Here is a 71,923-nt window from a genome sequence, read left to right as displayed (position 1 = left end):
TCTATATGCTGTTACTTTACTGTGGTACGAACGCGTTCGTAAGTTTCGTGCATCATTCAAACATTCCCGGGAGCTTTTGATGCTGTAGAAACTTTGTTTTGGTTTTCCACTCTGACTTATCTGCGTGACATCCTGCAGATCAGGTCAATATATTTTAATCCTTCTTGTGCCTTCATCCTGTTATTTCTGACAATGAGCAGTTAACAAATTCTTCTCTAACTCTTCTCTGGTGCTCTGGTTTGTGTCACCGTTCTCACTCGGAGAGGTCGGTCAGCAGATGTGGCAAACACCAGAAATGCTTTACACAGTTCTCTCGGTTACACAGAAGCATTTTAACATTTTATGTTCTGCCAAGGCCTACAGTACAATGCATCCATCACACTGTTGTTCCTAGAAGCTCTAAGGTGTGCACACCAACATCCTGTCGTCATCACACTGCTATTGCTATGGCAGCACGTACGGTGCGTGCCTAAAATGAGAGATTAGGTTCTATTAGCAAGCAGCTAAAAGGGGTTATAAACTGCACTATACCCACAATCAATAACCCCGTTTAAAGACTAACACACAAATGCCAAAGCCAATATTATAGGGTCATTTGTAACAACTCCTCCCCTTTGTCTTCCTTACTGTATTTGGCTTGAGCTTTTGAACCTCCGTGCTTTTGGCATACTGATATCTTTCACAGATCTTAAATGCCTTCTCTGGGTTTTTATCTTCTTTAATTGTTCTCAACACCATCATTTTCTGCCTTTTTTCCATGGTTTCTGACTCTGGATGGGTGGGCATTGTCATTATTGGCATCTTTTGAACCACATAAGTAATTAATGGGATAAGACACTGGATCAAACATGGAAGCAAGATTAAACTTGTTATTCCACATAACAATACAAAGTCTGCCTTTTTCCACCAGGATAAGAATAGAAATAAAGAAACAAAAATCTTCTAACCCTCCTTTATTTATTACAATTCCCATTTTTGGACTGGCACACGGGCTATTTTCCAGATGTTTCTGGCTCTACCCAAAGCTGCAGCCCCGTTATCATCGATTTGTAGACAGCAATCAGATGTGTTAAACTTTCTGCAAACCCCTCCTTCCTCCTCTAGCCAATAGTCTGATGCTGGCTGATTCTGGCACACTGCAGCCCTGCTTTGCCTTTGCTGGCTGGCTGTTAATTCCACGGCCCAGCTGTTTCCTTCGTTACGATTTCTACAACTGCTCGGAGTCTTACGACGCGATTTGACACAAGAAGTGGGGTTCAATAGCCCCAGCTCCCACCTTGTGCCCAGGGGGCTGGACCAATGCCTCTATTTTCCGTTCAGGTGGCCACTCCTCATTGCCCCACTTTTGGTACCCCCCCGATTTCTCCAATTAGTTCTCTCTTATTTCTTATTAAGGTGCCGCATACCGGTATTCCCAAATCATCTCCGTCTCGGTTTGGCAACAGGAAAAATCCTGCTTGGATAATTCCTAGAGAGCAACTTCCTTTCCATAGGGGAGAAGTTTTGGATAAGCCCTTTTCCCACATATCCAGAACAAGCCATCTGGTGCTTTCCAGCGTTCCTTTCTTTGGTTTTTCATGTTTTCCCAAATTTTAGATATTTCCAGGATCCCATAATAGGGATTCTTCCCAGGGTCATTGCACCAGAAAAGTTTAGTCGCCTTTTACAGGAAGTTTGTCCTACATTATCCAAGAATTCTCTCCCTAAATGCCAGAGGCTCTCCTCTCCTATTATTCCTGAACTTAGCATCCACCCCTCTGGTCCGTTTCCTCCTTTCACGTCCCTGTTTTTGATTTACTGCAGCTTCTCACAGCTTGTGAGTATCGAGGAGCATCCACACAACTCCAGAACAAAGCCTTAGAACTGGCACTTGCCCTCGAGTGGTGCTGGAACTTTTCCTGTTATCTCGACAGAGTTTACAACACACTTGCTGCCTGGGGGGTCTACATCACCAGAGCTGGCCACAGTTTTTACATGGACATTGTCCCCAGCGTGGATGCCTTGGCCCAGGCTGTTTCAAGCAGGGTGTGTGACCAGGAGTAAATCTGGGAGCGGTTTCACTAGGGAAAGCTGATGGGATTTCCTTTTGTAAGTAGCAGGCTAAAGCAAAAACTCTAGGATTTATGGACGCGGTGTTTTGTTAGTTTATCCAACCCTGAAGCCCCTGACTGGGGAGGTATTAAATCACTGGCCTGGAGTTTGGAAAGGCTCTGGCCTTTGGGAATACAAAGGAACTGATAAAGCCCACAGGGAACTCTCTCCCAGTCTGGATTGATGTGTTGCTGCCCGTGGTTCACTTGCCACTTTGAGCCCTCGGCTTTGGTTTCAGAGCCGTTTTCAGTCCTTCTGTGGAGGTGACGATCTTCCAGTCCCGGGGTTCTTCTACTGCTCCTTTTATTCTGCTAGGCTGAGTCCATCCTCATCAATCTTAGTTCGTTATTTCAATTGCTACAGGAGGTATGTTTAACTTGCTCCTGTTTCCAGGCTTGGCCCAAACTACTCCCTCCATTTGTTTTTCATCTTCCTCTTTTGGGAAGTCTGACTTCCATTTTCTCTCCTCTGGAAGCACCCCGATACCTCACTGCACTTGTAAATCCCTCCCCAGCAAATGACATCCTGCCCCCGGTACTAATAAAACATCCCCCATTCCTATTTGGTTTGTTCCTTCAAACATGACATGTTTTACAGCTGGTGCTTTAAATCCTTCTCCTTTTGCCCCTACTGATTAAATTGTATTTTGGCTTTTCTCGCATCCTTTAGGAATTCTACCAACACACGTCCTCTCAGCCTCTCAGCCCCTGTATCTACTGAAAATTCAAATTCTCCCCCCTGGGGGCTACTTTTAAAGTTATCAAGGGCTCCTACTGATACTTTGCCCCCAGGAGACAGAGCCCCCCACACCCCTATTCGTCCCTTTCTCGAGCCTCCTTAACAACTTTCAGGTCCTTTTCCCTCTGTGGGCAGAGTTTCAGCGGCCTTTTCAGCCGAGGTGTGCCATGTGCAAAGAAAGGTTGCTTTTGGCATGAGCAGAAACGAATGCCAGCTGTAGATATGACAAGATCACAAGTCTCTTGCTCACTGAAAATTCTGCAAGACAGCAGACTGCCTTCAGCAAGGTTCAGGATCAGAGGCAAAAGCCACATCTCTTTTCTGATTAATTTCGTGGCCACGATTTCACTTCTTTTGATCCTTAAAAAGGACAGTCTTAAGCCAAACTCTGTCATCATTTGGTCAGCTCATGAGGTTTTTTTCCTTTTAAAATTGTATTTTCTCAAGGCAGAGAAGCCCACCGTTCTGCAGCTACCTACCTTTGAGCAGAGGAGCACATACAAAGTGTCAAGGTGAAAGATTATTCCTACCAGCAAGGAAAAGGCAGACATTGCAAAAGACTGCTGAAGGACAGGTAAAATCTAAAGTGCTAAAAATGAAGATAGAGCACCACTAAGTGAAATAAAAAAAATTGTCTATCTGCTTTTAAACTGATACACAGCGAGAAAAAAATAAATGATTATAACTATTTAAATCTAGTAAAAAACGTGTGCTTTAAGACAAAGGGGGAAGTTTACAAGTTCCAACTGCTTAAAACACTTCTTGCTAGGGATAGCACAGTGTTGCATCAGGCAATTTACTGTTCTTGAAAGATTTACATCTCAACAAGATAGGACAGATGAACTCTTAAATTAGACCAGTAATGACAAACACACAAACAAGCAAAACACTCTCCCTTCCTTCTCCTCCCTTTCCTTCTGCTTCCTCGTCAGAGAGTACGTGACTAAGGAGAAACGAAAAGAATCCACGAGTGACAGAGCTCACTCCAATCAATGTGCTCCTCCCTGGTGCAGGGATCAAAGGCCAACGGCAGTGGACAAAACAGGGCTTTACCCTTTAAAGTCTGTTTTATCCTGTCGAGATCAGCTCAAATACAGGGGATGAAACTGACTTGCCATCCAAACTATGAAGCTGTAACCAGTACCTCCTGAAAATGTTCCTGCTTGAATCCTCAAAGTAATGGGGGCTCAAGCAAACAAATCTCTCTATCTCCATCCCTTAAACTCCACTTCTGTCAGCTTTGCAGTGTTCAAAAATGGACTAGTTAAGACAGCAGTGAGGAAAAAAAAAATAACAGAATGAACTTATTTTATTGTGTAAGGGGAAGTAGATTTGAAATGGAATTACTGAAAGGTCAGTATACACGGACCCCCACGCACAGTTCTCTTTTTACAGCCGCACTTAAGGACTGTACTTCAAATGTGGTTACACAGATATTTCCCACACACACACACTGACTGCCCCTTAATCTTAAAACCCAATCTGCCACAAAATGACATGAAATAAAACAGACTGAGAAAATACTCGAGAATGACCGCTGTCCACAAAGCAGGTAATTGATAGTATACAATTACTGATAAGGTAGAACAAGAGTTCCAAACCCGGACTGCATTCCAAAGCATTTCTTCAGACATCCATTCTGGATTCTTGCTGTAAGGTACGAATTGGTCTGTTCTAGACTCGTTTACAGACGTTGATAGAACAGTGAAAAATCCATGCTTTGGAAACCCGGGACATTTCATGCCTTTGTGCTAACGGAATGTGAGGATGGAAGCCAATGGCATTTTGCAATGTAGATTAGTGGCATTTAGAGTTTTCTTCCTGCTGTACTAACTGATTCTTTGTATCTTTTCTCCTTTTTTTCAGGCGGCTTTTTATCTTCAGGTTTAGTCCATGAGGGCTGTGCAACTCCTGTAGAGGTGAAAACATCATCAGTGTAAACATGGTGTACAGAATACATATATACATAAACCAAACTAAATTTTAAAAAAAAAGTATGTTAAAAGCCATGGCAATAGTGCACACAGAGCTGTATTTCTATTCAACTGATGTGCCAGTTATAAACTATTACAGTAGAATATGATATCTGCCAACTGTGCCTAGAAAAGGCTCCTGATCTCTGCTAAAGGAAGCACATTTAACAACCTCCACTGTGCAAAGCCATACCAGTCTGATGCTGCAGGCAGCCTCATGTAACTGCATATGATACTATGTATAACAATTAAATATATATATATATATATATATATAAAAAATTATTTTGGAAATCTCTCCCTGCTCCTGCTTCCAGAGCTATAGACATCACACTATCAAATTAAGTCATTTGACTACTACTCCTTCAAATATTTAATAGTTTGCAAATTGTTACTGTTATAAATTGCACGACTCAAGATTTAGTCCCAATTAAAATTTTATTAATTACAGCAAGTGGGGCATAAGCAAATACAGCGCTGGGCGACAGGGGGTCTGCACCCCGCCAACTGCCGCACGGTTAAGGTCTTTCAGTTCTGTTTTATACAGTTCTTTTCTTTTGTTATCGGTCGGTTTATCTTGTTGCTAGGAGACTGTCTTCTATCTTCTGAAAACAGTTACAGTTCCTTCTCCTGGAACTTAAAAGCTTTGTTAAGCAATAGCACATGTGTCAAAAAAATCATGAGTCATGCTGTGTTTGCAAGCTTAAAGGTTCTCTTAAAAATGACGAGTCATCCTGTGTTTGCAAGTTTAAAAGTTCTCTTAAAAATGACGAGTCATCCTGTGTTTGCAAGTTCAATGAACAAAGCATTAACTTGTTACAATCCCCCCTTTTTCTTTCAGCTTAAATTTGTTCATTGAATCTTTTTAATTCTTGTCTGGCTTATTTTAATTTTTCATCTTCTGAGTTTTTAGGTAGTGATTCATATTTCGCTCTAATAAGCATTAAATGTGCTGCTTCTAAGCGTCTCTTCACAATTGTTATCAATTTATTAAAAATACATGGTTTAAAGTTTAATCCAAGTATCAATAAAATTAGTGGTCCCGCAATCGTGGATAGCAGGGTAGTCAGCCAAGGGGAATAATCAAACCAAGATTCATACCCGTTTTGGTTTGCTTCTCTTTCTCGCTTCCTTTGCTCTAGTCGGTTTCTTAATTCTGTCATGGTATCTATTACTACTCCTGTGTGGTCAGTATATGCGCAACATTCTTCTTTTAGGGCTACACACAGGCCACCTTGTTGCAAGAACAAAAGATTTAGACCCCTGCGATTTTGTAACACTACTTCAGATAAAGATCTTACTGACTTTACTAACCCATCGATGGCTTGCTCAATTCTTCCTAAATCTTCATCTACTGACATTCGCAATGTCTTCATTTCTTTCTGCTGATTTATCAAGGAGGCTACTCTTGTCCTTGCTCTTATTCCTCCTATAGTCAGCAGGGTTGCAATGGTCAGGGCCATAAAGGGTTCTCTTTTTATTAGATGATGCTCTGCAGTAGTATGTTGCTGGTAAATATAATCAGTTGAGTGGTAAATTATTCTGGGGACAATGGTTACTTGGATACAGTAATCTCGAGCATAATTAAAAACTTTTAATGATAAACAGGGGGTGACGCCTATATTGTTGCATACCCACTTTGTATTCGCTGCAGGGAGGAGCCATCCTGCAGGTTTATCCTCTTCTCTTTGTGTCATAATTACTCCACATAAGTATTCTTTTTCTGGTGGTATTTTTCCTATACACCTCTCTTTACTCGTTACTTGGGATAAGGTTACTTCTTGTGTTTCGGTTTTATTCTGTTTCCAAAGGCATTGCGCTGGATTGGTTCCATTGATACGTCGTACTTTTTGTGTACTACCTATACTTTTATAAAAGGGAGGCCTAATGCTATAGCACAGCTAGCATTCTCGGGTCAAATTCGGATGTGTTATATTTAATAATTGGTAACTAGCTTGCATTATTTTCCACAATGCACTATACTCTAGTCTTGTTTTTACAACTCTTTTAACAGTCGGGGCTACGTTACTATTCTTTATCTTATCTTTTTGGCCCTTATATTGTTGTTCTAGTTCTGGTTCTTTCTGCAGCACAGAATTTGGCCCAATAAGTTCTGAGTCTTGTGGTGCTGGTTCCTTTTTGATAAGGAAGTGTCCCCCTCTGTCTGTACCAGGTTCTCATAATCGTGCCCCCCACAGTTTTCCTGTTACCCAAGCTTGATCTTCTCCTTTAGTAACATTTATCTAAATTCTTTTACAATTTCCCCGCCGTCTTAGCCCTCTATTTCGCTATATTTGGGGTTCTTTACATCCATAGGGATACCATTTTACGGATATGAATTGATCTTTTCTTCCTCTGGGGGCGAATCTATAGGATACTGTTTCGCAGTCCCAGTACGCACAATAATAATGCCTAGGATAGTTACAATATGGTTTTCCCGGATTTGAGGCAGGACAAAAATAAAAGGCCCCAAGGAATACAGGTGGCCAAACTGGAAAAAGATCTTTCAATTTACACTGAAAAGAGGGATTCCCTGGGGTAATCATGGAGGACAATACTTTATGGTCTTCCCATCGGATTAAGGACTACTTAAAGGGTTGATGGGGGTTATCGTGCTCTGCGGTAGTACAACATACTAATAATGATAGCATCTATATTATGGTGTGCAGATTCGGGTGCTTGGTCTCACTGGCTATTTTGTATTCTTTCTTTTCTGAAAGCTCTTTCTGGTGGTAACAATGCCAAAACTCAGTAATACTATCAGTCCCATTCTTTTGGCAGTTCAGCGAACATTGCCTTGTTGTCCCATAAGCGAGGCTCTTTCCTCCACCAGTTTTTCTCCCTCTGCCTCGCTCGTCGACTCGGGTGCGTCGAGCCACGAGGGGTATCATCTTCTCGGCAGCAGGGGAATTCTTCAGGAGGGATTGCCCTGCTCTACGACTTCGGACAACATGAGAATACCAGTTCGCTCTTCTAACTTGTGGAGAGTTGCACCTGAGCTCCTGTAGCTCCTTTCGGCAACGCTCTTCAACTATTTCTGCTATGAATGGGCTGGGCATGTTTAGACAGTATGAGTCTGGATTTGCTCCTTTGGCAAATATCTCCCACCATTCGCTGGATTTTACAGTTAATTTTCTAAGAGATACTTTTAGGTTTAGTAGCCAATTAGTAATATTTCTTTGTAATTTTTAGCAAGGGGTGCGAACCCCTTTAGGGGTCTTCCCCTATAGCAGTGAGTCCACCACCCTTCTCTACACACTTTACAGTTATAACATACAAATGGGTAACAGTTACAGTTCGCTTTATCTTATTCTAACATCATCATTACTAAATATGGATTGGGTAAATATTCAATTGTAAATCCGTTTATTCAGTCTTTTACTTATCTCTTCAGTCTTAATTTCAGGTTTCCTGGTGAGCTGACAACTTTCCACTCGGTAGTTGGTTCTCTTACAGGGCCCTTGATCCTGCTAGCGTGAGTTCATCTCTTTTCAGCTGTTTTTATTGCTGTTTCTGTTGTGAGTAATATAAGGTAAGGTCCTTCTCATCGGGGCGCTAGGGTAGTGTGTTTCCATGTTTTGATTAATACCCAGTCCCCTGGTTTTATTTAATGCAGTGCAATGTCTAATGGGGGTCGTTGTACTATAAGACCCTTACTACAGGAGCCACAGATGGTATGCTCTTTTCATCATTATTCTGAGTTGCTAAAAATCTTGCTGCTTCTCCATTGCCCAGGCAGCCAGAGGGTGTTGTCCCACCCCCTCCCTGGGATTTAGCAACAGGCAGCTCTTCCCTCTTCCCCTGGGGCCCAGGTTAGGCTGCTCTTTAGCCCTTGCTGCGGGGGACCACCCCCACCTTCCGCTGCTGCGGGCTGGCAGCCGCCCTTCATTATCCATCTCCCCATCCGCGCTGGGAGTAGGGGTTGTAAGGCACCCTCCCCTCTCCCCCTTCGCGCGGCCCCTGGGAGGGAGGGGGAGACACTGGGGAGAAGGGTGGGGTGGGGGATTGGGTGTGAGATATGGGGTCGGGGCGGGAAGTGGGGGGAAGAAGGGATAGTAGGAAGAAGAAGGAATGCAATGCCGTCCGCCATCAGGGCTGACCGCGTGGTGCGAACCCCCGAGGGTCTCATCCATGTGGCTAGAGCTCCGAGAGGAAAAAATTGCATCTTGCTGAGGGAAAACAGGTGGGAGAGGAGGGTATAAGTGATTTATTAAAGAAATACGGGTATTGATCTAGTATCGATACCCAACTGTGACGGACAAAAACTCTCTAACAGTTCAAAGTTAGAAAGTGTATGTCTATTACGGCCGGGCAGCACGCGGGATAGTTCCCTAATTCGCACTGCGAAATTCACAGGTAATTACAAAGCCTTTTATTTACAAAAGTGTTGAATATCCAAAATACAAATGCATATTCATACCCCTGTCACCTCCCATTCCTCGCTTCGTATGCTAATTGGCAAAAAGGCTATTAAGCATGCGTACTTTGTTTCTTAAAATGAGTCGGGGGTCTATTTTGGGGAGGGGTCACCTAAAATGAGGAAGTAAGATGAGTCTTCCTCGTCCTGACCTTTCTACCTTTTCAATGCATTCGTGACAAATGATTCCTTGGTAGAACTTACAGTTTCCTGTGTTCAACGGATCCTTTAAGCAGGAAATCTGCAGCTATCTTATGTCTTATTTACCACATTCTGTTTTTCATGACAAGGACAACTACATAAACATAAACCTGACAAGAAATGAGTTACAAGATCTAGGGTAGCTTATCTAAGATCCGGCTTCTGTTAACTGCGAACAAAGATTACCTATCTACTTCAGCTAGTTCAGCAACTTATTATCTTAACTTTCCAAAAAAAATCCTTAGTTCCTCAAAATTAACGTCTCATAAGGATGATGGGTGGGTTTGACGAGCAGAATCTAGTACGGAATCAGGGAATCCCTGCTTCTTGGGAACAGGGAATTGCTGAGAGGTTTTGCATGGCTGTCTGCTGTTTTTCTGCTTCTAACAGCTTCTTGCGTACTTGTAAGAATATTGGAATAAATAAAGAAATTTTGTTTTCCCCATTTTCAACTTTTAAAGTTATTAATTTTCCCACATCATCCCAAAATGAAACAGAATTTATATCTTGTAGAGTACTGTCTGGAATCTCAGCTGACAGCCAGGAAATAAATTTAATTAAGAGCTTATCAGGAAATTTTAGACTTGTTGAAATGTTTTTAAGTTGTTTAAAATCACTCTTTTGATTTCTCGATAAACGTATGCCCATGTTTCTGATGTTTTTAAAAGGCAAACTGTTCGAAAAATCTTAACTCCTGACGTGAAAAACTAAAGGCGCCGCTGCGTCCCGCTCGCTCCCGAGGTATCAGAGGCAAGGCGGGCTGGCCGCGGCTCGGGGCGGCCGTCTCTGGCCGCTTCTCCCGACTGCGGGGACACGGGCAGGGGGGTGTCCCGGTGCCGGCTTCTGTCCCGGGGCCCTCCCGTAGCTAGCCCACCCCAAAAACGCGCGGTTTTCTCCGGTACACGGAACTCCAGCCGTTCTGCTGAGGGAAAAAAATGTCTAACTACGTTACGCAAACACACTGCGGCGCAGGGTCCTAAAGCCCTCTCACTATTAAACTATAGGGATTTTCTAGCGAACCCCGCAGCACGTGTTGCAACGTCAGGGTTTTCTGTCTAAGGTCGATTCACTTTTGTAGTAAAAGCGAACTCCCGACCTTGTCTTGGCACCCCGAGCTGTTCGAAAACAGCCGATAGTGGCTAGCTTATGAATTCTAATACGCATATATTTAATTCCAAACTGATCTACTATAGCTTGGGTTCCCCAGTGAGTTTTCTCGTGTATTCTATGCAAAATTTCCAGCGCTATTGCTTTTAGCAATACTTCTCATCCATCAGAGAGTTTCCATTTTCTATCCTGGTCTTTACATTGAGATAACCTCTGCTCTTCTGTTTTAGTAAATCTGTATTCTGCTTTCTCCTCATCCAATGACTCTGTCCCGGGCCCCCCTTTTTCTTTTTATCATTAGAGCGGCTTTCTTGGCCTCCTGATCTGCTGCATTGTTTCTTTTGCTTCTAAAATCTATTCCTCTCTGATGTCCTCTCAAATGTACTACCCGCAATTTTCTTAGGTTTTCTCAATGCTATTAATACTCTTTTGATTAATTCCTGATGTATTAAATCCTTTCCCTGGGAGTTCATTAATCCCCTTTTTTCCCATATTTTCCCAAAGGTGTGCACTACCCCAAATGCATATTTAGAGTCTGTATAAATTGTCCCTTCTTTATCTTTTAATCTTTCTAACGCTCTTAATACAGCATACAATTCATAGGCTTGTGCAGACTAAGTTTTATTCAGGGGGCCTGATTCTATAACTTCTAGTTCCGGTCCCCCTATAATTGCATGGCCTGGCACTCTTTTTCCTTGTGTAACCCATGATGATCCATCTACAAATAGCCTTTCCCCTGTTTCTAATTCTTCCTTCTCTAAGTCTGGTCTTATTTTAGTTTGCTCCTCAATAGTTGTTATGCAGTTATGAGCTAATTCTTTTTCATCCGGCTCCTCATATAAAAATTGGGCCGGATTTTACAAGCCCATCACTTCTAGGGTTAATTTAGGGGAGTCTAGAAGGATGCCTTCATATTTTAGAAGTCTGGAGTCTGTAATCCACTTATCTGCTTTTTTTGGTTGTAAAATTCCCCTAATATTATGAGGAGATAACACTTTTAATTCGCTGTTAAATGTTATTTTGTGTGCTTCTTCCGTCAGGAGCGCACAGGCTACAACTGCTTGTAAGCAAGTAGGCCATCCTTTACTGATTTTACTTTAAAAGGCTCCCCCTTTGCCCCAACTACCAGGGCAGTTTCTTGGGCAAAGGTGCACTTAAGGGGCAGTTTTTGAATGGTTGATCTTTCAGCCCCTGTGTCTACCAGGAACTCGAATTCTTGGCGCTGGGGACTTATCTTTTATTAAGGGCTCCTGGTGTGTCCTGGTCCCCAGCAAATAGAGTCCCTGACCTGCTGGGCATCCCAAATGCGCATTCCTGCACGTCTAATCATGTTTTTTCTCTTCAGATGTAAAAAGGATGCCCAATATGGATTGTAATTCATCCCAAGCATAAATATTGGGACCTAGGAATTGGTCCACTCTCTCTGATACTCCTAGTGGATCTTCTAACAAGTTCCCTATTTCCTTTTTGAAGTCCCGTACGTCCCCTGAGCTTAGTGGGACAGAGATAAACCCTATCTCAGCCTGAGGTCCCCCCATGGGCATTTCCCTTAAAGGGTATAAATTCTGTTGTCTCGCCCTTTGTCTAGTCATCGGACCTCTAGGTGGGGACTCAGCTTGTTCTTGTGCATTTTCATTATCTGGGAGTGGAGAGGCTTGTGGTGGTACCTACGGTGGTGGAACTAATGGAACTTCTTCCTCTTGTTTCCCTCTTTTCTTATCTTCATGAGAGTCAGGTTTTTCTTTTAGGCTTAATAAAAACACTCCCAGGGTCTCAACCCATATACTTGCATAGTCGCTTTCCTCCTGACTAAAGGAGTCTTAGTGCTTACCCATTAGTTGAGTTTCTGCCTAACCCAATCATCATCAAATACAGGCTAAAAAAAAAACTCCAAAAACATTCCTAGATATTTCTTTCCCACCCCATACTTCTATACAATAGCGTATCATTTTGGCCTTATCCTTGTCTCTAGTCCTAGGATACTGCTTCCATTCAGCTAGCATGAATCCTAACGGACTGTCTTTAGGTGGGAGATTTCATGGGTGGAGGGGGCTTGCTCTTCCCCTGTCCCATCTTCTGGAGTGCCTTCTATCACACGTGTGCAACCAATCGCTTCCCCTTGTTCGTGGCCCACGCCCTCGCGGGCAATGGGAACCGCACTACTGAGGGTCCACATTCACTTGGGGTGTCCGGCTGCCGGCTCCCCTCTCACACAGCACACTCAGCACACTCCAGGATACCCGACCCCGACCGAACGGCTCCCCACGTGTAATTCCACGCAATACTTACGCGTCCTGCGTCTTCGTCCGGACCTTTGTGCACAAAGTTTATAGGGTCGACCGGTCTCCTTTGCTTATGTCCCGAGTTTTAGGTTCGTCGGTGAGAGCGGGGTAGGTTACAGAAATCCTGGGGCCACCTGAGGTGGGGCGCCTCCCCAGTATTCCTATTCTACCAGAACATTCTCATCCGAGTCACGGCACCAAATTGTTATAAATTGCACGACTCAAGATTTAGTCCCAATTAAAATTTTATTAATTACAGCAAGTGGGGCATAAGCAAATACAGCGCTGGGCGACAGGGGGTCTGCACCCCGCCAACTGCCGCACGGTTAAGGTCTTTCAGTTCTGTTTTATACAGTTCTTTTCTTTTGTTATCGGTCGGTTTATCTTGTTGCTAGGAGACTGTCTTCTATCTTCTGAAAACAGTTACAGTTCCTTCTCCTGGAACTTAAAAGCTTTGTTAAGCAATAGCACATGTGTCAAAAAAATCATGAGTCATGCTGTGTTTGCAAGCTTAAAGGTTCTCTTAAAAATGACGAGTCATCCTGTGTTTGCAAGTTTAAAAGTTCTCTTAAAAATGACGAGTCATCCTGTGTTTGCAAGTTCAATGAACAAAGCATTAACTTGTTACAATCCCCCCTTTTTCTTTCAGCTTAAATTTGTTCATTGAATCTTTTTAATTCTTGTCTGGCTTATTTTAATTTTTCATCTTCTGAGTTTTTAGGTAGTGATTCATATTTCGCTCTAATAAGCATTAAATGTGCTGCTTCTAAGCGTCTCTTCACAATTGTTATCAATTTATTAAAAATACATGGTTTAAAGTTTAATCCAAGTATCAATAAAATTAGTGGTCCCGCAATCGTGGATAGCAGGGTAGTCAGCCAAGGGGAATAATCAAACCAAGATTCATACCTTTTTGGTTTGCTTCTCTTTCTCGCTTCCTTTGCTCTAGTCGGTTTCTTAATTCTGTCATGGTGTCTATTACTACTCCTGTGTGGTCAGTATATGCGCAACATTCTTCTTTTAGGGCTACACACAGGCCACCTTGTTGCAAGAACAAAAGATTTAGACCCCTGCGATTTTGTAACACTACTTCAGATAAAGATCTTACTGACTTTACTAACCCATCGATGGCTTGCTCAATTCTTCCTAAATCTTCATCTACTGACATTCGCAATGTCTTCATTTCTTTCTGCTGATTTATCAAGGAGGCTACTCTTGTCCTTGCTCTTATTCCTCCTATAGTCAGCAGGGTTGCAATGGTCAGGGCCATAAAGGGTTCTCTTTTTATTAGATGATGCTCTGCAGTAGTATGTTGCTGGTAAATATAATCAGTTGAGTGGTAAATTATTCTGGGGACAATGGTTACTTGGATACAGTAATCTCGAGCATAATTAAAAACTTTTAATGATAAACAGGGGGTGACGCCTATATTGTTGCATACCCACTTTGTATTCGCTGCAGGGAGGAGCCATCCTGCAGGTTTATCCTCTTCTCTTTGTGTCATAATTACTCCACATAAGTATTCTTTTTCTGGTGGTATTTTTCCTATACACCTCTCTTTACTCGTTACTTGGGATAAGGTTACTTCTTGTGTTTCGGTTTTATTCTGTTTCCAAAGGCATTGCGCTGGATTGGTTCCATTGATACGTCGTACTTTTTGTGTACTACCTATACTTTTATAAAAGGGAGGCCTAATGCTATAGCACAGCTAGCATTCTCGGGTCAAATTCGGATGTGTTATATTTAATAATTGGTAACTAGCTTGCATTATTTTCCACAATGCACTATACTCTAGTCTTGTTTTTACAACTCTTTTAACAGTCGGGGCTACGTTACTATTCTTTATCTTATCTTTTTGGCCCTTATATTGTTGTTCTAGTTCTGGTTCTTTCTGCAGCACAGAATTTGGCCCAATAAGTTCTGAGTCTTGTGGTGCTGGTTCCTTTTTGATAAGGAAGTGTCCCCCTCTGTCTGTACCAGGTTCTCATAATCGTGCCCCCCACAGTTTTCCTGTTACCCAAGCTTGATCTTCTCCTTTAGTAACATTTATCTAAATTCTTTTACAATTTCCCCGCCGTCTTAGCCCTCTATTTCGCTATATTTGGGGTTCTTTACATCCATAGGGATACCATTTTACGGATATGAATTGATCTTTTCTTCCTCTGGGGGCGAATCTATAGGATACTGTTTCGCAGTCCCAGTACGCACAATAATAATGCCTAGGATAGTTACAATATGGTTTTCCCGGATTTGAGGCAGGACAAAAATAAAAGGCCCCAAGGAATACAGGTGGCCAAACTGGAAAAAGATCTTTCAATTTACACTGAAAAGAGGGATTCCCTGGGGTAATCATGGAGGACAATACTTTATGGTCTTCCCATCGGATTAAGGACTACTTAAAGGGTTGATGGGGGTTATCGTGCTCTGCGGTAGTACAACATACTAATAATGATAGCATCTATATTATGGTGTGCAGATTCGGGTGCTTGGTCTCACTGGCTATTTTGTATTCTTTCTTTTCTGAAAGCTCTTTCTGGTGGTAACAATGCCAAAACTCAGTAATACTATCAGTCCCATTCTTTTGGCAGTTCAGCGAACATTGCCTTGTTGTCCCATAAGCGAGGCTCTTTTCCTCCACCAGTTTTTCTCCCTCTGCCTCGCTCGTCGACTCGGGTGCGTCGAGCCACGAGGGGTATCATCTTCTCGGCAGCAGGGGAATTCTTCAGGAGGGATTGCCCTGCTCTACGACTTCGGACAACATGAGAATACCAGTTCGCTCTTCTAACTTGTGGAGAGTTGCACCTGAGCTCCTGTAGCTCCTTTCGGCAACGCTCTTCAACTATTTCTGCTATGAATGGGCTGGGCATGTTTAGACAGTATGAGTCTGGATTTGCTCCTTTGGCAAATATCTCCCACCATTCGCTGGATTTTACAGTTAATTTTCTAAGAGATACTTTTAGGTTTAGTAGCCAATTAGTAATATTTCTTTGTAATTTTTAGCAAGGGGTGCGAACCCCTTTAGGGGTCTTCCCCTATAGCAGTGAGTCCACCACCCTTCTCTACACACTTTACAGTTATAACATACAAATGGGTAACAGTTACAGTTCGCTTTATCTTATTCTAACATCATCATTACTAAATATGGATTGGGTAAATATTCAATTGTAAATCCGTTTATTCAGTCTTTTACTTATCTCTTCAGTCTTAATTTCAGGTTTCCTGGTGAGCTGACAACTTTCCACTCGGTAGTTGGTTCTCTTACAGGGCCCTTGATCCTGCTAGCGTGAGTTCATCTCTTTTCAGCTGTTTTTATTGCTGTTTCTGTTGTGAGTAATATAAGGTAAGGTCCTTCTCATCGGGGCGCTAGGGTAGTGTGTTTCCATGTTTTGATTAATACCCAGTCCCCTGGTTTTATTTAATGCAGTGCAATGTCTAATGGGGGTCGTTGTACTATAAGACCCTTACTACAGGAGCCACAGATGGTATGCTCTTTTCATCATTATTCTGAGTTGCTAAAAATCTTGCTGCTTCTCCATTGCCCAGGCAGCCAGAGGGTGTTGTCCCACCCCCTCCCTGGGATTTAGCAACAGGCAGCTCTTCCCTCTTCCCCTGGGGCCCAGGTTAGGCTGCTCTTTAGCCCTTGCTGCGGGGGACCACCCCCACCTTCCGCTGCTGCGGGCTGGCAGCCGCCCTTCATTATCCATCTCCCCATCCGCGCTGGGAGTAGGGGTTGTAAGGCACCCTCCCCTCTCCCCCTTCGCGCGGCCCCTGGGAGGGAGGGGGAGACACTGGGGAGAAGGGTGGGGTGGGGGATTGGGTGTGAGATATGGGGTCGGGGCGGGAAGTGGGGGGAAGAAGGGATAGTAGGAAGAAGAAGGAATGCAATGCCGTCCGCCATCAGGGCTGACCGCGTGGTGCGAACCCCCGAGGGTCTCATCCATGTGGCTAGAGCTCCGAGAGGAAAAAATTGCATCTTGCTGAGGGAAAACAGGTGGGAGAGGAGGGTATAAGTGATTTATTAAAGAAATACGGGTATTGATCTAGTATCGATACCCAACTGTGACGGACAAAAACTCTCTAACAGTTCAAAGTTAGAAAGTGTATGTTTATTACGGCCGGGCAGCACGCGGGATAGTTCCCTAATTCGCACTGCGAAATTCACAGGTAATTACAAAGCCTTTTATTTACAAAAGTGTTGAATATCCAAAATACAAATGCATATTCATACCCCTGTCACCTCCCATTCCTCGCTTCGTATGCTAATTGGCAAAAAGGCTATTAAGCATGCGTACTTTGTTTCTTAAAATGAGTCGGGGGTCTATTTTGGGGAGGGGTCACCTAAAATGAGGAAGTAAGATGAGTCTTCCTCGTCCTGACCTTTCTACCTTTTCAATGCATTCGTGACAAATGATTCCTTGGTAGAACTTACAGTTTCCTGTGTTCAACGGATCCTTTAAGCAGGAAATCTGCAGCTATCTTATGTCTTATTTACCACATTCTGTTTTTCATGACAAGGACAACTACATAAACATAAACCTGACAAGAAATGAGTTACAAGATCTAGGGTAGCTTATCTAAGATCCGGCTTCTGTTAACTGCGAACAAAGATTACCTATCTACTTCAGCTAGTTCAGCAACTTATTATCTTAACTTTCCAAAAAAAATCCTTAGTTCCTCAAAATTAACGTCTCATTCCCCACTTCTTCTTTGAAATGAGTAAATTCTTTTACTCAGTATACAGAGTCTTCCTCATCTATCCAAGCTGTACAGCTAGTGTCTCTCAAGACCAAGCCATACGCCTTTGACAGTGATGTTAAAGCTGCCACTCGTCGTAGCATCCTCCAGTTCCAAACAAGTATTACAATGGATAACACTAAACTTATGCTGACCAAAATAAGCAACACAATTATAGGGTGGATTAAGGTATTCAATATTCTGGTTGCTGTTGGTGACCACCCAAAAAGCACATCCCACCAATGATGAGACAAATGTTCCTCAAGCCTTTTAAAAACCCCTTTGATGGTCTCTGTATCATGGTGTATGGTAATTAATGTCTTTTTCCCTTCATCTCTAATTTCTTTTAAGATTTCTCTCAATTCATGATGCTTTAGCAATTGAGCAACTAAAGTCAAATTCATTCCTATGGGTACAGGCAGTATCTTCTGCACAGTGGCTAGGTTGGCCTTTATATATTGATGTGATATTACGGGTACTCGATAGGAAAAATCACATCCCTTAATTCTAACGAAATTGCAAACACACAAATTGAATTGAGTCTCATTCACGATTTGGTTGTCTATCCTTATGATGGGGCATGCTGTCTTAAGACAGACACAACCTTGTCCTATATACACAAGTGAAGTTGTCTGTTTGCCTGGATGTGTTTCAAAGTGACAAATACTTTGGTCTGTGTCTAAACAAGTGTCTTTGTCACCCTCTAATGTCCCTTCACATATGTATCCTAGTTGTCTCCTCACAGTACAGGGCTCGAGATTAATAGTTTGCCACTTTCCTTTAATTTCTCGTGCCCACATTCTGTGTTCAGAAGGGTACAATACAGTTCCCTCGTGGTTTAATCCTAAGGGGACTATTGGGTGTATTAAGTCCACTGAGGCATCGTGTATAGTTAAAACAAAGGCTGTCACTACACTAGTCACAGGGTTATAGGTGAAATTGACCAACACCTACCAGGACTGAAGTTCCCTCTCCATATCAGAGGCATTATCCCAGACAATTTTGCGAATTTCAGCAGGGAATATTCCTTCTCCACCTTCCCTGATAACTGCGGCAGCCACTGATTGCATCCACAGTTGTGCCTGAGTACAGCCTAGGGCCAACGAGATGTTTTCACTAGCTGTGCCTAGTGCGTTAATTATTACTTCATGATCTCGCTCCTCTGTGTCTTCCCACTCTGGTAATATCTTGGTCAATTTCCAGTGATTGTTACCTAGTGCTAGTAGAGAGGATTGCAAAGGTTGTTGTAGTTTGACTAAATCGCTCCCTATTGTGGTTAATTTATTCAGTAACACTTCTGAATCTATTGTGTTCAGCACTCCCAGTCTTGTTCCTAGCAATCCAGTGAGATCCCTCTTGTTCCTAAAATTGGGAGGCATACTTTTTTGAAGCCAAGTAGTCTAGTCCATAAAGGAGTTCCTGAGAAATGGGGCACATTCTGGCCGAACGTGTGAAGCATTTACCTGTACTCCCATTTCTACTCGTTTTAAAGACCACTTTGGGTTAACTATCAGCTTCTGAACTCCTGTCTTCTTAATAGCATATGGCCCAATTTTGGTAACTACAGGAGTTATTTGTTCCTCCACTTCTGGAATAGCTGGCATCTTGGTGATCACAGCCTTTCTTGGCACTGGTGGAGTGATCTTGGTCTGGTTCTTATGGTACTCAGTACATACCTGAGTGATGTTAAAGTCAATGTCATACCCTCTTATCGCACACCCTTCTATTTTGAGCCTAAACTCTAGACATGTACTCAAGCATTTATCACAGCATTCAGGACTAACCCTGATGAGTTTTATGGGTGGATGGTAAGCCTCGTGGAACCCATCCTGTACGAATGCATACTTACATCCCCACACATTTCTTCCCTCCCACAAGCTTGCATTTGTGACTTTTAGTATCTTGTTTAAAGCCTTACGAGAGTAAGGATCATAGGCTCTTCCTTGGCACTGGTATATCCCAGTCACATTATACCTTCGTGGTATTGTGTTGATTCCTGTTATGGTTAAGGTAATTACTACAATAGTTACAACTTTCCACATAATGTCCAAAATAACTCTTAGTCCATTTATTCGTTGTTCCGAGTGAGCTTCAGCTTCAGTTCGTTATCGCCGGGTGTGGCTTTCCAAATTCCTTCTGGAGCTTTCTTCACTCGGGAGTGATGGATCCAGGCCTTCTGTTCTTGGATCTTGATTGCAGTGAAGGTAGTGAGGAGCACCTGGAATGGTCCTTCCCACTGTGGTTCTAAGGTTTTTCTGCAAAAGACTTAACATACACATAATCCCCAGGTTGTACATCATGTACTGGCCCATCTAGTTCTCTGTTTTGAGTTCCAGCCACATACTTCTCAATTTCTCTAAGTTGTTTATTTAGGGCCACCATATATCCATGTAGGGTTTCTTCCCCTACTTGAATGGATGCTGTTCCCTCTTGAACTGCATATGGCCTTCCATACAATATTTCAAAAGGGCTTAGTTTCTCTTTTGCTCTCGGTTTTGTCCGAATTCGCAACAAGGCCAATGGGAGAGCCTGAGGCCAGGGCAAATTTGCTTCTTGCCCCAATCTTACAATTTGTTGTTTAATCAAATGGTTCATCTTTTCCACCTGGCCGCTAGATTGAGGGTGGTATGGGGTGTGCAATTCCCAGTCTATTCCCAGGTGGTGACTTATTTGCTGCACAATTTTCGAAATAAAGTGTGGTCCCCTATCTGAGGATATGGTGGCTGGAACTCCAAATCGTGGTATTATTTCTTGCAACAGCGCTTTGGTCACCTCTCGGGCCTTAGCTGTCCTGGCAGGAAAGGCTTCTGGCCATCCTGAAAAGGTATCAGTTAACACCAATAGGTAACGATACCCTCCCTTCTTGGGCAGTTCTGTAAAATCAATTTGCCATTGTTGCCCAGGTCCACAACCTTTCCCAATTTGTCCCACTTTAGGCTTTGGGGTATTTTTAGGGTTAGTTCGGAGGCAAAGACTACACTGACGAGTTACTTGTATCACTGTGCCCTGCAATTTCCTCGCCATGATTCTTTCTTTCAAATGGTTATACAGGGCATCTATTCCCCAGTGTGTTTTCTCATGTTCCCTCTGTACTAATGACCACAACAAATAGGAGGGTACTACAAGTTTCCCTTCTTCTGTTACAGCCCATCCCTCCTGATTATAACTTGCCTTTTCTACCTTGATAAGTTTCTTATCTTTCTTATTGTACACTGGCTTACCTTCAATAGAAACTTTTCCATCTGGAATCAATGCTGCCTCAACAGCCTTATCGGGTACCTCACCTTTTGCTGCTTCTTTTGCCTCTCTGTCCGCCAGCATATTCCCTTCTTCCAATTTAGAGCTCACTTTTTGGTGTGCCTTTATGTGCATTACGGCTACTCTCTCAGGTAGTTGTATGGCATCTAATAGCCTCAGTATCTCTTGTGCGTGTTTAATACTCTTGCCTTGTGAATTCAGCAGTCCTCTTTCCTTCCAGATGGCTCCGTGAGCATGAACCACTCCGAATGCATACCTTGAGTCTGTGTAGATGTTGATCTCTTTTCCTTTTGCCAGCTCTAGGGCTCGGATTAAGGCAATTATTTCAGCCTTCTGTGCAGATGTATTAGTTGGTAATGGCCCAGACTCTATTACCTCTCTGCTTGTGGTAACTGCATACCCAGCATGCCTTCTTCCACTGACGACATAGCTGCTTCCATCAGTAAACCAGGTCTCAGCATCCTCAAGCGGGGTGTCCTTCAGATCTGGGCGGCTCGAGTATGTGGCTTCAATGGTCTCTAGGCAGTCATGGATCACTGGTTCTCCCGTACTCCCGCTGAGGAAGGAAGCTGGGTTCACAATGTTAGTTACCACAATTTCAACATCATCTTGTTCTACCAGTATGGCTTGGTACTTCAGAAATCTCTGTGGGGAGAGCCAATGTCCCCCTTTTGCCTCAAGGACTGCAGACATTGTGTGAGATACTAGCACAGTCATCTTCTGGCCTAGGGTGAATTTGCGTGCTTCTTGGATGTTTATTGCTACTGCTGCAACTGCTCTGAGGCACCCTGGCCATCCTTTAGCTGCTGTGTCCAGTTGCTTGGAAAGATAGGCCACTGCCCTCCGGTATGGGCCTAAGTTCTGTGCTAATATTCCCAAGGCAATCCCCTGCTTCTCATGAGAAAACAGGAAAAATGGTTTACTCACGTTTGGAAGTCCTAGGGCTGGAGCTGACATAAGGGCTTTCTTTAGTTGGTTGAAGGCTCGGGTTGCATCTTTTGTCCACTGAAGATCTCTGCTCCCTTCCGTGATCAAGGCATACAGAGGTTTAACAAGCAACCCATAGTTATAAATCCACAGTCTGCACCACCCTGTCATGCCTAAAAAGGTTCTTAGTTCTTTCACTGTCTGAGGTTTTGGGGTCTGGCATATTGCTTCCTTGCGATCCTGCCCCAGAGTCCTTTGTCCAGCACTTACTTCGTAACCTAGGTAAATAACTGTTTGCCTCACCATTTGGGCTTTCTTCTGGGATACTCGATACCCCTGCAGGCCTAGAAAGTTTAGGAGGCTTACCGTCCAGTCCACGCATGTCTCCTGGGTCCGGGTAGCTATTAAGAGATCATCCACATATTGGAGTAACTGTCCTTCTCCTGGTGGAGGTTCCTAGGACTCTAAATCCTTGGCAAGCTGTTCCCCAAATATAGTGGGGGAGTTCTTGTACCCCTGCGGTAACACACACCATGTGAGCTGAGTTTTTCTTCCAGTTTTAGGGCTTTCCCACTCGAATGCAAAAATTTTCTGGCTGGCTTCATGGAGAGGGAGGCAAAAGAAAGCATCCTTTAGATCTAGAACAGTAAACCAAGTTAGTTCAGGTGTTAAACGGGTTAACAAGGTGTAGGGATTGGCAACCACTGGATACAAGTCTTCAGTTACCTTGTTAACAGCCCTTAAATCTTGTACTAATCTGTATGACCCATCAGGTTTCTTTACTGGCAGAATAGGAGTATTAAAATCAGATTGACACTCTCTCAGTAGTCCTAGCTGCAGAAAGTTCTCAATAATTGGGCTAACCCCTTCTATATCTTCTTTCTTTAGGGGGTATTGTTTAACCCTTACTGGCTGTCCTCCTTCTTTAAGCCTGATTTGCACTGGTAGTGCATTCTTTGCTCTTCCTGGTATATTGGAGGCCCACACTCCTGGAAATACTTGATCCATTATTTTCCTAAAATTTTCCTTTTCACTTGCCGCTTCAATTTCTTTGGTTATTAGCATTAAGCTTAACAGTTCTACATATTGTTGATCCTTTACCTCCAAACTAATTTCCCCATTTTTGAATATTATTCTTGCTTCCAGCTGCTCTAGCAAATCTCTGCCCAAAAGTGCAGATGGAGCATTAGGCATGTATAAAAATCGATGGATGCCCCACTGTTTTCCCAATTTATACTTCAATGGTTTGCAAAAATAAGCTCTTTCAGATTGGCCAGTTGCCCCCTTTACCATAACATAGTCATTGGTTACAGGTATTAGGGCCTTATTCAACATTGAAAATGTTGCCCCTGTGTCTATCAAAAATTTCACTTCTTTTTCTTTGTTCTCCAGTTTAACTATAACCAGAGGGTCCCCTAGGGTAGGGCCCTCCGGTCCCCTTCAGTCCTCTTTTACATGAGCAACTACTTTTTCCCTTTTCTGATCACCTTTTCTATGTTCATTACCCTTTCTTAATTCTGGGCACTGGTTTTTCTAGTGACCAAATTTCTTACAAAATGCACATTGATCTTTTCCTAGTCGGGGTGGTCCTTGTTTTGGTGGACCTTGCCCATGTTTCCCTTTTTCTCCTTCTTTTACTACTGCTGCTAGTTTCTTCATCCCTTGTTTATACCCTTCTTCCCGGTTACTAAAAACTCTCCAGGCCTCATCTAATAAAGTTTCTAAATTCTGGCTGTTTGGGCTCCGGATCTTCTGGAGTTTCCGCCTGATATCTCCTGTGGATTGTCCTAAAAATAAATTTATTAATTGCTGCATTCCTTCATCAGATCCAGGATCCAGGGTGGTATGTCGGCGCATTGCGTCTCGCAGGTGATCTAGAAATTCAGAAGGTGTTTGAGAGGGGCCCTGTTTGATAGCATATAAGGCTGACCAGTTTATGGTTTTGGGGATTGCTCTTTCTAGCCCTTTTACTATTAGTTCTTGGTATCTCTTTAACCGCCCTAACTCCTCATCATCATTAGGATCCCAGCCTGGGTCTTGAAGGGGAAATACATCTTTAACATCCTCCTGTGTTGTCCCACAATCATCTTTAGCCAGATCCCCAGCTACTTTCAAAACTAATTGCTTCTCAGTTTCTGTTAAGGCATCAAGTAGCAGTTGCAGATCTGCCCAATCAGGTGAATGCTGCTTAACTATAAACTTTATTTTTTTAGCAATCCCTATAGGATCACTTCGATAGCCCTTAGCAATCCTTTCCCAAATTTCTAAATCAATTGAGGAAAAGGGAACTTTAATTAGTTTTGTTTCCCCATCAGAGGTTATTGCTTGTCTTAGAGGCGCTTGTACAACAACTCTGGTTTGTTTTTGGGTCCTTGATGCTATAGGTCCTCGTGAGGGAATCTTAGGACCTGGTGAGAGGGGTTCAGGTTCATCCCACTCACTGTCACAGCTAGGCAGTGGTGGATCCCGAGGTTTAGGAGTGGGTGGAGAAACCCCTACCTCATTTGCTGTCCTCCCTAAGGAAGATGAAGCTAAAGATGAAGTGGGGGGGGTTGGAGTCAATGATGGTTCTGAATTTGCGTCCCCCACCACCCTCCTCCTTTCCTGCCTCCTAGGGGCTGGCTTAAGTATGTCTTCTGTCTCTTGTTCCAAAGCCTCTGCTTGGTAAACTTTGTCAGGATGGGTGCACCTCTGATTTATCGAGCAGGTACTACAACACCGTTTGGGCTTCCCTTTAGTAGCTTTATTATCCTTTTCAAGGGCTAATACTAAAGGATCAGATGGTGACCTCATTCCACAATCCCTTTGCCACTCGGGATGATTCCTGAGAGTGAAAAACATATCAGCATAAGCTACTTCTTGCCACTTTTGTTCACGCCGAAGGAAAAGCATCAATTGTAATAATGTCTCATAGTCCAGTGTACCGTTTACTGGCCACTTCACACCTTCATCAAGTTTATATAATGGCCACCATTGTGTACAAAGCTTAGCAAGCTCCCTCTTAGTTTCGGTACCACCACAGCCCACCAGTTCCTTCCAGTGTGTTAAGATACACCCTAAAGGGCTTCCTCTGGGAATCTCTTTGCTCTCATTTGCCCCCATGTTTAGAATCCCTTTTGGTCCAAGATGTTACAAAACACAAAGTAGACTACTTCAACTACGCTTCTCAGCACCAAAAATTTATCGGCTATTTCTGCTAACTCTGGGCATAAGTTCTGCTTATGCTTATGCTCTCTGCTTTCTGCACACAATCAAAGCCTTTTCTTAGAGAGACCCAACTCCAAACACCAACCGTTTTAGGTTCACAAAGAAAATAGCCAGGGGTCTCTCACGACCCCAAACACACTCCACCAGAAGTTTCAACAAGGTCCCGCCGAAAAATCCTACGGATTTTGGCCGGGACACCACACACAAATCCCTCCGTGAGAAGGAGGTGGGGGGGCAACCCTGATCCCACGCTGCCTCTCCACTCTGTGGTTAAGGACTACACCACCAGGACTTTAGAATATTGCCACACACTCTAGCAACTGCAAGCCTCACAAACAAGCAAAACCTTTTTCCCTTTAACTAAAACACTCACTCGCCAAAAGAACTTCTTAGGGTTTTAGAGGGAGTTTAGAGACGCGGCCCGAGGCTGCAGAGCCTGGATTCCCCCGCGGTTACCGGGGAAACAAATCACCCCCTCCCAATTCCTGGGGCTGGCTCAGGTTTCAAACCTCCTTACGCCGCTTGCTCCTTTTAGTTCAAAAACAAACAATTTAAACTTACACAAATACTTTTTTCACCTAACAAAACGTAAGCAAAATTTTGTTTCCAAAGCACACGCTGTTCAAGCTCACACACAGCCTAATTCCCCTCCAGCACACAATCTGGATACAATACAAACACTTTAAATCCTTCCGCTCTTGGAAACAGAGGTATCCCTCCACTGATCAGGCGGGGAATTCAAAAGGTTTTTACAACTTCAAGCTTGCAAAACTCCTAAAACCATTTACACAGATTACTAACACACTCCAAAATCACACAAATCAAAACGCTTACACAAACTCCCACAGACCACGATACATACGGTGCACCAATAATTCTTCCACACCTGAAGACACAAACACACAAAACCACGAGACCACAGAACACGGATCCGTTCACACCACACACACTCCGTGCACTCGGGGCCGCAATCGGGATTTTCCGCGACCCACAACGGGACCCTTCGCGTCCCAGCACGGGCTCGCCACACGGATTACGGATTGTCAAGGTACCTTTAAACCACAAACTGTAACCGGAGCCACCGCTGCTCCTAATACACAACAACAACACCGGTTATTTTACTGCCGCCGCTGCCCCATCACGGGACACGGACTACCAAGTCATCTTTAAATTGCAAGATGACACAACAAAGACAGGTTGCCGCTGTCCCCACTACGGGACACGGACTACCAAGGCACCTTTAAACTGCAAGATGACACAACAAAGACAGGTTGCCGCTGTCCCCACTACGGGACACGGACTACCAGACCACTGATACCAAGCTCCGCAGAGCTGTCACAACTGTTACAAACAAACCCAAGAGGCGTATGTTGTGCACGAGACGTCTCTCAGTGTCTTACCAACCGCCTATACCAAGGTACCTATTTTCAAATATAAACATACCTTTTGTCCGTAGTTCCAGCAGGTTCTGGTCTTTCCCCGGGTGGTCAGTGGGACCGCAGGAGCCCTCTTCCCAGAAAATTCCGGGTGGGCGCCCAGAGGGGTCCTGGACCCCGCTGGCCCCACGGCCAGAGAGAGCAGTCTCCTGCCTGGCTCGCCAAAATGATTTATTAAAGAAATACGGGTATTGATCTAGTATCGATACCCAACTGTGACGGACAAAAACTCTCTAACAGTTCAAAGTTAGAAAGTGTATGTTTATTACGGCCGGGCAGCACGCGGGATAGTTCCCTAATTCGCACTGCGAAATTCACAGGTAATTACAAAGCCTTTTATTTACAAAAGTGTTGAATATCCAAAATACAAATGCATATTCATACCCCTGTCACCTCCCATTCCTCGCTTCGTATGCTAATTGGCAAAAAGGCTATTAAGCATGCGTACTTTGTTTCTTAAAATGAGTCGGGGGTCTATTTTGGGGAGGGGTCACCTAAAATGAGGAAGTAAGATGAGTCTTCCTCGTCCTGACCTTTCTACCTTTTCAATGCATTCGTGACAAATGATTCCTTGGTAGAACTTACAGTTTCCTGTGTTCAACGGATCCTTTAAGCAGGAAATCTGCAGCTATCTTATGTCTTATTTACCACATTCTGTTTTTCATGACAAGGACAACTACATAAACATAAACCTGACAAGAAATGAGTTACAAGATCTAGGGTAGCTTATCTAAGATCCGGCTTCTGTTAACTGCGAACAAAGATTACCTATCTACTTCAGCTAGTTCAGCAACTTATTATCTTAACTTTCCAAAAAAAATCCTTAGTTCCTCAAAATTAACGTCTCATAAGGATGATGGGTGGGTTTGACGAGCAGAATCTAGTACGGAATCAGGGAATCCCTGCTTCTTGGGAACAGGGAATTGCTGAGAGGTTTTGCATGGCTGTCTGCTGTTTTTCTGCTTCTAACAGCTTCTTGCGTACTTGTAAGAATATTGGAATAAATAAAGAAATTTTGTTTTCCCCATTTTCAACTTTTAAAGTTATTAATTTTCCCACATCATCCCAAAATGAAACAGAATTTATATCTTGTAGAGTACTGTCTGGAATCTCAGCTGACAGCCAGGAAATAAATTTAATTAAGAGCTTATCAGGAAATTTTAGACTTGTTGAAATGTTTTTAAGTTGTTTAAAATCACTCTTTTGATTTCTCGATAAACGTATGCCCATGTTTCTGATGTTTTTAAAAGGCAAACTGTTCGAAAAATCTTAACTCCTGACGTGAAAAACTAAAGGCGCCGCTGCGTCCCGCTCGCTCCCGAGGTATCAGGGGCAAGGCGGGCTGGCCGCGGCTCGGGGCGGCCGTCTCTGGCCGCTTCTCCCGACTGCGGGGACACGGGCAGGGGGGTGTCCCGGTGCCGGCTTCTGTCCCGGGGCCCTCCCGTAGCTAGCCCACCCCAAAAACGCGCGGTTTTCTCCGGTACACGGAACTCCAGCCGTTCTGCTGAGGGAAAAAAATGTCTAACTACGTTACGCAAACACACTGCGGCGCAGGGTCCTAAAGCCCTCTCACTATTAAACTATAGGGATTTTCTAGCGAACCCCGCAGCACGTGTTGCAACGTCAGGGTTTTCTGTCTAAGGTCGATTCACTTTTGTAGTAAAAGCGAACTCCCGACCTTGTCTTGGCACCCCGAGCTGTTCGAAAACAGCCGATAGTGGCTAGCTTATGAATTCTAATACGCATATATTTAATTCCAAACTGATCTACTATAGCTTGGGTTCCCCAGTGAGTTTTCTCGTGTATTCTATGCAAAATTTCCAGCGCTATTGCTTTTAGCAATACTTCTCATCCATCAGAGAGTTTCCATTTTCTATCCTGGTCTTTACATTGAGATAACCTCTGCTCTTCTGTTTTAGTAAATCTGTATTCTGCTTTCTCCTCATCCAATGACTCTGTCCCGGGCCCCCCTTTTTCTTTTTATCATTAGAGCGGCTTTCTTGGCCTCCTGATCTGCTGCATTGTTTCTTTTGCTTCTAAAATCTATTCCTCTCTGATGTCCTCTCAAATGTACTACCGCAATTTTCTTAGGTTTTCTCAATGCTATTAATACTCTTTTGATTAATTCCTGATGTATTAAATCCTTTCCCTGGGAGTTCATTAATCCCCTTTTTTCCCATATTTTCCCAAAGGTGTGCACTACCCCAAATGCATATTTAGAGTCTGTATAAATTGTCCCTTCTTTATCTTTTAATCTTTCTAACGCTCTTAATACAGCATACAATTCATAGGCTTGTGCAGACTAAGTTTTATTCAGGGGGCCTGATTCTATAACTTCTAGTTCCGGTCCCCCTATAATTGCATGGCCTGGCACTCTTTTTCCTTGTGTAACCCGTGATGATCCATCTACAAATAGCCTTTCCCCTGTTTCTAATTCTTCCTTCTCTAAGTCTGGTCTTATTTTAGTTTGCTCCTCAATAGTTGTTATGCAGTTATGAGCTAATTCTTTTTCATCCGGCTCCTCATATAAAAATTGGGCCGGATTTTACAAGCCCATCACTTCTAGGGTTAATTTAGGGGAGTCTAGAAGGATGCCTTCATATTTTAGAAGTCTGGAGTCTGTAATCCACTTATCTGCTTTTTTTGGTTGTAAAATTCCCCTAATATTATGAGGAGATAACACTTTTAATTCGCTGTTAAATGTTATTTTGTGTGCTTCTTCCGTCAGGAGCGCACAGGCTACAACTGCTTGTAAGCAAGTAGGCCATCCTTTACTGATTTTACTTTAAAAGGCTCCCCCTTTGCCCCAACTACCAGGGCAGTTTCTTGGGCAAAGGTGCACTTAAGGGGCAGTTTTTGAATGGTTGATCTTTCAGCCCCTGTGTCTACCAGGAACTCGAATTCTTGGCGCTGGGGACTTATCTTTTATTAAGGGCTCCTGGTGTGTCCTGGTCCCCAGCAAATAGAGTCCCTGACCTGCTGGGCATCCCAAATGCGCATTCCTGCACGTCTAATCATGTTTTTTCTCTTCAGATGTAAAAAGGATGCCCAATATGGATTGTAATTCATCCCAAGCATAAATATTGGGACCTAGGAATTGGTCCACTCTCTCTGATACTCCTAGTGGATCTTCTAACAAGTTCCCTATTTCCTTTTTGAAGTCCCGTACGTCCCCTGAGCTTAGTGGGACAGAGATAAACCCTATCTCAGCCTGAGGTCCCCCCATGGGCATTTCCCTTAAAGGGTATAAATTCTGTTGTCTCGCCCTTTGTCTAGTCATCGGACCTCTAGGTGGGGACTCAGCTTGTTCTTGTGCATTTTCATTATCTGGGAGTGGAGAGGCTTGTGGTGGTACCTACGGTGGTGGAACTAATGGAACTTCTTCCTCTTGTTTCCCTCTTTTCTTATCTTCATGAGAGTCAGGTTTTTCTTTTAGGCTTAATAAAAACACTCCCAGGGTCTCAACCCATATACTTGCATAGTCGCTTTCCTCCTGACTAAAGGAGTCTTAGTGCTTACCCATTAGTTGAGTTTCTGCCTAACCCAATCATCATCAAATACAGGCTAAAAAAAAAACTCCAAAAACATTCCTAGATATTTCTTTCCCACCCCATACTTCTATACAATAGCGTATCATTTTGGCCTTATCCTTGTCTCTAGTCCTAGGATACTGCTTCCATTCAGCTAGCATGAATCCTAACGGACTGTCTTTAGGTGGGAGATTTCATGGGTGGAGGGGGCTTGCTCTTCCCCTGTCCCATCTTCTGGAGTGCCTTCTATCACACGTGTGCAACCAATCGCTTCCCCTTGTTCGTGGCCCACGCCCTCGCGGGCAATGGGAACCGCACTACTGAGGGTCCACATTCACTTGGGGTGTCCGGCTGCCGGCTCCCCTCTCACACAGCACACTCAGCACACTCCAGGATACCCGACCCCGACCGAACGGCTCCCCACGTGTAATTCCACGCAATACTTACGCGTCCTGCGTCTTCGTCCGGACCTTTGTGCACAAAGTTTATAGGGTCGACCGGTCTCCTTTGCTTATGTCCCGAGTTTTAGGTTCGTCGGTGAGAGCGGGGTAGGTTACAGAAATCCTGGGGCCACCTGAGGTGGGGCGCCTCCCCAGTATTCCTATTCTACCAGAACATTCTCATCCGAGTCACGGCACCAAATTGTTATAAATTGCACGACTCAAGATTTAGTCCCAATTAAAATTTTATTAATTACAGCAAGTGGGGCATAAGCAAATACAGCGCTGGGCGACAGGGGGTCTGCACCCCGCCAACTGCCGCACGGTTAAGGTCTTTCAGTTCTGTTTTATACAGTTCTTTTCTTTTGTTATCGGTCGGTTTATCTTGTTGCTAGGAGACTGTCTTCTATCTTCTGAAAACAGTTACAGTTCCTTCTCCTGGAACTTAAAAGCTTTGTTAAGCAATAGCACATGTGTCAAAAAAATCATGAGTCATGCTGTGTTTGCAAGCTTAAAGGTTCTCTTAAAAATGACGAGTCATCCTGTGTTTGCAAGTTTAAAAGTTCTCTTAAAAATGACGAGTCATCCTGTGTTTGCAAGTTCAATGAACAAAGCATTAACTTGTTACAGTTACCAGCCAGAAAGCATTTTGAACAGATGAAATGCAATTAGATGCAGTCAAAGTCTGATCTAAGTAGTCTTCTCTTTGAGACAGAACTTGGTGAAGAATGTGTAGGTAAACTTCAAGTAATTGCATTTCACAAGACCTTTTAGAGAAACGCCAACCATTACTCTGAAAGAGAATACCTGAAAGCTTGTCTCTGCTTCTGCTGCCTTCGGACGAGGCTTTGAATCGTTACGGTTCCCCAAACACGTCTTGGCAACCTGTCAATACAAACGTCAGAGAGAACGACTTCGTATTTTTTCATACGATATTCCGTTTTCCTAAAAAAAAGCCTAGTGGATGAAATGGAACAAAGTCTCCATGGCTAAGCTTATCCCAGATTTCCCATCATCCCTGTAACACTCTTTAACAGTACAGTCTTGTGGCAGCAAGTTTAACAGCTTAATACTTATCCACCTTTTTTTCTTCATGTTTAACTCTCATCACCAATAGTGAAGTTCACTCCTGCAAGTGGTCCTGGGGGACAGAAAAGTCATTCCAAGTGTCTTTTATGGGTGAGGAAACAGTGACAGTAGAAAATCAGCATTACAGTTAGAACTTAGCTCTATTACTGTTCTCTTGTCTAAATTCTAGATCTCTTAGCTATAACAATCCCTGAGTGGGAATATAAAGTCACTGAGTGGGGAAGGCAAGTGACTCTTTTCCTATTCAGATCCTTTCTTAAGCTGTACTTAAGCTGAGGGAAAAGAATTTGCAGAGGCCACCGCTGAGGCTCTGGAAGGAGCTGAGCTTCTTCAGGCAGAGGTGTTCTCCCGTGGGTACAGGGGCTGCCTCGGCACGGGCCGGGAGCGCGTCCAGCCAGCGCCTTCTCCTGCTTTAAAATATCAATGGGAGCGCGAGCTCAGGGGGGGAGAAATCAGCGGAATTCCAGGCAACTCTGTCAGTGCCCCCCAGGGACATGGGTGGGGCTGGGGGATGAGGGTTGTAAATAGCAAAATCTTTGAAATATAAACCTGTCCTTGTCCCCGTGCTGCTGAGCTTCCTTGGAAGCTCTGCCGGTTCCTGACACAGCTGGCATTTGAGCGGCAGCTCTGCACGGGAATATCCTCGCTCCGTGAGGTTACTGCAGCGGGAACTGAGCAGGGACTTGGGGGCCATGGCTATAATTCATCCGAACTAGCAAAGCTGAGAGTGAGCACCGAATCCGGGCTCCGCACAGGGAACAATCTTAGTGCTGCCCTGTCAGCTCAAGCCCCTGGGCTGGGAAGTTTGGGGAGTCAAACGTATGGAATTATACAAATCACAGCGACTGGCATCACCCAGAGGGACAACGCGAGTCCCAAACAATTCCGCTCTGGGGGAAAACAGCCTGTGTCTGCCAGGAGCTCTGACTCTGTTTCTCCTATAAGCTCCTGAGCAGTGCCAGGGTCACTGTGAGGGCTTTAAAATCCAAGTAAATCCCAAACCCCATAGAGCGAATAATCCAAATAAAGAAATGCATTGTTGTCATCAAGAGCTCAAAACTCCGTTAAGAATTCTATGGCAACAAGGTAATGGGATTCCCAGGAATCTCATTAATGTTCTTGGTTTTGTTGTTAGGTATTTTCAATCCCTCATTTGGCAGCTTGTAAAAGTTATCCTGGAATTCAGAGGTCAAGCAGGGTTGGCTTCGGATTGACCTTCACCCCTGGTCCCACTCTGCGCAGACACAACTTGGGCCATGGTGGTTAGACACGTGGCCTCAGCTTTTCACCCAAAGACATCCCCTGCTTGTTCCCTGTAGATGAAGATTCTGCTCCAAACCATCCACCCCTCCCCTCCATTTGCCCTCCAAGTGCCCGTTCTGTTCCCCACAGGTGCCCTGGTGACACCAGGGAGGTCCCTCTGCCCACGGTGCCTTTCTGCTGCCCCTCTCCAGCCTGAGGCCACTCCTCTGCTCGCTCTTTCCAGCCTCCTCTCATCCCTTCCCCACCAGCTGCTGCCCAGGAGGGAGGACACAGCGAGTCCCGAGCGCCGAGCCCTCGCCGCTACCCCCAGAGAGCCCCGGCCGTGGGCCCGTGGGTCCTCGGATTTCCCAGGGAAATTGTCTGCCGGGCTCCCTTCAATTACCTCAGCAATTCCCTCAAAAATGCCACCCCATTCCTCCTGGCATCCTCTCACATTTTCCTACACAAGCAGTTCTTGTGTCCCCTCCCAATTCCACCGGGTTTTCAGATAAACGAATGGCATCACCTATGCCCACTGCTCATGATTCACCCAATCAAAATCAAGAGCAAATGTTGCTTGGGCTTTAGGGAACTTGAAATAACGTCGAAGCAAAACAAATCACCTTTTTCTTCTGGTTTGGTCTTTCTTTTTTCTCTTTCAGATACTAGACTTGCTTTTGTGGATGTGTGCTGAGCTCTCGCTGCAGGGAACTGTCAGGCCTGAATGGCTGGGAGTTTGTGTTCTTCTCACTGGGGAATCAGAAATAAATATTAATTAGACTGCAGAAATGTTTTCTGAAACCTTTCCCCTTTGCTGGAAGATCTTCTCTTTCTGCCTTTGAATCTACAGCTGTTCCCTGATGTTGTTTCCCCTGCCTGAATTCCTTGCAGCTCCTAGCTGAGAAAAACTGGGATAACTTAGGGGGGACAGAGATCAGATTTTTAGCTGTATTTTTCTAAAATCTCTAATTACTCTGAAATTATCTCTGATTCCCCAGGCTGGGGACAGGAATGAGCAGAAACCATCGGCCCCTGGGGCCGTGACTTGATTTTAACCACACGGATCTTACCAAATCCAGGATTTACAGACCTCAGGCTCTCCTACCACGAAAGCTTGTTCTCGTCCAGTTCTCAGGGTGACCAACACCTCCTCCACAAAATCCCTAGGGATTCGAATTTTGTGCTGGTTTTGCAAACTTCATGTCAGATTTGCAAAAGCAACTCCCAGCAGGTCCCTTCCCTGCTTTCCAGAGCAGCACTCCCCAGTGATCTCTGCTTCCCTGGAAAACCTGCTCCAGCCCCAGTGTGTACCAAGGGGAGCACCAGTCTGGAGAGGTCACAGCCCTCACCTGATGCACTTGGAGTGAGATCCAGCTACAAACGGAATTCCAGAAACAGCCTCCAAAAGGTTCTAGGAGGACACCTTTAAAATGGCTCGAAAGGGCAATGGCTCCGGTGCCAGGTCAGTACCTGCACGAGTCCTTGTGCCAGCCCCGGCTCACTGAAACACACGAGAAATCAACCATCACGCAGAGGCCTCGTTTGCAGAATTCCTGATCCAAACCCTCGCTTTCCCACCCTGCGCTGAGGCCAATCTCAGCCAGTGTTAATAAGTAACCTTTGCTGAGAGCAGTCATCACCCCAGTCCTCCAGCCTTGGCAAGATTCTGTAGTGAACTGACCCAAACGCTGATCCTTCATCTAAACTTCTTACACGGTTTGTTAGAAAGGTACTGGACAGTAAATCCCACAACAGAATGAAAAGGCTGCACAAGGAATAACAGAAGGTCGTCCGTGAATAACCAAACCCACCCATGCCCATCGCTGCTCCACCCCTAATTTGGGTGAAATATTGATACAGTTGATAAAGACTCCCCTTCCCTGCTACACAGTCCTCCACTGCATATCCAGGAAGTAGATTTATTCCTTTCTTTCTTCCCCAAAACTGCCCAAATCCCAGTCCTCACACACGCAAACCAAACAGACCTAAAGCAATGGTCATCAGCACCTGGGATTCCGAGCTCCCTGTTCCCTGCATTGCTCATCCAAGCACTCACAGCAATCTCACCTTGCCCAGAGACTCTCTGTCCTCAGAGGGAAGCACAAGCTGATGAGACAGGTCTGGCACCACATTTCCTCTTCTTCCTGCTGACCTGGAGAGCCACGGGTGCACGCAGTCCCTCAGACCTTGCATCCCTGAACATCCTGAGGGCTGGACTTTTACCCAGATCCCAGGGCCCTGCACGGCAGCGCTGACACGAGCACAGGCTGATCCCTCTGCCCAGCACCTCATTTTTCCTCCCATTGCTCCCAAATCCTCCCAGCTGTGCCCTGCATCTGTGCCAGGGCCGGTGCCTGCCCCCAGCCCAACCAGAGGCTGTCACCCAGCTCTGCACCAGCTGCCACCCCTGGCAGAGCTGGGGATACAGCCAGGGCCGGGCTCCCCGGGCTCCCCAACCCCCAGACCAGTCCTTAGATGCACAAATAACGCCCAACCCGCCCCTCTGGACACAGCCAAACACCACAACTCCATCATCCCAAAGGAACTCCGGCCTCCTCACCTCTTGCCTTCTCCAGCAGACACGGGCAGGACCGGGCTGGCAGAAATGGCGTTCCCCAGGCAGTTCATCCCAGCAGAGGGGAAAAGAGGAACCCCGCATCCCTCTGATTTACCCCCCAGCGTGGGCAGGACCAGGAGCCCCTCCAGCGCAGACCCCCGGTGCCGAAGCCTCTTGGCTTTGGCTGCTTAAGCACCACAGCTCTTGGCAAAGATGGGAGGAGTTCAGTGATTTTTCCCATCCTGAAAGAGAGAAGGAAAAGACAATGAAGTCCCCTGCGGATGTCAAAGCGTCCCGGCTTTCACGCTTCTGCTCCGATTGCTCACTATGGGCTTTTATCCATGAGAGGTGATGCCGATTCAAACATAAGAGCGCCCTTTTACAGCAGTGGTATTCCCAGCTATTTCAGACGTTAAAAGGATGCTCATTTTTCTTATCGCACTCTTTGCCTAATTTCAACATTTTCATCCCAGGCCCCACTTGTCAGTTCTTTAATCTTTTACCCTTGGACTTTGCACAAAGGGAGGAACACCCGGGATGCTGCATCACACAAAATCCCAAAGAGAAACCCCTCCAAAAGCTGGCAGAGAAAGGTTTCAAGGCACTGCGGAACTCAGACGGCCGTTTGTGTCTGCTCAGGCCGCCCCAATTCTGTCACACCCACCTGAGCCGTGCAGGCCAGGCCAAGGCTCCCCTTGCTCCTGGGGAATCGCTGTCTGAGACCACAGATGTCCATCCTGGGCAGCGCCTGGAAACAAGGTGAGAAAGGCAAAATGAAAATTTTCTCGTTTTCTGACAGCTTCAAGCTGACTGCATTTGGGCAGGATTATTTGAAACCAAACTGCTCTGCAGCTGCCCCAAGCCTGGAGCTTGCAGAAACAAAACGAGCTCCCCCTCCTGCTTCATTTGCTGCCTTGTCTGATTGAGGGAGAACCACACAAGGCAAATGATAACAGAGAAGATGCTAAGAGCCGTCCAAAGCCCCCAGGATGGCTGGCACCAGGGTTCACTCCCTCCTCTGGCTGATGGAACTCAAACCCAGGTGTTCCAGGATTTAAGGAGCACAATCCCAGCTTTGCCGCTTGCTGTTCCACTCCCTCCCACACTTGCACAGCAGGAATATCGCTGGGCTCTGCATCACGCCCCAAAGCAGCAGCCCTGGGACCCAGAACACTCTCCCCTTCCCAGACACCAACCTGAGCAGCCGGCCTCACATCCTCCGAGGGCAGAAAAAACACGAACCACTAACAAATGGGTGTTTTATACCAAACGGGACCCATTTCAGAGGTCCAGTATCCCAGGCTGCGTTCCTGAGCATTCCCAAGGCTTTTGGACAGGAAAGCAAAACTTGGCACATCAAGGACCGTTTCTCTTGTAACAATATCCTCCCTAAAACTTCCCACGTTAAGCCCAGGTATTTGTAATCAGAGGAATGACAAGATTTGCCTTTACAAACAAGCCCCGGGTCTGCTGGTAGATGAGTACTGAGAGATAAGAGAAACAATGGGAATGATTCTATTGATTGATGAATGGAAAAGAAGATACTTGCCTTGAAATTTAATATTGAAAGATGAAAGCAACAATGGGGAAAACCCCATCAATCCCATAAAAATTAAAAATTAGGGGGGTACCTCAGCCAGTGGGGAAAGAGAGAAGGAAATATGGCTGGGAAATTAGGATAAAAAGGAGGCTGCATCCTCCGAAAAACTGAGAGACCCCAGGGGAAATGCCCCATGGCCTCTCCCTTTATTCAAATAAAGTAAAAGGACTCCTCTGTCTCCTTTTTGGACATAAGCCTCTGGTGTTTGTGGGTTAATTTTCCTAACAGTAACATCCTCGGTAACACATTCCACAGAGAGTAGCAGGTCCCTCGCTACAGGAGCGGCAGCAGAACCTCGGCCATAAAAGGCCATTTACCTTGCACAGCATCCTCAGTAAAACTTCCCACATAAAGGACCGGGCTCCCCCGCAACAACAACCTCGGCGCAACAGAACGCTTCTCCTTCTCCCGTACCACCCCTTTTCCACCCCGGCAAAAACAATTACAGAGTAGAAATAGATCCTCACCCGCTCCAACGACCGAAGCTCTGCGGCTCATCCGCACGGGGTGACCCCGCTCCGGGGAGGAATCTTCACACAGCCCCCAAAACCCGGCTCCACATTTCCTCTCGTTCCCGCTGACCTGGAAAGCCACAGGTGAACGCGGTCCCTCGGCCCTCGCGTCCGTGATCAGCGCCGCTCCATCATCCCAAAGGAACTCCGGCATCCGCCTCTCCGCTTTCGCAGCAGCCACGGGCGGGCCCGGGCCGCCAGCGGCGTCGTTTCCCGGGCAGTTCACCGCGGCGGAGAGGCGAGCGGAGCCCCGCGTCCCCTGACCCGTGCCGGAGCCCGCTGCCCGCCGCTCCGCGCCGCGCCGGCTCCCGCCGCGTTCTGCGCCGCGCCATCGCTCCGCGGGGCCCCGCCCGCCGCCGGGGCTGCAGTACCGGGCGCTGCCCGCAGAGGGCAGCACCGCGCGCGGAGAGCGCCGCTCGCCGCCGTGCCCGCGCTGCTCCCGGCAGCGGCCGCTCCCGCCTTCGGTGCCGCTGCGGCCCAAATCCGCTCCCGACTCCTGCCGAGGCTCGGCTCGGCCCGGCAAAAACCAGCTCAAATAGAATTTGTCTCCGAGCAAAACTGGGAACTGGCTAAAAACCTTCTTTTCTGGGGGGCACTGGGTTTGTTTTCCCTATCCCTTCATAGTCCAGGATACTCCCGGAGCTGTGTTAGGCAGTGGCAGGAGGACAGAGCTGCATTTATTTATTCTTTTTAATAACTTCTATTTTTTACTATTATTTTTTACTTTTTGATTTTTTATAATTTTTGTTCATTACCTTTAATTTTGTTGAGTTTTATTTTTTATGCTATTTGTTTGTATCTTTACACAGGTTTTATATTTTATTTCTTCCATCTTTATTTTTTATTTTTTTCTTTTACTTTTTATTATTTCTTTACTTCTTAATTACTTTTAATTTTAAAAATATTATTTAATTTTTATTTTCATGTTATTTTACTTTTTATTTTTTTCTTTTAATTTTTAACATTAGTCTTTAATATATTTTTTTATTTTCTTTTTCTTTTATTTTTTACTTTCTTTTTATTACTTTTAAATCTTATTTTATTTTTAATTTTTTCTTTTATTTATTTTTAAATTTGTTTTAATTTAATTTAATTTGTTCATGGTTTGGTGTTTTTTTTTTTTTTCCCCCCCTTTCTTACCCCAAGTATGTGGCAGACTGGCTGTTGGCAACAAAGAAGTTGGAAAATGACATCCGTGGCCACTGAAGGTCTGGATAGAATCGGGAGCGAGAGCAAAACCTCTGTATTTTCTGCTCCATTGAAGAACCCGAACGGAGAAAGCTGTGAACGCCACGGTGCCGTTTTTTTCCTTTTTATCCCCTAACAGGTCTCATTCTACCCATGCAGAGTATTAGCAGCAGGAACTTGATGTCGGGGTGTATTTCAGAGGTAGGAATAAAAGGAAGTAGATTTTTTTATTCTGTAACTCTCCAAACCTCATTGTTTAGTAACAAAGAAATCCAAAACAAAGCAAACAAAAACAAAAACAAAAAACCAAAACCCCCCACAAACAACCCCTCCCACCCGAAAAAAAACCCATATAAAGAGACAATATGCCAATCTTATTTTAATGAGAATGCAATCTTTACCCTTTAGAAAACCAGGCTAATTTAATTCTAATTAATTGTTGTTCTGATGTGTTAGGTTAATGAATTCCTAGAATTTAAAATATCATTTGAAATATCAACAAACACAAATTTTTAAAAATCAATACAAAAATAGGTAAGTATAATTAATAAAAAGAGAAATGTAAAATACAAAAAATAATATCAGTAATATAAATAAATACAATCTGTATTATGACATGCTACGTGTATTAAAATATATATAACATACATAGACATGAATAAAAAAATAAACAGTAATGATAAATATAAACATAATAAATACTAAATATTTGATCTATAGCCTACAATCAAAGCCTTTTTGGTTTGAATTTGGTGAGTGGCAGGGTTCTGGTAGTTGCGCTTGGGGGTCTTTTGGGGCATTTCTTTGACAGGATTTTTGGGCGCGTTCTTTTTTGTCTCCGTTCTCTGCCGGTCCCCGAGCCCGGGCTGTGCGCTCGGGGCAGTGCTGCCGCCCTGTGGACACAGCTTGGTACTGCAGCTCCCCCCGTGCCCATCCCCGCCGCGCGTGGGAGACCCGGGCTGTGAGCTCGGGGGCAGTGCTGCCGCCCTGTGGGCTCAGAGCGGTACTGCAGCTCCCCCCGTGCCCATCCCCGCCGCGCGTGGGAGACCCGGGCTGTGCGCTCGGGGAAGTGCTGCCGCCCTGTGGGCACAGAGCGGTACTGCAGCTCCCCCCGTGCCCATCCCCGCCGCACGTGGGAGACCCGGGCTGTGAGCTCGGGGGCAGTGCTGCCGCCCTGTGGACACGGCTTGGTACTGCAGCTCCCCCCGGGCCCGTCCCCGCCGCGCATGGGAGACCCGGGCTGTGAGCTCGGGGGCAGTGCTGCCACTCGACCTTCCAAAGGCGGCGGCAAAAAAGGGCAAGGACCCTGGCTGCGTCTAGCCGGCTGCCAGCGTGCTACCCTGACCACGGCGCCGTGCCCGCGGCGGTCGCGGCTCCAGAACTGCTCTGCTGCACGGAGCACCGGTCCTCAGTGATCTCAAAGTCTCCTTGCTTGACCAAAGCATGCTTTGGAAGTTCTTCAGTGCCGTTTCTCATAAATTAAGGTAAATTCCCAAGCATCCCTCAAGTCCTTTCCCACTATAAATTAACACGCAAAGAAAAAGCCGTTCTCCATATTCCGTATTCATTCTCCATTCACCATGTGGCCGTTCGTCACCCACTCGACAAATCTTTCCATGATACGAGCTTTTGCACTGCATGAAACTGAGCTAAAAAGACAGAGGACCAAACACGACTCCCCCAAAGAATCAATGCAGATTAGTTAGATTCCTTTCAACTCTGCAGCCAGTGCTGATGCAAGCAGATGATCAATAACAGTTTGCTGATTATTAGTTCAATATGCACTTTACCAAGATCTTACAAATATTTCTAGGAGATGAGGTCTTCTTTCTTCCAACAGTAAGATGGTATTTACAGATGAAAAAGTTCTGCAGAGGAAGACAAAGCACGAAGGTCAGTGGAAACCTAAGTGTCACTGGAGTAGTTGCAGGGACACACCGTGACCTTAGCAGCAAGAAAGATGAAGGGAATGACTCTCTGAGGCTCCGCTCAACTTCTTTGTCTCTTATTTAAAGATAAACACAGCTGCCAAAAGACAGCTAAGGGTCAAAAAAATGAAGCCAAGGAGCAAACTTTAAGGCACAGAGGTCACCTTGAACATCATAGTACCAACAGGACAGCATATATATATTTATATAGAGCGATGAACTAGAAACCGGGAAGTGTCATTCAGAGGTATTTTTCTCCTAACATGAATGATCGAGTGAGCAAAAAATGTTCTCAAAATGAAAAAAATGCCAGAATTTTCAAAGTCCTTTTCCTTAGTAAATGACTGCAAATGCTTCTTCCATAGGTGAAAAATAACTGAAGCGGAACAATTTTTTCAGCTTTCTATGAGTATTTTTGAGCACTCACCTCACCAGAGGAGCCATTCTCCACCCGGAACCATCCAGCTCTTTGAAAGGCTCCATCAGCATCACTAGATGGAGCAGCTATAAGAGAGTTGAACACAGAGGTTCTATTTCCAAAAATAGCCGTACAATCAGCCACCAAAGCTTACTACTATCTTTTTGTTCCAGGCATCGTGACTCCCCACAGAGAAGGGATCAGTCTAGCTATTACCAATTTGACTAAAGATTTTGAATGACCCAGTAAGAACTCTAACAAGGCACGAATGAGATGCTACTGTGGAAAACATGAAGCAAGAAAAGTCAAGTATTAAACATATAGAAATCTGAAAGGAACCTTTAGACATCTGTACTCCAAAAACAACACATTTTCATAAAATGCTAGCAGAATTTTTAAGAAAAACAACCAAGAAACAAGACCATTCATTTGAACTTAACGTGAATTTATAGCTAGAAATAACTTTTTATTTTCCAGCAAAAGACTCTAGGTACTAGGAAATAAAAGAGCCTCTTACCAGAGAACAGTTTACTCACAGTTTTGGATTAAAACACCGCATCTTTTATGCAGAATGTACGGAAAGGAAAGAAAGATACCCGGCGTTCCCGCAATGCAACTTCCAGCAACTCGGCCACCAATTTACACCTCATTTATAGACACATTCATAAATATACTACCCAAGAACTTTAAACAACTAGAGGTATTAGAAAACTTGTGATTTCTTCCCACAGTAACTCAGCTGGAGTTCATTTTCTTAACTCCTCCCCACTTCAGCTACCCTACAGTAAATTTATGTAATTTCATTATGACCTTGTAATCAGAATGACACTGTTTTAACTACTGACATATTTTCACAGTAGAGAAGAAATTTATATGAGAAAAATGAAGTGCCAACTTAACCTTTGAATTTCAAGAAAATGCAGAATAACGGATAGATTCTAGGGAACTGTTTTTGAGATCCTAATTCTGACTAGTTCATTCAATGTAAAGCCCTCTCCCACCATTATGGGTCATGCACATATAAAATTACATACACATGTATGTACACATGTGAGCATATATACAGTTTATAACTTATATCATTGCAGTACTTCATTAAATACTACCCTAATATTTTGCCATCTTCAGATTCTAAGAGGAAATAAGGCTCCATTTCCATCTGGAGGTAAGCACTATTTATATAACACTTCCTTTCCTGTTACAATGAAACATTAATTAATAAGGTGGTAAAAAGACATCCTATCACCGGTCTGACATATATCTATTCAGAAGCTGCTTTATATTAGCTTATAACTTTCAAGTCTGGCTGAGAAAGCATATTTTCCAAACTAGATCCAATTTTTTTACTTGGAAATGAAAAGGATTAGAGCTCTGCAATATAAGCTGATAAACTAAAGGATAGGCTATGTATACTTACAAGCTTCACAGATCCATAATACTTTCTGCTAAACTCTCCGCCTCTGCAACCCAGATCTTCAGAGAAGGAGCTGGAATAGAAATGCTTCATCAGTGTTCACAAGTCAACTAGCCTTACGTTTCCCACAACGCCATACCTCGCCGTTAAAAAAATATCATTTCTGCTGAACAAGCTTTATTGTGCCCCCCCCCCCCCCCCTTTTTTTTTTTTTGAGTCCGTTGATTTGGGAAGAAGCAACTGAAAAAGGTTTTCACAGTCTCTGTTATCTCTTATTTCTTTTTAAAAGTTAATTTTAAGTCTTTCGGGTGTGGTGTTACTGTCCACTCGGTTTCATCCGGTGAGGGTGCTGAACTCGGGTTCTCTCCAGGAGGGGGTACTGGCCCTTTAACTCTGGTGATGTGGGTCCATCCTTTTTCTTTAGTGCGCACTGCTGTGTGAGTTGTTAACAGTACTTGGTAGGGGCCTTCAAACTTCGGGGTCAGCGGGGTATTAGTCCACGTTTTGATCAATACCCAATCTCCAGGATTGATATTATGCACGTTTGCATCCAAAGGGGAAGTTTGAGGAAGACAGCCTTTCTTTCTGAGATTTTCTAGGGTTTGTCCAATGGTTTTTAGATATTTTCTAGTGACTTCCTCTCCTTCCAGGTAGTCTTTAGAACTATAAGGAGATAACAAAAAGGGAAGCCCGAATAACATTTCATATGGTGACACTCCTATATCTGCTCGTGGCTGTGTTCTGATTCGTAATAATGCTAGGGGTAAGCATTTAAGCCCATTTAGTTGAGTTTCTGCTATTAATTTAGTCAGTACATTTTTATGGTCTTGTTCATTCTTTCTACTCTGCCTGAGCTTTGTGGATGCCATGGGGTGTGTAACCTCCATTTTATCCCCAAGGCTTGTGTTACTTGTTGTAGAATTTGTGCTGTGAAATGTGGCCCTCTATCTAAATCAATATTATTTATCAGCCCATACCGAGGGAGGATATCTTCTAATATTATTTTTGTTACTACTTCTGCTGTTTCTCTTTTTGTAGGGAATGCCTCTACCCAATGGGTAAGGTGATCTATGATCACTAACAAGTGTTTGTAACCTTGAACAGGGGGCATCTCAGTAAAATCAATTTGCACATTCTGGAAGGGCCTTAAGGCTAACTCCCTCCCTCCAGGCTCAGTTTTTCTCATAACTTTTTGATTTATTTTCTGACATATTATACATCCTTGAGTAACTGCTTTTGCTAATTCGTGTACTCCAATACATAGGTTTTCCCTTAGGAAATGGTCACATAACCCCTGGGTTCCCCAGTGGGTTAAATTACGTATTTCTCTAAGTATTTTTCGGGCTAGGGCTTTATTTAAGAATTTCCGTCCGTTAGTTGTTAACCACACTCCATGCTCCCCCTGGTGTAATGCTAATTCTTTTATTGCTTTCTGCTCTTTTTCACTAAACACCTGCTCTATCCCTTCTTTTTCTTTTCTTGGTATTTTCTCCAATTTGAGGATTTTTACTGGTTCTCCTGGTTCTAAAGCTGCTTCTCTGGCTGTTTTATCAGCTAACTGGTTTCCCCTTATCTCGGGCATATTTCCCTTTTGATGCCCTTTTATGTGAACTACTGCAATTTCTACTGGTTTTTGTAAAGATTTTAACACTGACTTTATTAATTCTGTGTGTATTAAGTCTTTCCCTTTTGAATTTAAATATCCCCATCCTTCCCAAATTTTCCCAAACGTGTGCACGATACCAAAGGCATATCTAGAGTCTGTGTAAATGGTCCCTTGGTCATCTTTAAGTAAGTCTAGCCCTCTCTTTAGTGCATATATTTCACAGCACTGCGCTGACCAATTACTTGGTAACTTTCCCTTTTCTAAGACTTCCATTTTCTCTCCCTCAATCACAGAGTATCTGGATGTTTTTCCCTTCCACCACTCGGGATGACCCATCTGTGAACAATACTCTCCCATATGGAAGGGGTGTGTCTCCTAAATCTTCTCTCACTTTTGCCTGCATATCAGTGAGTTCTAGGCAATGGTGTTCTATCTCTTCAGTGGGCTCACCAGAGAGAAATTGGGCTGGATTTAAGCTTTTTGATGTTGTTAGTTCTAGGTTATCTGTATTTATCAGTATAATTTCATATTTTAGGATTCTAGAATCTGTGAGCCACTTTTGAGCTCTCTGGCTTAAGATTGTTTTCAAATCATGTGGAGTATGTATCTTTATCTTTCCCTGTAATGTTAACTTTTGAGCTTCTTCTATCAGAATAGCTGCAGCTGTGATTGCTTGGAGGCAAGCCGCTCATCCCCTGGCAACTGGATCTAATAGTTTTGATAAAAATGCTACAGGTTTTCGGTATCCTCCCCATTCTTGGGTTAAAACTCCATATGCTATTCCTTCCTCAGTGTTTACAAACAAAACAAACTCCTTTTTAAGATCTGGTAAGCTTAAAACTGGTGCTGAGGATAATTTCTCTTTTAGATCTTGTAGCTGCTTCTCGTCACTCTCTGTCCAGTTCATTGGTTCCCGGTCTATTAATTTATCATAAAGAAATTTGACCCCTTGAGTGTACTTATCTATCCAGTGCTTGCAGTATCCGAACAGGCCTAGAAGTTTCCTTATGTCTCTCTTAGTTTTTGGAGGTGATATAGATACTATTCCTGAAATTCTTGCAGGGCTTAACCTTTTACTCCCCTTTCCAATTATGTGTCCTAAATAAGTGACTTCAGGTTCTACAAACTGTAGTTTACTTTGAGATACTTTTAACCCCTTTTCTCCAAAAAAGTTTAGAAGTTGTATACTTATATCTTTAACTTCTTTCTCTGTCTCCCCTGATATTAATAAATCATCCACGTATTGCAAAATTTGGACTCCTTCTTTGGGACTAAACTGTTCTAATAATGTTTCTAGGGCCTGTCCGAAGATATTTGGCGATTCCGTATATCCCTGCGGTAACCGCGTCCACCTTAGCTGTTGTTTTCTTCCCCTGTCTGGATGTTCCCATTCAAAGGCGAACCAATCCCTACACTCTTCTGCTAGGGGACATGCCCAAAAGGCATCCTTTAAGTCTATTACTGTGACCCAGGTATGCTCTCTTGGAATTTTACTCAGCAAGGTATAGGGGTTAGGTACTACTGGGTGTCGAGCAATAGTTCTTTTATTTATTTCTCTCAAATCCTGGACTAATCTAAACTTTCCCTCATCTTTCTTTATGGCCAATATAGGGGTGTTATGAGGCGACATACAGGGTTCTAGGATATTTTCTTTTAAAAGATGCTCAATTACCGAAGCTAGCCCTTTCTTTCCTTCTGGTGACATTGGGTATTGCTTGACTCTGATGGCAGGGGTATCTTTTTGCATTTCTATCTTAATGGGAGGGATATCTAAACACCCATACTTTCCCTCTGTAGCCCACACTTCTGGATTTATCTCTTGTATATCCCCTTGGGTCAGTTTCATGATATGCACAACCATTTTTCCATCTTTTGGGATAACTCCTACCCCGAGCTGCACTTGTAAGTCTCTGCCTAGTAAATTGGTTTCTGTATGTGGTAAATAAAGAAAATCAGCTACACAATACTTTGAGTTCCCTTTTATCTCTACTCCTTCAATCATTAATGCTCGAAAGGGCCTCCCTTCAGCCCCTAACACTTCACAAGTTTTTGTCCCGATTGTTACCCCTGTTGGTAATTTCCTTAAACTTGACCTATCAGCTCCTGTGTCTACTAAGAATTCATATTCTTCACTTTGGGGCCCCACATCAAAGTTTACTAGAGGCTCATCTTGTTGTTCCATTGGGTCCCCTATTTTACAGAGCCTCTGACACCCCTAATCCTCCCCTTTCAGCACTCTCTCCAGGGCATCTTGTTCCCTTGCAATAGCTTCATCAAGGGATAATTTCTTACAGTCCCTTTTTAAATGCCCTATTTCACCACAGTAATAACAAGTTCTATTCTCTCCTGGGTTACTTCTTTTTAAATTTACCCACGGTGGTACTATGGGTGACTTTGGTTCTTTAAATGAGGGTCTTGGTCCTCCCTCACTAGATTTCAAGGAGGAGTTTCTCTGGTTTTCTGCTACTCCAGTACTTTCTCTTGCTACAGCTACCATAATGCGAGCCTTGGCTCTAGCTTTTTCTTCTTCTCTCCTTAAGTAAACTTTTAAGGCTTCTTTTAATAATTCATTAATACTTTTCTCCTGCCAATCTTCATTTTTTTCTAATTTTCTCCGTATATCTGGCCATGACTTAGTTACAAACTGCACTTTTAGAATTACTTGTCCCTCAGGACTATTAGGGTCTGTGCTTGAATATAATTGAAAATTTCTTTTTAATCGATTTAGCCAAGTGGCAGGAATCTCATCTTTTTCCTGGGACCCATCAAAAGCTAATTTAGTATTATTCCCTCTGGGGACAGACTCTCTTATGCCTCTTACTATCAAGGACCTATAGTCTCTCATATTTTGTCTTTCTTCTTCTCGATTTGGGTCCCACCCTGGGTCAGCTATGGGTAATTTGTGGTCTCCAGGTGGCCCTAACCTATTTTCCCTTTCCCAAATTCTGATGCTTGCTGTTCTGAGCATTCGTATTTCCTCAGGGGAGAACAAGATGTTTAATATAGAATTTAACTCTCCCCATGTATAAACACTGGGTCCAAGGAATTGGTCTACCTGTGTGGCAATACCTATGGGATCTTCAACTAAACTTCCTAGCTCTTTCTTAAATCCTCTTACCTCAGAGGCTGGTAATGGGGCATTTACAAATCCTACTCCTCCAATCACTCCTCCCATAGGCACTTCCCTGAGGGGAAAACGTCTTTCTGGCTTTAAGGCTTTTGACCTGGTGTTACAATAGGGTCCTTCACTTACATTATCAACTGATAACACTGTCTGGGCTAGGAATGCCTGGGGATTTCCAGGAGAATGGGATGACTCATGGGAGTCTGTAGGGGTTTTGGTTAACTCCCAATTAGGGGGTGGCAGGGGAATTACTGTAGGTGAGGGGTAGGTAGTAAAATCTGTAGGAGGAGAAGCAGAGGATGGTACTGTGGGAGGAAGGGGGGCTAGGGAAGAGGTTGTGTTTTGGGAAACTGAAGGGGTTATAACTGGGGCTAAAGAACTTTGACTATTGGAAGGAGGTGGCAAAGGGGCTGTTGGGAGAGAAGGGGGAGAAGGTACTAAGGACTGGGGAGGAGAGGTGTTAAGGAGGGGTGATGATGGAACCACTGGGGGAAGAGGAAGAGAGGGTCTGAAGGAGTTTGAGTTTGACTCGGGGAAGTTAGTAGGGGAACTGGGACAGGATTTTGAGGGACTTGGGGCACTTCTGGGTAAATTGGAGGGGGTAAATGGTCTAGAGGGTCCCATCTTTGATTAGTTTCTTTTTTTTCCTCTTTCTCTTCCTTTCTTTCACACTTTTCTTTTTCTTTTAATTTGCAGACTTTTATATTCTCTCTACTCGCGGCTCTCTTTTGCCAACAAGCAGCATAGGCTAACTGATTTACGCCTGGATCTTCCTGAGTTCTTAGGTACTGATTTAACTGACACCACATCCACTCATCATGTGTTCCAAACCATGGCCACTCTCCTGGTAATTTTAATTTTGGCCAGACTTCTGTGCAATAAAACACCATTTTAACCTGATCTAGTCTTTTTGTGGCTTCTAAAGAATCCCATTTAGCTAAAAGTTGTTCTAAGGGACTACCGGGTGGAATACTCTTTACTTTGTTATTTTCCTTTTGGGATTTCTTCTTCTTACTAGTACATTGTCCCATTTCCTTTAGACTGAAAAAAATTTCAAAGGTGCCTTCCACTGACGGGCAACACAGGTTTTTAAGCAAAAAAAATTCTTTGGCTTTTCTCACTCTACTTCAAATCTCCTGACTTAATTCTTGAACACTTCAACATAAAGCTTCTAAACTTTATGCTTTTCTACTCTTTCCTACACTTTTGCTTTCATTTAGGGAACAAACTCTCTCTTTCTACTCACTTTCTCCAACCTTCTTCACTTTCTTGGACGCTCACACTTTACTTACACCAGAGGCTCAGACTCTCTTCTGACCCCTTTGAGGTGAGTCCTAATGACCTCACCTCCTATGTACCCCCGTGCCTTGCCTCACCCCTGAGACTCTGGACACGCTTTGCGGCACACGACAGGGTCCCTAGTACTGGCATCCCCTTCCGGGCCTCAGGGCCTTCCTGCGCCTTAGCCCCAGCCAGGCTGGACACCTTCAGTCTGAACCCCGGACTAGACTGCCCTGTCACTAGTACCGTTCCCCTCTTCCCTTTTTGAAACTGAGGTAAGAGGTCAAGACTCCGCATGGGTTACCTGGGGGGGTATCCCTTCCTTGTTTCCAAGGATCAACCCGAGCAGGGCCCGACCCCTTTGCCTTCCACCAGGACTGGCTTGACTACTTCTCCCCAGCAAAGCAGCCTCGGCAAGAGGGATGAGTGCGTGTGTGCAGGATGCCCGCCTTGCCTCCAAGCTGACTCCCCACCCCGGTGTCCTCGGGCTATGGGTTTACGGCCTCCTCCCTGAGACCGCGGCAGCACACCCTCTCCAGTGCGTCTGGCTCAGTCCTGGGAAGCAGGGACTCTCATGAGCTCTCAGCACCCGCAGTGTCTGGGGACACCCCGTCAACCCTGGTACGGTTTTCCCGCCCCTCCAGGGATTCCAACCCCTCCTAGGCTACTCTAGCCCTTAAGGGGGGGGACCTGCCCCTAACGTGTGCCACTCACACTCTCTTTTCCCCTGCACGCCCGGGGGGGGTCTTTCTGCCCCTAAGGAGACGCCTCACGCACTAGTTTCTTTTGCTTCCCCCTTTTCCTGGCCGGCCCCCTCGCGGGGGTCCGAAACCGCAGTACCGGGGGGTCCACACTCAGTTCCGGGGGTCCGAGCTGCCGGCCCCCGATTCTCTCACACTCCCACTCGCACGTCTCCTTTACCCGCCGCCGGAATGCTCACCCTCCAGCGCTCCTCCTCGTTGCCGGTCCCAGGCCGCTCCCGCTTCGCCAGCTGTCCCGGAGGTCCGAAGGGCAAGCGGCCATCCCATCTTCGGTCCCTCTTCAGGCGTGGCCAGATCCCAGACGAGTCCCCAAAAATTGTTCTGGAAAAAAAAAAGAGAGAGAGAGAGAGAGAGAGAGAGAGAGACTTGCTCTTTTGTATGTTTCTTTATTATCAAGCTTGGCCTTGGGGGAGAGCTTGCTTGCTCCCTTGGCAACGCAGAGGAGGAGGTACACACAGCTTCGCTCCACAGCAAAGCTGGGGACTCCCACCCCCCCTCACGGGCTTTTTCCCCTTGCCAGGGAGTCCGTTTCGCTTCACTGATCAGGGGTCATCCAGCGATGGGGGACTCCTTCTCAGGTCACGGTGACTAAATAAAGCTGCTTCGGCGGACCCCCGTACCTTTTGTACTAGTTTAAAGTGCAAATTCAGTCCAGGATTTTACTTTGGTTCCCTGCTTTTCAGAGTCTCTTGTTCTTGAGTTGTTCCCAGAATTCCAGTGTTCTTTTTATTTGCATATTCAGACACTATCCGGCGAATGGGAGCAGAGATACAGGTAATAAGGTGAATTCTTAATTAACAAACAAGTAAATAAGGTGATAAATCAATATTAAAACAGGAATAAAGCAAATTCTTTATACAGAACTAGCATTAACAATCTTAATGGAATGACTTAACAATTAAGTAACTAAAACATAGATTATTTGAATAGAACTTATTTATAACAATCAGGGTTTGTCGCAGATCTAATATTACAATAAAATTTTACTTAGAAGTATGAAAGTACACAATAGCATTGTCTAAAGTGCAGTCAGCATGCCATTTCATACCGATTGGACATGACGCAGCGGCGAATTTACACGCTCGACTTCCAGCTGTATTGAGCGAGCGAGCCGCGCAGCAGCGCTGGGAGGGCTGGAGCTGTCCCGGTGGGTCCGTGAGCGCCGATTCCAATCGCGGCGCAGCCGCATCCCACAGCCTCCCGCTGATCTCCGTGCAGCGGGGTCATGGGGAAGGGACGAGACACCCGACACCGGCTGGAGCGCAGGAACAGAGGCAGAGAAGAGCCTGAGCCGAGGCACCATCCTCGGACACAGCGCCCCTGTGCTCTGGGGCAGCCGCCAGCTTGCAGGACAGGAGCGGGGGAGCGACTCCAACCCTTGTGTGGGGGTGGGGGGGGCGCTTCCCTTTCTTGTTTGAGTAGATGTCCCTTTGGGAGGGGGGACCGATGCATGGAAATGGCTTTGTGGGCGAAGAAAAAGGAACGGAGCGGGAGTCTGTGAGATGATGATGTCATTTCGGACACCCCAATGTTACTGGGAGAGTGAAGATGCGGTGGAGGACGAGGCGAACAGGGTATGAGAGGGGTGGGGTGGAGCCTCCCAAAAAAGGCAGGTTACATCCAAAAATGCTTGGAAGCTTAGAGGGTGTGTTTGTGGGGGAAAAAAAAAAATAAATCAGCTTTTACTATTTTTATATACATAGATAAATAATATTTTTATTACAATTGATTTCAAAATAGAACCCTGGATCTAGTGTATTATATACAGGATCTTGAAGGATAAAATATTCTCAAAATAAACATCCAGGGTTAAAAAAGTAAATAAAACTTTTGTATCTATAAATTAAACAATAAAGGGCTTGAACATGAAGTAAACTATCTCTGTGAAGGCAATAGAAACAGCTCTGACTATGCAGAGTTTTTTCTGTCTCAGCGAAACACAGCCTGAGATCTGGGCTGGGACTGGAATCGCTGTGGCATCAAATTTGGATTTAAAATAGAGACCACTGGAAAAGCAAAGGTGACGTGGGGTTACTTGCAGCCCCAAGGGGACGCTGGTGAAGGTGATCAAGAAGCAGACAGCAAAAGAGCTTCCACTGCTTCTCACTCCAGCAAGTGAGCAAAAAAGCTGGGAATTGTCTAGAAAACCTTATTTTCTGGGAGCCACTGGGTTTGTTTTCCCTATCCCTGCATAATCCAGGCTACTGCGGGAGCTGTGTTAGACAACGGCATGAGGCGAAAGCTGCATTTATTTAATTTGGTATTTTATGTGTTGTTTATTTTAATATTTTACTTATTTTTTCATTTGTTGTGTATTTTTAAAACTTTTTTTTTTACTTTCAAATTTATTTATTTTATTTTTTATTATTTTTCCTTTTTAAAAATTACTTTGAAATCTTTTGTTATTTTAAAACATTTTTATATTATTGCTTAATTTTTTATTTTCATGTTATTTTATTTGATTTTTATTTTGTATTTATTTTGTATTTTTAAATTTTTAATATTTAATTTTATTAATATTTAATTTTATTCACATTTTCTTTAAATATTTTCCTTTTAATTTTATTTATTTATTTTTCATGTTTTCTTTGTTCCTTTTTAAATTTTTTTCCCTTTCTCTTTCTTACCCCGAGTATGTGGAAGTTTGGCTGTTGGCAACAAAGTTAAAAAATGACATCCATGTCCACTGGCTGCCTGTATATAATTGAGAGTGCAGTTAGCAAAACCTCTGTATTTTCTGCTAAAATAAAAAGCCTGAAAGGAGAAAGCTGTAAACACCACAGTGCCATTTTCTTCCTTTTAACCCCTAAATAGCTCCTATTCTACCCATTTACAGTATTACCAGCAGTCACTTGATATTGAGGTGTGTTTCAGAGTTAGCAATAAAACAAAGTAGACATTTTATTTTGTAATTCTCCAAACCTCATTTGTTTGTTAACAAAAAACCCAAGAGAAACAAACCAAAAAAACAAAAAGAAAACAAAAGCCCCCCCCCCAAAAAAAACCCCACCAAAACCAAAAACACCACAATGAGAAAATACATCAATATTATTTTATTAAAAATTAATTTTTTACCCCTTAGAAAACCAGGCTAATTTAATTCTACTTAATTGCTGTTCTGATGTGTTAGGTTAACAAATTCATATACTTTAAAGGAATAGTTCTAAAAATATTCCAGGAATAAAAAAGGGAGCATCAAACATACAAGAAGATTTCTTTGACAACATCTCATCTCTGTCCTTCTTTCTTTTCCTGGAAAACCTTAGGATTCCACAGAGTCTCAGAGAGATCTACTGGGATTGCAGAAAGGTTTGCTCTGTCAGAGAGCCAGGAGGGTTTACAACACAGCCATTGCCATTCCACGAGGGTGAGGAGGCAGTGTTGGACATACTCTTTGCCATGGGACGGGACAACGGAGTCCAGAGAGTCTTTGTGGTCCCTTCCAAGCCAAACCACCCCCATGATCCCATGATCTGATCAGCACCTCTCCCAATTCAGTTCCAGAAACCCCAATTCCATTCCTTCCATAAACCCACAATTTCCCTGGGACAGAAGCAGAGGAGGAACCCAGCAGGCCCTTAGACTCCTGCAGCCCAGCCAGACAAGTGCTCCAGGCTGGAATCACCACCATTTACAACCCTGAAAACCCACCATCCTACGCACCACAGCAGCTGGAGCAGAGATCCAAGCCCGCCCTGCAAGGGCCAGAGACAAGAACAAGTTCAGGGCATTTCTTCCCTAAGAAAACAGAAAGGATATAGTTAAGCAACAGCTGCTCAGTTTGTAGGCATTGTGAGCTACCAACAGTCACAGCAGACGTCAGCATATCTGGAAAACTTGCATTCCCACTCACACTGAAAAGATGTCCTCCCCCAAAAAAATCACCTCACCCAAAAGGGGGATTTGAGGAAAAAGCAGTCATTTCTTCCACCTTGCTGAGATAACTCGTCCAATTTGTACTTCCTAGACTACATCTCCAAGTTACACCAAATCCTTTCCTTTATTTCCATTACATCATCATTAGAAGAAAACTTGAACTGTTTTTGAGGCTTGTACCTGATCTGTCTGATGTTTTCCTTTGAAGTGCTTCGCATATAAAAGCTCTGCTTTGCCTCTCCCAAGCGCTTCAGTGTTTTGGCCATGACTTCACTTTCTTCCCTGAGGATTTCCAGAGAAGTTCCAATTTCAGCAACTAAAGATGAAGTTCTGATGAACAAGGTGAGAAATCCAGAGAGCAGAGACGAGAGACTGAGTTGATCACAAATCACTTGATTGCTTTAGATAAGCAATAGCACAGCTGAAGCTGTAAGTGAATTTGTTGGTGGCTGTTACCTGGCACCAGCAAAGGCCACAGAGATCTCCAAGTCTCTGACTCACCCAGGGCGCTCCACAGTCAGAAGGGCATAACTGCCATGAGGCTCCGAGGCCCCCGGAGCTGCCAACCTCATTCTGCTCGGGAACCTCGAGCCCCCGTTGAGAGCATTGGTTCCTAAAACAGTTCAACAGGTCACAAACCACGGCAGGGACATTTGAGTCCACGTGGGATAAGATGAAACACGCTGCCAAGACAAAGAACCCTGCACATGGTGATAGCATCACATCAGCTACAGAGCACCCCAAAGGTTTGGAAGGAAAGGAACTGAAAGCTCCCAGTGGCAGCAAGTGCTGCTTGTTTCCTTTAGGGCAGAAGGTGCTTCTAAACCAGGACTAGAACAAAACCCCGACACAGTCAAAGACCTTCCAGAGCTTTGTTCATTTGCCCAAGCAGTCCTGAGCTAGATGGAAACGTGCATCTTCCTACTGCCCCGGTATCCAGTGTCAGCAAAGGAGAAGAACCCAGCTCAGGCTCCCCCAGCTCACCTCCAGGTTTCTCTCTAAGCCCTCCTGATGGATACCAGTGCCCGCTGCAGAACAGAACCAGCACCCGGCCGGCAGCTCCTCGGTCCTGGCAGCTCAGTGGCACCGCCAGGAGTACACCAGGCTGGCAGCAAACTGACCAAAGGGAACTCAGCCCTAAACCCTTCAAGCCCTCCCAGCAGTTCTGCCAGTGGGCAGGGTCAGCACCAAAGACACAGACACCAACCTCAGGAATTCCCTGTCACTTGCTACTGCACCAAGCAGCAAAGACTCTCACAAGGAGAAGCTCAGCAATGCCCCTCAGCGCTGCTACCCGGGATCACCAGCAGGGACTGAGACACAGCACCAGGGACCCTGAGACTTCACCATCCTCCAGAGCCACAGCCTGCGAGCTGGGAACCCCCTGTCCCAGCCAAGCACTGGACAGCCTCCTCCACAACCGGGAATTCCCACGGGTGCATCCACCTGCAGGCAAAGAGGCTTCCGACTGTGCTGGGACAGGGCCCAGCTTGGACAATTGGGTGCCAGCAACAGGCTGACACAACGTCCAGTGCGGCAACAGCCGGGCTCGGCTTCCTCGTGGATTGGGCCCAAAGCCTGGCCAGGGCTTCAGGAGCAATCCAGGAGCTGCCTTTGGCCCTGGGCCTCCCAGCAAGGCCACAGGCCTCATTTCAGGGCCCCGTCCGGCCTCTAAACACTGAAAGGTCAAGCTGCGTTCCACTGCGGAGCACAGACCTAGTCCAGAACACTAATGACCCTGGCTATTTCACTGCTGAGGGGATACAAACACAACACCTGGTTTGAAGGTTCACCCACAGGTCAGCTTTGTCTCAGGGCTCTTCTCAGGCCTCTGTGCTTCAGTACGTCACAAGCTGTTTGAACCTCTGCAGAAAGCTTGTTCCTATCTCCTGTGGAACGAGGCTGCAGGCAGCACTTCCTCTGCCCATTCCTGAGGCTTCTTGGTCCGCCATGAAAGACTAATGACTGATCCTGGAATTACAGAAAGCAGGGTGGGGAAAGGACCCTTTTTCTTCCATCTAGAAAGTCAAAGGCCATCAAAAACCCATCAAGGGAACCCCTGAGCAATTACCTAAGCAGCACCAGGAGATAAGATGCCAGGCACTCCTGACTGCCAGGGCTGCCTTGCCACTCACCTTTAGTCCTTGTCTTGCACAGCAAAGCAATCCAAAGGACAGGAATCCAGGCTCCTGCTGCTCCTGGAAGAAGGTACCAGACAGCTCTATGCTGGCTGAACACGGCAGCAAAACCAGGATGCGCCTCGATTTTTCCCGCCCTTTTTGCCGCCATCTTTGGAAGGTCAGGTACTCTGTAGCCAGCCACCATCTTGAGAGTGGCACAACCACTAAGGCCCCCCTGGCTCGTCGTTTAGATGCCTGACTAAATCGACTGCCGCAACTTTCCCTCAACACCGCTGAGCCCCCAAGCCCGTGCCCACGCGCATCGAAACGCCCCGGAAAATCACGCCCGGTTGGCATCGTGGTCGCGGTCATGAGCAGGCAGCCGGCTAGACGCACCCGGGGTCCTTGCCTTTTTCCTGCCCTTTCTGCCACCGTCTTTGGAAGGTCGAGTGGCAGCACTGCACCGCGCTCACAGTCCCGGGCTCCCACGCGTGGCGGGGTCGGGCACAGGGGGAGCTGCAGTACCTCTCTGTGTCCACAGGGTGGCAGCACTGCCCCGAGCTCACAGCCCAGGCTCAGCGAAGGGAGAGAAAAAAGAACGTGCCCAAAAATCGCCACCCAAAAATCCTGTCAAAGAAATGCCCCAAAAGACCCCCGAGCGCAACTACCAAAACCCTGCCACTCACCAAATTCAAACCAAAAAGGCTTTGATTGTAGGCTATGTAGCAAATTTTTAGTACTTATTATGTATATATTTATATTTATCATTACCATTTCAGTTCTATATCTGTATCTGTGTATACTAGATATATTATAATACACATGGCATGTCATAATACCGATTGTATTTATTTATATTGCGGATATTATTTTTCGTATTTTACATTTCACTTTTTATTAATTATACTTTCTTATTTTTGTATTGATTTTTAAAAATTTGTGTTTGTTTATATTTTAAACAATATTTTATGCTCAAGCAATTATCCAGGAGTCAGAGAGAAAAGCGGGAACCCTGGCCTGGGAAAAGGCCTTCAGGCGGCTTCGCTTCCTAGTGGCTCTCTCTTTTTTTGCCAGCTCCCTGGAAGAGGAAAAACAAGAATAAAGTTTCAAACCCAGGCAGGATGTCCTCGCTTCGGGCAGATGGAAGCGCAGCTCCCCGGGAGCGAGTCCAGGCCGTGCGCCGGGGAGCTCCAGAAATCTGGGATCGCCTGCGTGATGGAAGGGCTGGAAAAGCACACCCAGCTGCCGGCTTTAGTGCCGGCACACAGCCGGGCCTGGGCTCAGGCACAGAGCTGGGACTGCACAATGCCCCAAAGCTGGCTTAGACATGCGGCATTACACCCAGCTCCCCGCTCCAGGAGAAACTCGGCTGGGAGAAGCCCCCTGGATGCTCCCCCAGAATACTGACCTCACCCTGCAGCTCCTCCAAACGAGGAGAACCTACGGAAATCATCCCCGAAATCCATTTCTGGATTTCCACTCCTTCAGAACCAAAGTGGCAGCAAAATGTGTCCAAACTGGACTGCAAACCAGCAGGTCCCAGGAGACACGGGGATTTATTCCTGAGGGGACACAAGGATCCCTCAGCCAGCCAGCATTTCCCTCGGGCTCTTCCCACTGCTCTCTGAGGACACAAGCACCACTTCTTCCCTGGTGTTCCCCTTTCCATCAATGCAAAGGGTTCTGTTCTCCACCGGCTCCACGGTCAGGAAGGAAATGGGAATATTACCTTGGACACACAGAGTGTCCAAGAGGGTGGGACTGAGGCAGGACCCCCAGCTCCCAATCCACCGCTGCTTCTGGATTTCTGAGCAGCTCCTTCCCAGCACCTTTCCCTGGCTGCCATGCCCACAGACACCTTCTCCACGCAGTTCAAAAAGCCACAGAAACACAAAGAAAGAAGATCAAAGGTCAATCCACGTGTTTCTAGGCTGGGGAGAAGGAGAGAGGTGTAATATCCATATTCAGTTTAGAACAGTAGAGCCATTTTGTTATGACCTTGAGTTTCAGCGAAGGGCAGCAAAAGATGATAAACTCCTTTATTAACTTATTAGTAGCAGAGAAATTAAGCTTTACATTTAGTTAAGATCAAGTTTTGCTGCTGAAAATTAAGGAGGTGCCATGTTGGTGTTAGTGCTTTTAACGTTCTGACATTAGAAGTTATTTATACAATCAATATATTCTTGAAGCAGCTTACTTGAAAATAAGACTTCTTACAATACAGTTGGCCAAAAAAGAGTCTCAAAATCAAGAGAGAAGTCTCACAGCTATTAAAAAAAAGTTGCCTTTGGTGCGTATAACTTGCCAGTCCCTCACGGTTTCAGTCCTTACCATTTATTTTTACCAAGTCAATGATTGAAACCTCGTAGAAAGCTAAAAAGAACCAAAAAAATCCAGGACAAAGCTATACATTGTCCCCAAGTACCCTCAGCGTGGAGCTGTGTCACCCCCAAGTGCTTGCTCCCTCAGCCCGGCCTGGAGGCTCCAGCTGCTCCTGGGGGCAGGGTTAGCAGGGGAATCGCTCGTTTGAAACCGTTCGTGTCTGTGGCCTGCACTGGAGGGCCAATAAATGCAAAACCACAGAAACTATTGAAGCGTATCAAGGTTTCACAGAGGTGATTTAAACAAAGAATGACAGAAGGTTCAATCTCACCCTTTGCAGCACCTCTTGCGAGACACATTGACTTTCAAGACGAAGCGGTTCCTCATGAAGAAGAGCTTGCTTTTCCAGGGTTCCTAAAATAGAGCTGAGATGCCACCGTTTAGACCATGCACTTCCCACTCTGAAGCCAAAATATCCAAAGACAGCGCTCCTTCAGAACCCTGAGGGACAGCCATGAATTTTGGGGCCCCGGGATGCAGTGAAAAATTGCACCAAGACACCCAGAAGAGGGCAGCGCTGCCTGCGAGAAGCAGCATTACTCTCTGAGAAAATGCCATTCTGCAGCCAGGTTAGTGCTTTGGAGAATTTTACTGCTATGGAGGGGGGGAAATATTATAGCTGTGGAATGAAGAAAAAAATCTCCAACCACTGTCCAGAGTATGAGAGTGAACATCCACAGCAATACAGCAAAATAAATCGGAACTTCAGAATAAACAGGGACATTAAAACCAGTCCAGATGAACGGCCACTGTCTATTAGAACGACGCTTGCACAAAAGAACTCTGGCCTTAATTCAGGTCACAGTTCTCAAAGAAGCTTTGAAGACCACTATGAAGTGCTGCAAACCAAGTCAAGCCAAGCACACTTTCATTTTCTAGACAGATTTTAAGACACCCGAAGCAGAGTCTCGAGAGTACGTGCTCAGTTGCCAGATTTGCCTTTGCCCACCCCAGCAAGGACAGCGCAGATGTGGCCAGCACAGGTCACACCCAGCCCAAGTTCTGCCTGAGCCCCTCTGGCCGCACTTGCTGCTGATAAGGCTGACCCCTAAGAGGCCCCAGCCAGGACTGGAAAAAAGCCTTTAGCAACACTTAGAGCATCCTTCCTGTGCAGAAAGCGCAGGACGTGTTCTTGCGCCCACACAGGGAGACTGCTCCCGTGCCACAGGGCTGAGGCCAGAGGGAGCCAAACAGCCCCCATGTGCAGGGAACTTTGACCTGGGGGAGAGGAGGGGAGCGGATAAAATCCATGCAAAGCAGAGGAGGGAAGCGCCTCCAGCCCCAGTGCAGACTCTGAAAAGCTTGTGAAAGGCTGGGCTGTTTTCCTCCTTCTTCCATACCCGTCCCTCCTCAGCCATAGTGCACATCCCTAGAGGAGCAGCGCTGCTGTGCAACTAAGGCCTCAAGTCAGTCGTACCCCATGCTAAGTGACACTTTTTCTCAGGGACACAGGGCATTTCAGCTCAGCCTAGGAAGAGACTCCCACTGGAGTTTCAGTGACAGCTGCTGTTGGGTTTCCCAGAGGTGGCTTGCTTCAGAGTTTGGTTTTGTGAAAAACAAAATAAAACTCACACAAAACCAAACCAACAAAAAAAACCCACCAAAAAAAACCCAAAAAAAACCACCACAACCCACCACAAACAACAACAACAACAAATCACCAAACAAAACAAAACCCAACAAAAAAAACCAAACGCAGGTCGAAATTATTTTCTTGCAGAATTTTCCAAGCAAATTCATAACAAAAACATTGCCTTGCTTGTCTCACTGGGAATCCTTTTTCTCAAAGGCCCCCTGGACCTGAGGATGCCAGGGTGTTCTGATGTGACAAGAGATGGAAAAAACCTAGGATGTGCCAAGCACCCAGGTGGGTTGCACAGCAGCATTCTGGAAGGAAAAAAAAAAGTTCAACTGTTTAGTACACAACACAAAAATTAACTCAACCGCCTCTGGGAAATCCAACAGTGCCTCTCTTTAAAACTCCTTTGGGCAGAGCCTAAATCACCTACTCCAATTACCCAGTGTGCACGTGGAACTCTTGGTGTGGAAGAGTCAGTGCAGTTCCTGTGCCCTTATGTACAGAGGATGAAACCAAAACCCTACTTTGCCCCACAAAATCAAAGAGAAAATAATTAGAAGAAGGATATTGTGCACTAGAAAAGATCTGCTTGCCTTTGAATGCAGTGCCCCAGAACTCAAATATTCATTCAAAAAAGAAAACACACGCAATATGAACAAAACCACCAAGTATTAGACAAACCTTTCCACACAAGTATCATTCTGCAGAATGCTTTCCCCAGGTCTCTTGGCCTCATCCCAAGGCCTTCTCCATCCTCAGGGTTACTGCACTCACTCCAGGGTACTTGGCAAAAAAAGGAGCAAGTGGAGGCTTTGTGGCTTCCCCGGCATCTTCTCTCTCCACCAATCCAGGGCAAATCAGAGCCTCCAAGGGAGGCACAGATCCACCTGCAAGGGCAAGGACTGTTCCGTGTCCACAGAAGCTCTGTGGCAATAGTCAAATCCCAGCAGCAGCAGCATTGACCAGTCCAGGTAGGCAAGAACACAGCATCAACCAGTGGTGCCCATTACCCATCACATCCCTGACATGCAGCTGTCCTGGCCCCCACAGCAGATATCCACATCTGTCATGAAACTACCAGGGACGAGAACAACATCAGGTCCTTTTTTCCCCCCAAAGAAGAATCAAGTGAAAATAGAAACATCAGCTTTAGGGGGTTTTTGTTGTTGGTTTTTTTAATAGGTGGTCATAACTCCCCCACAAAGGACAGAGTTCTTCAGTGTCTGGGTTCTGAAAGACACTTGTCTGCTAAGGAGAGCTAGAGCCTCCCTTGGAATGGAAGAGAATGTAAGCCCCCTTCCCTCTAAATTATTATGATTTTGCAATTAGAGGCTTTCAGGCAAAGATTTGGGAATAGGAGTAACAGTTCTTTACTAGGAAAGGGGTTTTTTTTTTATAGATTAAAAAAAGAAAAAAAAATAGAAGAAGGGAAAAAAAAAAGGAAAAAGGAGAAATATAGTAGTATTAAAAAGCCAAGCAAGGTAGCAACCAAAAATCCTAGACAACCCTGACAGAGTCAGGGATATGACCTGGCACCCTGATGGTCAGGGTGTTGGAAGCAGTCCAAATAACTCCTCCCGGAGTAACAGATGTGGTTCTGGGGAGTAGAGACGGTCCTGTAGAAAGTCCAGTGGTGACGAGATGGGTCCGCTCTTCCTCTCGGAATCCAGCAGAAAACCTGGATACCTTATGTTCTTCAGTCCCAGTTTTGATCTAGCTAGGAACAGTTGGCTCCTCCCCCACCGGCCGGAGCATCTCACAATGGGATAATGGAATGTGTCATGTCACTGGTGGGCCCCATTGGCCCATAATCAGAAAACGCCCCCCTGGACGATGGAGGGGTGTGCAGTACACCTAAAACCGATTGCCCCAGAGGTGGAAACACAGCCCCACCATCTGCCCTAGACTCATCCAAGCTGCCCTGGGAAAGGGTGAGGCTCCAGAACATCTACAGTACATCAATGACATCATTGGAACACAGGGGAACACAGCAACGGAAGGGTTTGAGAAAGGAGAGAAGATCATCCACATTCTCCTGGAAGCCAGTTTTGCCATCAAGAAGAGCAAAGTCAAGGGACCTGCCCAAGAGATCCAGTTCCTGAAAGGAAAGTGGCAAGATGGACGGTGTCAGATACCCACCAAGGTCATCAATAAGACCCCTGCAACATCTCCACAGACCAGCAAGAAGGAAACACAAGCTTTCCTAGGCGCCATAGGTTTTTGGAGAAGGCACATCCCTGAGTACAGCCAGATTGTGAGCCCTCTCTACCTGGTCACCCGCAAGAAGAACGATTTCCACTGGGGCCCTGAACAGCAACAAGCCTTTGCCCAGATCAAGCAGGAGATCGCTCGTGTGGTAGCCTTTGACCCAGTCAGGATAAGACCAGAGGCAAAGAATGTGCTCTACTCTACAGCTGGGAACAATGGCCTGTCCTAGAGCCTTTGGCAGAAGGTGCCTGGGGATTCTAGAGCCCAAGTTACAGAGGGTCCAAAGCCAACTACACTCCAACAGAGAAGGAAATCTTGGCCGCCTAGGAAAGAGTTCAAGCTGCCTCAGAGGTGATTGGCACACAAGCACAACTCCTCCTGGCACCCTGACTACCAGTGCTGGGGTGGATGTTTAAAGGAAAGGTTCCCTCTACCCATCACGCCACCAACGCCACATGGAGCAAATGGATTGCCCTCATCACTCAGTGCACCTGTACTGGAAACCCAAATCACCCTGAAATTTTATAAGTAATTACCAACTGGCCAAGAAGTCAAAACTTTCATCTCATGGATGAAGAGGAGCAGGAACAAGTGACACGTGCTAAAGCAACTCCACCACATAACCAACTGCCAGCCGAAGAAACACGCTATGCTCTTTTCACTAATAGTTCCTGCCGCATCCTAAGGAGAAACCAGAAGTAAAAAGCAGCCATATAAAGCCCCACACTGCAAGTTGCACAAGCCACTGAAAGAGAGGGTGGATCGAGTCAACTAACTGAACCCAAAGCTGTTCAACTAGCCCGGGACATTGCTGAAAGACAGAAGGGACCAAAGCTCTGCCTCTACGCCAAGTCACGGATACACTGATTGGCATCCTCCAGTTCTCTGTGGGCTTTGCTGGAAAGGTGGAAAAAGGCCAACTGGCAGTGTAGGGGGAAACCAGTCTGGGCTGCCGATGAATGGTAGGGCACTGCCAGTCAGGTAGAGAAGCTACCTGTTAGAGTCCACCATGTAGATGCCCATGTCCCCAAGAGTCGGGCTAACGAGGAACACCAGAACAACAAACAGGTAGGTCAGGCTGCAAAGATAGAGGTATCCAAGATAGACTCCGATTGGCAACACAAGGGAGAGTTGTTCCTAGCTCCATGGGCCCATGATGCCTCAGGTCATCAGGGCAGGGATGCCATCTATAAGTGGGCACGAGACCGAGGGCTGGATCTAACCATGGACAGTATTTCTCAGGTTATCCATGACTGTGAGACGTGTGCTGCCATCAAGCAGGCCAAGCGGGCAAAGCCGCTATGGTATGGCGGGCAAAGGTCCAAGTATAAGTACGGGGAAGCCTGGCAGATTGACTACATCACCCTCCCCCAAACCCGCCAAGGCCAGTGCTATGTGCTGACCATGGTGGAAGCCACCACTGGGTGGTTAGAGACCTACCCTGTGCCTCATGCTACTGCCCGGAACACCATGGTGGGCCTTGAAAAGCAAATCCTGTGGAGACATGGCAACCCGGAGAGAATCGAGTCAGACAATGGGACCCACTTCAAGAACAGCCTTATCAACACCTGGCCTAGAGAACATGTCATTGAATGCACTCCACTCATGCACCCTGAGGCTCATCAAGCCCCTCCCTTTTGTGGTCGCGGCACCTGCCACTAGACCAGGTTGCTCAAAGCCTCATCTAACCTGACATTGAACACTGCCAGGGACAGGGCATCCACATGATCGTTACAAGGTCTTGTATATATTTTTTTCCAGCCTTCTTATAACCCCCTTTCAGCACAGGACGGATGCTCTAAGTGTTGCCAAAGCCTTTTTTCCAGGCTGAAAAACCCCAGCCCTCCCAGCTTACCTTCATAGGAGAGGTTCTTTAGCTCTTATTTCTCCTCTGGAATCATTTCAGCAGGTTCATGTCCTTCTCATGTTGGAGACCCCAGAGCTAGACACAGCACTGTGCATCCCAGGAAAACTATTCAGTTCCCAGTGGATATTTAAGACGTGTCATTTCCTGGTCTTCCACATCTCAAGGTAGATGATACTGGAATTTACTTTTTTTAGGAATGTAGGAGCATTTGGGATGCTGGCAAAAGGAACAGCCCTAAGTAAAGGTCTCTAGTTTTTCCAGAGAGGAAAGGTTCTCCTAATGCAGCCTCTCTTTTTTTTCCTCTTCTTGTGTGTTTTTGTTTGTTTGTTTTTAAATTCTGATTGCTGAACTTAGTTTGAGCACTAAATCACTCATACAAAAAGGCAATCAGGAGTTATAGCTGCAGTCCTAGATTTTAATGTCAGAGAAACAAAATGCAGCATCACATCATTATCTCATTTTAATATTTCATTAGCTTTACACATTTCTTTATGTAACTGGTGCAGAGCAACTAAAATGCAGTTTTAGGACAGGAAAAATAGCAGAATGTGAATTGGATCTGTTCTTCAGCAACAGCAGACCTTTGAAACTAAACTCACAGCTCAGGAGTGCAAACTTAAGTTCAATAAAGCTTTGTGGATATAAAAACACTTCACGCTGTCTGCTGAACCCGATGTTGTGCCACATTTCAGTGTGGTCATAACTTTCTTTTCTAGTTCTATTCACATTTGCAGAAGCGTCAAGACAAATTTCAATTCAAGAGCAACTTACCCATAGACTCCACCACTGATGCCACAATATAGAAATAGGACCCGTCCAGTGCTTCCAGACTGTCAAACCCTAGAGAACTTGCTGCTTTCTTACTGTTAAAACTTATCTCAGCAACTCCATTTTCAATCTGGAAACAAAACAGAAAGCATCACTTGAGAATCAATGATTTAGAAATAATACACTGACCACATGCTGATTCAGTATGTTTCTGTTCATGGTCTGTTTTCAGAGGAAATCAAAGGTGGAGCTGGGTTTCAAAAGAATTCTTTATTCCCTACAATTATCTTCAATTAATCAACCCGTGGCACATATTGCAAAGTTGGGGTGCAGGTTCAGCAAGAGGTAGGGATAACACAGAGATAGCTTCAGTAAATGAGGAAAAGGGATCATTAGTGTAGAACATCCTCCCCAGAAGAAATCAATACCATGTTGATCTGCTTGTCTCCATTTGATTTCAGTTATTCTGTAACAGATACCCTGAAGCTATTCCATAGAAATTTGAACCCCAGATTGAAAGGCCATTGTCTCAGATGCTGCCTTTGAATCTCATTTCCAAGAGCATTTCTCTGCCCCTGATGCCAGCGTTACACAGGAAGAGTCCACACTGGGGAGCTGTGGATGCAAATCACAACTTGAGGCCCATTCTCACCAAATTGGATGGAAAATCTTCATCAGTGGGATTGGATCAGTCCTGAATTATGCACTTGCATTCTACACAGACTTAAACTCACTGCCCAGAGTACAGTTCAGATTTTCCCTCCATGCAGGTGACACCTATCCAGACTCCGTGTGCAATCCAGTCTTGGATTTCTTTTCCCCTTTGCTGACTCCATTCCAGTTTCCAGGAGAAAGCCAGTCTGGGTTTTCCCTCCAACTGGGGGGTCCAGCCCAAGGGACCGGTTCTAGGTACTATCTAGGTAGGTGGAACTTAACCTAACCCCTTGAACCTCCATTGACCAAATCTCCACCCCTCACCCCCCCACTAGTCCTATCATGCTGACTCCTTCCTCTAATACTCATAGCAAGCCAAAAATCACCTGGAACAAGAACCCCCCCATCCACAAACTAATTTTTATCACAACAGTAATCATAGTTTGTTGTAATGCATTCATTAGGTTTCTATTGCATCGGATTTATAAGATTTTTTTCTATTTGTCCTTGCCCAGCAGTGCCCATCTCCCCCCCCACTGAAATGGACTCTTCCCCTGCCGCTTCTCCCTTACTGGGTGGTGCCTCTGGGCCCTGCCCCCTGGGGAAAAAGCCCCGACAGGGGAGGGGCCAGCTCTCTCTGGCATTGGCCAGTCATCAGGAAAGGTCTCCAGCAAAGCAGGCAGGACTTGAGAATCAAAGCTGGAAAATCCCACCTGGTGCCAGAGAGCAGACTCTTTCACTTTTGCCATCGGCGGTCATCTAGTCTCGTGGGGAAATTCTACAACTGGCGCGCAACGTGTGGCTCCAAGCCACAAAAGGTTCCCAAAAAGCTGGAAGAACCACTTCGGGAGCATGTGGCCGAGGAATCTCACGTGGTTTCGTGAGTCACAAAACGTAGCCCACCCACGCAGAGACAGACCCATCAGGCTTGGCATTCCCTGCGGAGTCTCCGAAACACAGAATTCTACAGGCCAGGGCTACAGTTTTCTCCTTTAAACTCAAAAACCTCATTGGAGGGCTGCGAAGAAGCCCCCCGAATGGCAAGCTGCTCCCAGAGAAGGTGACCACATGTTCGTTGAACTATGACCCTGGGAACTGAGACTTGGAAGCTCTTTTTGCACCAAAAATGGGTCAGTCTCTGGCAAAAGGAGTGATTGGGAAAGAAAGGAAAGGAACGCTGGAATTTTGGCGAGTACCACTTTCGGTTTTCTAAGGGAAAACCTTTTTCAGAGGCGGTGTTCCTCAGGGAAAAGGTTCTTGCTTTCAGAGTGAACCTTCCAAGTGCTTTAAGAGTACGCTTCTTTCAGCAGCCTGGGGGCGAGGAAAAGGAAACTGTTTCCCCTTTTGGCTGTTTTTTTCTCACCAGTGAGGTTTTTTTCCTTTCAGTTTCTCAGTCACAATAAAGAGGCCACAGAAACTCAAAATCTGAGCCAAAAATAGATGCTAGGCTGTCTGTGTCTCACAAAAGAGTCTATTACCATATTTCATATGCCTTGGATGATGGCGAGACCCATTATTCAAAGAAACAGCTGAAAAAATTAACTCTGTGGTTGTTTTCTCAGTTTCCACATTTATCATTAGAGCAAATAAGCTCCCCAGAATTTTGGGAGGCTATAACAAAAAAAATAGTTGAATCTGGCTCCTCTAATAACAAAGAAGATGCAAATTTTGCTTTTTATAGCTTCAAAATTAGGTTTGCATTGCAAAAGCAAAATAAAAAGGAAAAAAAAGCCACTTCTTTGTGACTTTTCCCCAGCTTGTACCTTTGCAGGCAGTCCGAGTGCTCAAACCTTCCATCTGAGTGGTCCTCAGGTGGGGGGGATCACAAGATGGAGGGGATTCCTTTGTCCAAAATGGCCGAAGCCATGTGCTCCCGAGCCATGAGGAGTCTCTCCCTTTGTCTGTCCCCCCTTCCCGCAGTTCCTTCTTCTCCCCAGACACCTCCTTCCCTTCGGTGCCGACCCTGGCACTGCCCTCTCCTCTGACTCTGCCCCCTACCCTCAAACCTCTGCCCTCCGACTCCGCCGCGTGTGACTCAAGCCTCCAGCCCCTCCCTGCCCCTGCTTCCCACGGGTTCCCCACCCACAGTCCTGGTTCCCACGCCCCAGAGGGAGCGGGGGGATCCGGGAACCCGGAAGCAATCCCAGCTTTTCTGCCACCCCTTTCACATATCAACAATCAAAAAGAGGGAGTGCTGTCCACAGTAATTGGGACCCCTTCCCCCAACAAGTGATTCAGGGTTTATGCAAAGCTCAGGCCAAATTTAAATATGAAAGAGAATACTTCTGCAAACGTTTGAAAGCAAATTTAGCAAGAAATACTACAGTTCCCTTGCACCTCCAAAAAGATTTGCTTCCGGAGCTTTGGCAAAATCCTGAAATGGCTGTTGGTAAGAAGAATCTGCCAATTCAATTAGCAACCCAGCCCGATGAGTCTTTCCAACCTTACAGTAAAATACAGCAAATCCCATCAGAACCTTCAGGAACATTTGTGGAGCGGTTAACCCGAGCTATCGAGTTACAGGTGAAGAATGAAGGAGCCCAGGAACAGGTCCTGGAGGAGATGGCTCTGGCTGATGCAGACAAACAGTGCAAGGCAGCTATCCTCAGCCTGTCTATAGAAGCGGCTCCAACTTTACGTGACATGCTCCAGGTGTGTGCCAGGAAGATTCCCTTCATAAAAGCTCATCAAAGCCACAGTTCCAGAGTCAAGCCACCACAAAAATGGCTGCTGCAGACACCGTGCTTCCTCTACCTGTGCCATGGCCACCGCCCAAGAGAGGAACAACATGTCTCCTGTGCGATCAGGCTGGACATTGGCTATCTCAATGCCCTTTAAAGAAGCAATTTCTGGACTTTTGGGACAATGGGGGCGGGAGGTCTCCAAGGTCCAAAGGGAATTGTTCAAAAAAACTAGAAAATGTAAATGTTAAACGAAATAATCCTGCTTTAACCAGTTCTGCCTTTCAGCAAAAGTCACCAGATATGATAGTCAAAGATCCAGCGACCAGAGAAACAAAACATCCTCATGATCAGGTCACCTGGGGTCGTGGGTACGCCTATGTGTCCACTCCCCCAGATCTCAAGTGGGTGCCAGCTGAGTGGGTGAAACCTTTCATCCTGAAAACTGCAAAACCACCTGCAGAGCGCCCACAAGTGGCCAGTGCTGCCTGGAGGAGGAGAAAGCGCCCAACCTCCTCCTTCTAATTATCATTATTCCTTAACAGCGTTTTTCTAAACAGTTTGCACTAAAAGTCATTTTTCTTTTGCAACTTTAAAGGTAACTCAAGGTCCGAACTCTGAGCAGCTCCCACCAACCGAGCCTTCCTCCTTCTTAACTTAATAAGAAAAGGGGAAATGTTGTCATGCATTCATTGGGTTTCTATTGCATTAGAATTGTAATGTTTTTCCTATCTGTCCTTGCCCAGCAGTGCCCATATCCCCCCCACTGAAATGTCACCTAACTCTCTTCCCCTGCTGCTTCTCCCTTACTGGGTGGTGCCTCTGGGCCCTGCACCCTGGGGAAAAAGCCCCGACGGGGGAGGGGCCAGCTCTCTCTCTGGCATTGGCCAGTCATTGGGAAAGGGCTCCAGCAAAGCAGGACTTGAGAATCAAAGCTGTAAAATCCCTCCTGGTGCCAGAGAGCAGACTCTTTCACTTTTGCCATCAGCGGCCGTCTAATCTCATGGGGAAATTCTACAATAGTTCAACCCTTCATCCTCCTGGCCTTCTCAGCCTCACAACTAATACTCTTCTACATCGCCCTTGAAGCCACCCACATCCCGACCTTGATCCTCATCACTCAAGGAGGGAACCGGACCGAACGACTAAATGCCGGCATTTACCTCCTATTCTACACACTCGCCAGCTCACTGCCCCTGCTCATCGCCATCCTCCACCTACGTAACCAAACAGGCACCCTACAATTCCCAATCCTCAAACTTTCACACCCAACAATCACCTCCTCCTGAACAGGCATCGCATCAAGCCTCGCCCTCCAAATAGCTTTCATTGTTAAAGCTCCCCTAGAGGGACTACATCTAGGACTCCCCAAAGCTCATGTAGAAGCCCCTATTGCAGGATCCCTGCTACTAAAGCTAGGAGGATACAGCATTATGAGGATACGGCATTATACAAATAACCATCCTTGTAAACCTAACATCAAACAACCGCCACCTCCCCTTCATTACCCTTGCACTATGAGGGGCACTGATAACCAGCACCATTTGCCTACGCCAAATCGACCTAAAATCCCTAATCGCCTACTCATCGGTCAGCCACATAGGCCTAGCTGTCCCCGCAACCATCATTCAAACCCAATGAGCCTTCCCAGGGGCAGTAATCCTAATCATCTCACACAGACTGACCTCCTCAATACTCTTCAGCCTAGCCAACACCACCTACGAACGCACCCACAGCCAAATCCTCCTACTAACATGAGGCATGCAACTCCTCCTACCTCTCATGGCCACCTGATGACTACTAGCAAACCTAACAAACATAGCACTACCCCCAACAACTAACCTCAGAGCAGAGCTAACCATCATCATCGCCTCGTTCAACTGATCTTCGCTCACAGTCGTCCTCACAGGGACCGCAATCCTCCTCACCGCCTCATACACTTTAGACATACTAACAATGACACAACAAGGCACTCTTCCATCCCACATCACATCAGTCCAAAACACCTCCACACGAGAACATCTCCTCAGAGCCCTAAACATATTCCCCATGATTCTCCTCATCTTCAAGCCTGAACTCATCTCCGACGCCCCTATATGCAAGTATAGTTGAACCAAAACATTAGACGGTGATTCTAAAAAGAGAAGTTAAAACCTTCTTACCTGCCAAGGGGAGGTTTAACCAACAACAACTGCTAATTCTTGCATCTGAGTCTAAAACCTCAGCCCCCTTCCTTTCAAAGGAGAACAGTACTCCAATGGCCTTAGGAGCCACTCATCCCCATGCAAATCCAGGTGAAAGTAATGGACCTGCCATTAGTCCTAAACACCCTCCTACTACTAACCCTAATAACCCTATCCACCCCCATGATCCTCCCACTCCTATCACCCAGCCTTAAAAACAGCCCAGCCACCATCACAAATGCAGGAAAAACCTCCTTCCTCATCAGCCTAATCCCGATAGCAATCCACATCTACACAGGGACGGAAAGTCTCATTTCCCTCTGAGAATGAAAATTCATCATCACCTTCAAAAGCCCAATCAGCCTAAAGATAGACTTCTACTCCCTCACAGTCTTCCCCATCGCCCTATTCGTATCCTGGTCTAGCCTACAGTTTGCAACATGATACATAGCCTCAGATCCATACATCACAAAATTCTTCTCCTACCTCCTCTTATTCCTTATTGCTATACTAATCCTAATTGTCACCAACAACCTCTTAGTGCTACTCATCAGCTGAGAAGGAGTGAGCATTATATCCTTCCTTCTGATCAGCTGATGACATGGCCGAGCAGAAGCTAATACCGCCGCCCTCCAAGCCGTCCTCTACAACCGAGTTGGCGACATTGGACTTATTCTCTGCATAGCATGACTAGCCTACACCTCAAAGCCCTGAGAAATCCAACAACTCTCCTCCCCTTCCCAAACGCCCACGCTCCCCCTCCTGGGACTCATTCTGGCAGCAACAGGCAAATCCACCCAATTCGGCCTCCACCCGTGACTCCCAGGCGCCATAGAAGGCCCAACCCCCGTCTCTGCTCTACTCCACTCCAGCATGATAGTAGTGGCCGGAATCTTCCTCCTTATCCAAACCCACCCTATATTTAACCAAACCGCCCTCACTCTATGCCTGTGCCTAGCAGCTCTTTCCACACTATTTGCCGCTAAATGTGCCCTCACCCAAAATGACATCAACAAAATCATTGCCTTTTCCACCTCAAGCCAACTAGGCCTCATAATAGTCACCATCGGACTCAACCTCCCACAACTAGCCTTCCTCCATATTTCAACTCACACATTCTTCAAAACCTGTGCTCAGGCTTCATCATCCATAACCTTCATGGACAACAAGACATCCCAAAAATAGGAGGATTACAAAAAAAATGTTACCAACAACTACCTCCTGCCTCATCAATAGCAACCTAGCCTTAATAGGAACTCCGTTCCTTGCAGGATCCTAGGTAGGTGGAACCACGGTTCTAAATAGGTGGAACTCTGGTTCTAGGTAGGGGCAAGGGTCTAGAGCCCAGCAGAAGCAGAGAGTCCATGCTTGCCTGCTGTCCAGGGCAGATCCAACAGCTCCAGGCCATCCTTGAAATGCCCCCCTGGAGAATTGAGGGTGGTGAAAGAGGTAAGAAACACTGCCTCACCTGGTTTGAATGGCCTGGGCCATTATCAGAAGACATCAGTCTCCCTCTCCCCTGGAAGGCTAAGAGAAGGATAAAACATGTCCCAAAAAACTGCTTTCCACAGATGAAATAGAACACACATTTTTAGGTTACATAATCCAATACATTCAGGTTCTTGCTCACAGACTCAGGGTGGGGGGGGCAAGGCACAGGGAGTGAGTTTCTTGCCATGCTTAAATCACTGACACCAGCTACAGGAATTTTGTCATTTCCTCAGGCTCTGAGCAAGAAGTTACAAAAGGAGAAGCTCATCATTGCACCTCAGCATTCCTACCAAAGACCGCTGTGTTGATTTGGCACAGCCTGGTTTTGTGGTAGCAGCAGGGAGCCCACAGAGGTGGCTTCTGGGAGAAGCTGCTAGAAGCTCCCACTGTGTCCAACAGAGCCAGCTGCTGATAGCTCTGAAGATGGGAGTGCCGCCAGCCCAATTAGAAAGGTGGGTAAGGCCTCATGGTCCCATTGACAAAGAACATCAAAGCAGCCCACGGGCAGTTTGTTCCAGGGGTTGGGAGGCGCCGTGCCAGGGCCCATCCCGGCGTGGCACAGGGCAAGGCGCCGCTGCAGCCGCGGCAAAGCCGGCCTGCCCGGCCCCATGGCCAGCCGTGCCCCAGGCAGGAGGGCAGGGCTGGCAGCAGCAGCTTCTCCTCCGGCAACACGCACCAGGAGAGGCCTTAAACAGCACCAGGGCCCCGCTGGCCGCCACCGCCCGCCCAATGGCCACGGCAAAAACACGGCGAGTGACTCCCCGACACGGAGCCTAAACGAGATCAACCTCCTTGCTACTGGGGGAGCCTGCAGGGATCTTTGAACTGCTGAAACCTTCTAGCAGTAGCACCTATGAGCAGCAGCTTTTCTTCTAGTCACAGGAGAGGAGGAAGTGAGAATGTGCTGGAAAACAACATGGTGGCACCAAGGTCAATGGAAAAAAGGGGGAAGAAGTGCTCCAAAGTGCTCGTCACAGCTGAGATTCCTCTGCAAGCTGTAGTGAGGACTGTGATGAAACAAGTTGTGGCCCTGGCAGTTTACATCAAGTCCAC

General features: G+C 45.6%; 3 long non-coding RNA genes across 3 annotated transcripts; all 3 read right to left on the bottom strand.

The window, feature by feature from the left end:
• Positions 1 to 34,111: 34,111 nt before the first annotated feature.
• Positions 34,112 to 35,424, bottom strand: LOC120749900 (uncharacterized). Its single transcript, XR_005699872.2, has 3 exons — positions 35,233 to 35,424; positions 34,740 to 34,824; positions 34,112 to 34,173 (listed from the first exon to the last, which is right to left on the bottom strand). It is a non-coding gene; the product is annotated as an uncharacterized LOC120749900 (long non-coding RNA).
• A 4,410-nt stretch (positions 35,425 to 39,834) lies between these two features.
• Positions 39,835 to 42,366, bottom strand: LOC120749904 (uncharacterized). Its single transcript, XR_005699875.2, has 3 exons — positions 42,293 to 42,366; positions 40,885 to 40,961; positions 39,835 to 40,397 (listed from the first exon to the last, which is right to left on the bottom strand). It is a non-coding gene; the product is annotated as an uncharacterized LOC120749904 (long non-coding RNA).
• A 9,322-nt stretch (positions 42,367 to 51,688) lies between these two features.
• On the bottom strand, positions 51,689 to 53,259 carry LOC120749906 (uncharacterized). Its single transcript, XR_005699877.2, has 3 exons — positions 53,118 to 53,259; positions 52,725 to 52,799; positions 51,689 to 51,755 (listed from the first exon to the last, which is right to left on the bottom strand). It is a non-coding gene; the product is annotated as an uncharacterized LOC120749906 (long non-coding RNA).
• Positions 53,260 to 71,923: the final 18,664 nt, after the last annotated feature.

The sequence above is a fragment of the Hirundo rustica genome, chromosome 3 (genome assembly GCF_015227805.2).
Source record: "Hirundo rustica isolate bHirRus1 chromosome 3, bHirRus1.pri.v3, whole genome shotgun sequence".
Lineage (NCBI taxonomy): Eukaryota > Metazoa > Chordata > Aves > Passeriformes > Hirundinidae > Hirundo > Hirundo rustica.
The sequence above is the reverse complement of the archived record's forward strand: the minus strand, read 5'-3'. Positions and strand labels throughout refer to the sequence as shown.